The 72,089-nt window shown below is 45.7% G+C and overlaps 1 protein-coding gene across 1 annotated transcript; it reads left to right on the forward strand.

Moving 5' to 3' along the window:
* Positions 1–19,010: 19,010 nt before the first annotated feature.
* On the forward strand, positions 19,011–43,694 carry LOC144486008 (uncharacterized). The gene is made up of 6 exons (XM_078204117.1): positions 19,011–19,163; positions 23,301–23,423; positions 26,575–26,697; positions 32,158–32,292; positions 41,405–41,527; positions 43,654–43,694. The coding sequence occupies exons 2-6, from the start codon at positions 23,303–23,305 to the stop codon at positions 43,677–43,679; spliced, it is 528 nt and encodes a 175-aa protein (XP_078060243.1). The 5' UTR covers positions 19,011–19,163; positions 23,301–23,302; the 3' UTR covers positions 43,680–43,694.
* The last annotated feature ends 28,395 nt before the right edge of the window (positions 43,695–72,089 follow it).

Consider the following 72,089-nt stretch of genomic DNA (forward strand, 5'->3'; position numbering starts at 1 on the left):
TAATGCCCTCCATACCAGGCAGCGTCCTGGTAAATATTTTCTGTACCCTCTCCAAAGCCTCCACATCTTTCTGGTAGTGTGGGAACCAGAATTGAACACGATATTCCAAGTGCAGCTGAACTAAGGTTCTATAAAGATGCAACATAGCTTCCAATTTTTAAACTCACTGCCCCGGCCGATGAAGGCAAACATGCTGTATGCCTTCTTAATTACCTTCTCCACCTGCGTTGCTGCTTACAGTGATCTGTGTACCTGTACACCCAGACATCTCTGCCTATCAATACTCTTAAGGGTTCTGCCATTTACAGTATATTTCCCATCTGCTTTAGACTTCCAAAATGCATTACCTCACATTTGTCCGGATGATACTCCATCTGCGAACTCTCCACCCAAGCTCCAACCGATCTACATCCTGTTTTATCCTCTGATGTTCCTCATCACTATCTGCAAATCCACCAACGTTGTGTCATCCGCAAACTTACTAATCAAAGCAGATACATTTTCCTCCAAATAAATATGTATATTACATACAGCAAAGGTCCCAGCACTGATCCCTTGTCACAGCCCTCCCTCTGTCTTCTATGACTGAGCCATTTCTGTATCCACGTTATCAACTCACCTCTGATGCCATGCAACTTCACCTTCCGCGCCAGTCTGCCGTGAGGGACCTCGTCAAAGGCCTTATTGAAGTCCATGTAAAAAGCATCCTCTGCCCTATCCTCACCAATCATCTTCGTCACATCCTCGAAAACCTCGATGAAGTTAGTAAGACACGACCTTCCCTTTACAAAACCATGTTGCCTCTCGCTAATACATCTGCATATTTCCAAGTGGGAGTAAATCTTGTCTCGAAAAATCCTCCCCAATAATTTCCCTACCACTGACGTAAGACTCACCGGCCTGGACCTGGGTTATTCTTGCTACCCTTCTTAAACAAAGCAACAACATTGGCTGTTCCCCAATCCTCTGGGACCTCCCCTGCAGCCAGTGAGAATACAAAGATTTTTCTCAAGGCCCCAGCAATTTCCTCCCTTGCCTTTCTCAATATTTTGAGGTATATCCCATCAGACCCTGGGCACTTGTCAACTTTAATGTTTCTCAAGAACGCCAGTACCTCCTCCTTTTTGATCACAATATGATTCAAACTATCTACACCCTTTCCCAGATTCATCATCCACCAAGTCCTTCTGTTTAGTGAATACTGACACAAAATACTAATTTAATACCTCACCCATTTCCTCTGGCTACATGCATAGATTCCCTCGCCTGTCCTTGCGTGGGCCAACCATCTCCCTGGCTAATCTCTTGCTCTTTATATATAGAACATAGAACATAGAACGCCACAGCACAAACAGGCCCTTCGGCCCACAGGTTGCGCCGATCACATCCCCACCTCTAGGCCTATCTATAGCCCTCAATCCCATTAAATCCCATGTACTCATCCAGAAGTCTCTTAAAAGACCCCAACGAGTTTGCCTCCACCACCACCGACGTCAGCCGATTCCACTCACCCACCACCCTCTGAGTGAAAAACTTACCCCTGACATCTCCTCTGTACCTACCCCCCCAGCACCTTAAACCTGTGTCCTCTCGTAGCAACCATTTCAGCCCTTGGAAATAGCCTCTGAGAGTCTACCCTATCCAGACCTCTCAACATCTTGTAAACCTCTATCAGGTCACCTCTCATCCTTCGTCTCTCCAGGGAGAAGAGACCAAGCTCCCTCAACCTATCCTCATAAGGCATGCCCCCCCAATCCAGGCAACATCCTTGTAAATCTCCTCTGCACCCTTTCAATGGCTTCAACATCTTTCCTGTAATGAGGTGACCAGAACTGCGCGCAGTACTCCAAGTGGGGTCTAACCAGGGTCCTATAAAGCTGCAGCATTATCTCCCGACTCCTAAACTCAATCCCTCGATTAATGAAGGCCAGTACGCCGTACGCCTTCTTGACCGCATCCTCCACCTGCGAGGCCGATTTAAGAGTCCTATTGGCCCGGACCCCAAGGTCCTTCTGATCCTCTACACTGCTAAGAATGGTACCCTTCATATTATATTGCTGCTTCATCCCATTGGATCTGCCAAAATGGATCACCACACACTTATCCGGGTTGATGTCCATCTGCCACTTCTCCGCCCAGTCTTGCATTCTATCTATGTCTCGCTGCACCTTCTGACATCCCTCCAAACTATCCACAACACCACCTACCTTGGTGTCGTCAGCAAACTTACCAACCCATCCCTCCACTTCCTCATCCAGGTCATTTATGAAAATGACAAACAGCAAGGGTCCCAGAACAGATCCCTGGGGCACTCCACTGGTCACTGACCGCCATGCAGAGAAAGACCCCTCCACAGCCACTCTCTGCCTTCTGCAGGCAAGCCAGTTCTGGATCCACAAGGCAACAGCCCCTTGGATCCCATGCCCTCTCACTTTCTCAAGAAGTCTTGCATGGGGGACCTTATCGAATATGGATACAAAGCGTTGGGAGTGTCCTAATCCTGCTGGCTAATGAGTTTTTGTGATCCCTTTTAGCCCTCCTTACTCCTTCCTTAAGTATATTTCTACTTTCCTTGCATTCCACAGTTGCTTCGTGTGTTCCTAGCCTCCAAGCCTTGACAAATGCTTCCTTTTTCTCTTGAACTGGGCTCATAATATCTCGTTATCCAAGATTCCCAAAACTTATCCTTCATCCCTACAAGAATGTGCCCGTCCTGAATCCCTATGAACTTAGACTTGAAAGCATCCCACGTACCAGATGTTAATTTGCTCTCAAACATCTGCTGCCAATCTACATTCTTCAGTTCCTGCCTAATATTGTTGTAATTAGCCTTCCCCCAATTTAGAACCTTAACTTGAGGGTTACACATTTCTTTATCCATCAGTACCTTAAAACTTACTGAATTGTGGTCACTGTTCCCGAACTGCTCCCTTACTGAAAGGTCGACTACCTGACCCGGCTCATTCCAAAATACGAGGTCCAGTATGGCCCCTTCCCTCGTTGAACTATCTACATACTGTTTTAAGAAGCCCTCTGTATGCTCCACTCACACTCTGTCCCATTCACGCCCCTAGCACTAAGTGAGCCCCTGTCAATGTAGGGGAAGTGAAAATCTCCCATCACAAAATCCCTGTTACTTTTAAACCTTGCCAAAATCTGCGTAAATATCTGTTTCTCTCCCGCTGGCTGTTGGGCGGCCTATAATATTGTGATTGCACCTTTCCTATTCCTGAGCTCTACCCATTTTGCCTCGCTGTGTGAGCCCTCCGAGGTGTCCTCCTACAGTACAGCTGTGATATTGTCCTTCATCAGTAGTGCAACTCCCTCACCGCTTTTACATCCCCCTCTATCCCGCCTCAAACATCTGTACCCTCGAATGTTAAGCTGCCAATCATGTCCTTCCCTGAGGCAAGTTTCCGTAATAGCAACAATATCATAGCTCCAAATACCAATCCAAGCTCTACGTTCATCTACCTTATCTGTTACACTTCTTGCGTTGAAACAAATGCACTTCAGTCCACCAGACCCTCTTTGATTAGCAACCACACCCTGCCTGCTCTTTCTCTGAGTCTTACTGGCCCTTCCATGTTGTTCCCCTTCAGTTAAATCACCTTTGCTTTGGTTCCCACCTCTGCCAAAGTAGTTTTAATCCTCCCGTGTGACACTAGCAAACCTCCCGGCAGAATATTTATGCCTTTCCAGTTGAGATACAACCCGTCCTTCTTGTACAGGTCCTACATGCCCCAGAAAAGACCCCAATGGTCCAGATATCTGAAACCCTCCTCCTACACCAGTTGTTTAGCCACGTGTTCAGCTGTACTATCTTCCTTTTCCTAGCCTCACGGGCACGTGGCGCAGGGCGTAATCCTGAGATTACAACACTCGAGGTCCTGCTTCTTAACTTTCTCCCTAACTTCCTAAACTGCTGCTGCAGGACCTCATCATTCTTCCTACCTATGTCATTAATATTAATATGTACCACGACCTCTGGCTGTTCACCCTCTCCCTTCAGAATGCTTTGAGCCCGTTCAGAGACATCCTGGACGTTGGCATCAGGCAGGCAACATACTATTCTAGAGCTTCTTTCATGTCCACAGAAGTGCCTATCTGCATCCCTAACTATAGAGTCCCCTCTAACTATTCATCTAGTGCTCTTTGTCCCTCCCTGCTTAACAACAGATCCAGCCGTGGTGCCACTGCTTTCGCTCTGCTGCTGTTATCCCCTAACAGGCCATCCCCCCCAACAGTGTCAAAAACATATATTTGTCAGAGAGGGGGGCGACCACAGGGGCTTCCTGCACTGTCTGCACTAATTCCTGCATTCCTGCACTAAAGTCGGTAACAATTCTGCTCACCAGGGACAAGGTGATGTTTTGGGAATATCAGTGTATCAACAATTCAGAGATCTTGTTGGAATTTAAAGGCAATAGATACAACCCTAAATATTATATATTCTCGATAATATAATCCATTGGTGCACTGAAAAAAAAGCTGCCGAGTTTATTAAAGCCCTTAATTGATCGAATTATTTCCAGTTTGCTCAGCAGGCCTACACAAGAGTCCGCACACACGTCAACCTTGTTGCCTCTCAAACTCCCTCTGAAATGTTCAAGCCTGTCGCTCAGATCAGGGCCATTTTTGGGCGACAAATGCAGGCTCCTTTCACCACGCCCACATCCCATGAAATAACGAAAATGATGTCGAATCACGCTGAAAGTAACTCACTGGTATACTGGGTGAAGGGAGTTACCATTAACACAACGGGTTATTGCGATCTGGAATTGCTGCCGGCAAGGATGAAGGAAGAGATTCAATAATAACTTTCACAATGCAAATTCCGCCAATAAATCAAAGGGAACGTAATGAATGAGTTTTCGAATATGGAACAAAAACATAAGCAGTCAGAGTAAACAATGAGCCAGTAAATTCACGATGAGCCGATCGTGCCTCTTGTCCATAAAATAAGCTTACTTTGAATGTGGAACAATTCCTCTGAAATATCACTGGTTAAACCATTGCACAGATCATCCTATTGCGCATTGCGATGAAAAGCAGGCGCGGGTGACACGTTTACCTTTTGTTTCCTCTTTCATTGTCTCAGTTAATAATCAGAATATTTACCATGTCTAAATAATGTGTCAATGTTTGAGCCAATCCTCAGTCTGCATATGTGATTATTCACAACAATACTCTGCGCGATGATATTAAGAGCATCCGTGTTCCAGTCATCTCATTGTGACTCTGAAGAGGTCAGTGGAGAACATGGAAAACATTGATTTGCTGCTTGTCTTCGTGGTCCTGGTGCAGCCCATCACTGCCGAGGAAGATGTGAATGCCAGGATGTGAATGCCAGGATGTGGTGTGGAACTTTCTCTGTACATAATATCGAGAAACGTCCCCTGAAATCTGTGCTGCCATTCGATTCTTGTTTTTTTTCTGACCAAATACTCCCAGCCGCCGTAATGTATTGTGCCAATACACCTCATGTTTGCTGATCTCTCTCTGACCTTCCTTAATTCGTTGATCATATTCAGCCCGAATATAAGCGGGATATTTACGCTCCTGCAAACCTGGATTCATGTGCAATCTAGAAGTTTAACGGATCTGTAAATTCCAATTGTGTGAAACCCTCCACAAAGTTTTCAACTTTCTCTTGTGTCTCCTTTAAGGCGACTTTAGATCGCAAACGATTTCAGTCAGTTTTGCTCACCTGTCGTGAAGATCAGTTTAAGTAGTTCAGTGTATGTTTTCTATCTAATCATGATTTCCCCTTCAAAGCATAGAATCAGTCTCACCAATTTCGCTGTAAATAGTTATTCTGCTCATAACGTGGATCACAATTGGAATGTGTGAAAATGTACATTTCTTCATAACGTGTTAAGGATTATCTCAGCAGACGTTAGATATTTCAGCGCATTATGTTCCAAGTTAGACCGCATTGGACTGTTGTTTACTGCCTACTTAGCTGGCTCAGAAAAGATTGTAAGATTTCTAAACAGTTGAGTTCTCTGTACTCCCTTGTTAGGACACATTGAGAATATTTGGAAAAAGCATAATTCTTTATATTTTCATTCGAAACAGACCTGGTCTCTTGAGGTTACCGACTGCTGTCATCCATGAGCTTTCTCTGGTTTTATTTCCTTCCAGGATGTGACAAGAAAGGTGGGATCTACAGAGTAGGCCGATGTGAGGATGATGAGGCTGAGGTACGTGGTAAATATGTATCTTCTATGCAGTGTTGCAATGCTAATTGAGATATGCAAATGAAATATTACCCTGCAGAACCCTTCTGAGAACCGGATTGAAGGTATCTGTCATTTCAGTAATTCAACTTCTGCAACATTGTGTGATTCGAATTTCACCTGCCGCACTGCTTTCTGAAGCATTCCAATAAAATACAATTCACTGCATTGAACACAGCATTTTGCCTGTGCTGCATTTCTATGCCGAATCCTTGTGTCATCAGTTTGTCATGGATGGAAGAGTGGTCAGAAATTGTCAGAGCCACATATACATGTTGCAGCACCAGCATGTCCCCCAAAATATATCTAACTGCCAATTTTCCAGTTTCATGGAATACTATTCCTGGGATTCTCCTGTGAAACTGTCAGAGCAGATCCACCACCAGGTGAGCGAATAATGACATTTAACAGTGCGGGGCTGGCCCTGGGTCTCTTCAACTTTGACTGCAGAGTCTACAATCCTTCAAGGGATCAGGACAAACAAAAGAAATCAAAGGCTTATTTGGCTATCACCACTCTAGTTGATTCAGATGTGCTACTTCCAAATTCTGTTAACATTACTTGGCACAGGAGATGAAAGTAGCAATGCACAAAGTAGGAAACAATTTCTACAGTTATGTGCTGATCAGCATGTCTGCACCGCTCGCACCGACATGGACAAACCCAATCAGACCATAATAGGTGGGGGCAGAAGCTCGTCATTCGGCCCATCGAGTGTTCCCCACCAATCAATGACTTACCTGAGATGATAATCATTAACTCCACGTTCCTGCCTTTTCGCCAGTAAATTTGATTCCCTTCCGAGTTAAAACCGATCCTTCTCCGGCTTGAACATACTTAGGAACATTACGAGCAGTGCATGCACAATCAGTTTAGTGACTGCCTTTAGTATCCGAGGATGCAGCACATCGTGTCCAGGGAACTTCTCAGCCTATTTGTCCATTAGCTTGCTGAGTATTGTTAATCCAGTATTGATGATTATTGTATTAATTTCCTCACCATAGTTTTCTCTTTGATTATGTAGCATTTTTGTAATACTATTAGTGTGTTCTACGGTGAGCACTGAAGCAAAGTATTTACTTAGTTGTTCTGCCATTTCATAGTTCCCCATTATGAATTCCCCAGTTCCATTCTCTGAGGGCCGGAATTTCACTTTGGTCTCCCTCGACATCTTTATATATTGAGTGAAATTCTTACTCTTCGTTTCCTATTATTTGCAAGTTTATCAATTCCGTCTTTGTTTCTGTTTCTTCATTATTCTTGGTTTCCAAATTCTTCACAGCCATCTTGATTACCATTAATATTTGTCATGTTTTTTTTTTCACTACAATATCGTTTACTTCCTTTCTTGAGTCACTCATCTCCGAAAATCTATCTTCCTAATAAGGTCGTGAATCCTGAAGCATTTTAATAAACGTCTGCCAGTGTCGATAAACCACTGAACATGATTTGTAGCCCACTGCAGCCAGCTTGTCGCCATTCCGAGGTAATCACCTTATTTAAGTTCAGCAGAGTTGTTACTGATCCATATTTTCTACTCACAAACTGAAAACTAAACTCTGCCATGTTTTGGAAACTAATTCCCAGCGGTCCCAAGGCCTGGTATTTTTATTCATCCTGTCTCAGAACAAATTAAATTTGATTTGATTTCATTTCATTTATTGGTGTCACATGTATTAGCATACTGCAAAAAATATTGTTTCTTGCACGCTATATAACAAAGCATAACGTTCAGAGAGAAGGAAACGAGGGATTGCAGAATGTAACGTTCCAGTCTTAGCTGGGGTGCAGAGAAAGGTTAACTAAATGCGAGGTAGGTCCATTTAAAAGCGTGATGGCAGCAGGGAAGAAGCTGTCTTGAGTCGTGACCTCAGAATTTTGTATCACTTTCTCGACGGAAGAATGTGGAAGAGCATATGTCTTGGATGTGTGGGATCCTTAACTACGCTGGCTGCTTTTCCCCGAGGCAGTGAGAAGTGTAGACAGAGTCAATGGATGGGAAGATGAATTGCGTGATGGATTGGACTACATTAACGAACTTTTGTAGTTGCTTGCTGTCTTGGGCAGAGCAGGAGCCATACAAAGCTGTGGTACAACCAGAAGGAGTGTTTTCAATGGTGCATCTCTAAAAGTTGCTGAGAATCAAGAACAAAGAACAAAGAACAATACAGCACAGGAACAGGCCCTTCGGCCCTCCAAGCCCGCGCCGCTCCCCGGTCCAGGATTGAATCCTGAATCCAGGATCCCCGCCCAATTTTCCAGCCTATCTACATCCTAATATCCTATCCACCGAGCTGTCCCTCACAGCTACGATGCTTTGTTCATCACAACCTATTAACTCACCCCCACCCCCCCCATTCCAGACCACGTGATCTCCAGGGAGAGGCGAAAACCCAGAGTGAAAACCCCAGGGCCAATATGGGGAAAAGAAATCTGGGAAATTCCTCTCCGACCCCCTGAGGCGATCGAAACGAGTCCAGGAGATCACACTGGCCCTGATCAGAAAATGCTTCCCAACCCTATTCATTTCCACTTCTGTTTTACGAACACCATCTGAATTCCCTGCCCCCGAAGGGAATAGGTTCCCAACTATCCGCAGTCTCGCTCTGTGCTGGCACCAGCAAGATGATCATAGAATGAAGCCTTGAAACCAGAAACAAAGAACAATTAGCCCGCGCCGCTCCCTAGTCCAAACTAGACCACTCTTTTGTATCCCTCCATTCCCACTCCGTTCATATAGCTGTCTAGATAAGTCTTAAACGTTCCCAGTGTGTCCGCCTCCACCACCTTGCCCGGCAACACATTCCAGGCCCCCACGATCCTCTGTGTAAAATATGTCTTTCTGATATCTGTGTTAAACCTCCGCCCCTTCACCTTGAACCTATGACCCCTCGTGAACGTCACCACCGACCCGGGGAAAAGCTTCCCACCGTTCACCCTATCTATGCCTTTCATAATTTTATAAACCTCTATTAAGTCTCCCCTCATCCTCCGTCTTTCCAAGGAGAACAACCCCAGTTTCCCCAATCTCTCCTCATAACCAAGCCCCTCCATACCAGGCAACATCCTGGTAAACCTCCTCTGTACTCTCTCCAAAGCCTCCACGTCCTTCTGGTAGTGTGGCGACCAGAACTGGACGCAGTATTCCAAATGCGGCCGAACCAACGTTCTATACATCTGCAACATCAGACCCCAACTTTTATACTCTATGCCCCGTCCTATAAAGGCAAGCATGCCATATGCCTTCTTCACCACCTTCTCCACCTGTGACGTCACCTTCAAAGATCTGTGGACTTGCACACCCAGGTCCCTCTGCGTCTCTACACCCTTTATGGTTCTTCCATTTATCGTGTGGCTCCTCCCTACATTATTCCCACCAAAATGCATCACTTCGCATCACATGCAATCGTAGCTGGCATTCCTAATTTCCTTACTCTTCTGAGAAAGTAGAGGTGTTGGTGGGCTTCCATAACTATAGTGTCAGCAAAGGAGGACCAGGAGAAGTTGTTGGTGATCTAGAGACTTAAAAATTTGAAGCTTTAGACCAATTCTATTCGTCCCCGTTGATGTAGACAAGGAAGTGTTCTCCAGTCCGCTTCATGAAGTCAATGACAATCGCCTTCGTTTTATTGAGATTATCATTGCACCAGTTCAGAAGAGTCTCTATCTCATTCCTCTACTCTGTCTCGTGAATGTTTGAGATCCGACCCACTACGGTGGTGTCATCAGCAAACTTGGAAATCAAGTAAGAGGGGAATTTGACCACAAAGCCATAGGTGAATAAGAAGTACATTAAGGGTCTGAGCGCACAGCCTTGTGGGGCACCAGCGTTGAGGATGATCGTGGATGAGGTGTTTTTGCTTATTCTTATTTATTGTGGTCTGCCAAATGAGTAGAGACTAATTCGGTTAGGATTATATTAAATGGAGGTTAAGTTTTAAGTATCGTTATTCATGCAACGTGTAGGCTTATTGCCTACATTGCGAAGAGTTTACCTTGAAAATTACATTGTCGCCACGCTCCAAGGCCTATTTGGATAAACTGAAGGAGAATTTATCATGGCCAATCCACCTAACCAGCATGTCTTTCGAGCGATATGAGGAAATCCGTGCACCAAAAAGAAATTTACGCAGGCACAAGGAGAACGTGCGGACTCCGAATCGAAAGTGACCCAAGCCAAAACTAAGTCCCTGGCGCTGTTAGGCAGCAGTGTTCACCACTGTGCCACCGTGCCCCCATACTATTGTTCATCTGGTCTCATTCTGCTACCAGTTTTTTCAGTCATTTACGAGTTATGAATCTCGAATTAACAGTTAATCTGAAGATGATTTTGAGTACAGTTTATCTGATGACGATTTTACGCATGAACGTCCAGGACACTGTCTGAGAGCTTATTTAGCCTTGCCTGGGTCAGACAGCAATCAGAAATTCCATTGCTGTGTACCAGCTTGCCAACAGCTCGCATTCAAAGGAAATGGGTGTGAGCAGTCTACACATACTGCCACTCGAAAATTGTGTTGAAACAGAAATGGAGTGTTGAATGCACAACTGTTTCTATGTTCACCCCTTTAACCGTAAGACACTCGCATAAACTTGAAAGGATATGAAACTCTGATCAATCAAAGTTTACTGTTCCAATAACTTAACAAATATATCGCCCGAGGTAATGGTACTTTTAACGTGCCAAATACTCCCTGAGGCATGATCACATACGGACTATGAACACGTGTCCAAAAAGTCGATTAAAACATGATCAAAGACGACTCTCCTTGGAACATGCTAGCAATGTAGTGAGGTGGAGAGATTTAAGCAAGGAATTGCCGAGATTGGGAATCAGGCAGCTGAAGGCATTGTCAGCTAATCGGGGCTTAGAGAGGAATTTGGAATGAGAGGATCTGGGAACAGTGTAGGCAAGGGCTTGGTGAGGTTACAGAAATAGCTTGTGTTGCCTTATCTGCAGGTGGTCACTATGTAATGAATTACTGTAGAGCTGGAATAGGCTAAATATATAGGGACTGGTGTATATGCTGGAGAGGAATATATCAATATGGAGAATCGAGAGGGCGAGAGCAGGTAACAGAGAAATGAAGATTTGAAGACTGCATGTGTTTCCCATAGGGGCTGGGAACGCCCTGGGCATTGGGGAGGGTGGGGTGTGGTTCTGGGAACTTGAAGCAACAACACAGACAGATGAAGGTTTATGTTATTTTACGGGATCAGTGAAAATCTCATTCCACACCAACACTCTCAGGATAGGTAAAGCACGGGGATAAATCCCAGGACAGGTAAAGCATGGAGACAGATAGAGAGTAAAGCTCCCTGTACACTGTCCACATCAAACATTTCCAGGATAGTTACATCACGGGGTGAGATAGAGAATAAATCTCCCTCTACACTTTCCCAATAAAACAATTCAAGGATAGTTACAGCCGGGGGTTAGATACAGTGTAAATTTCCCTCTACACTGTCCTATCAAACCATCCCAGGAGAGGTACAGCACGGGGTTAGACACAGAGAAAAGCTCCTTTTGCCCTGTCCCATCAAACATTCCCAATGCAGGTACAGCACGGGGCTAGATACAGCAACAGACTCCCTATGTGCTGTTCCCATGGTACACTCACAGCGCAAGTACAGCAAGGGGTTAGATACAGAGTAAAGCTCCCTCTACACAGCTCCCATCAAACGCTCCCAGGAAAAGTACAGCACGGGATTCTAAACAGGATAAATGCCACCCTACCATGCCCCCAAAGATAGAGTATACTGCCTCCACACTGTCCCCATCGAACAATCCTAGGGCAGGTACAGCACCGTGTTAGACACAGAGTAAAACTACCTCTATACCATCCCCATCCAACACTCACAGGTGAGTGACAGCATGGGTTTAGATACAGAGTAAAGCTCCCTCCACACCTTCCCCATCCAACACACCCAGGACAGAAACAGCACGGGGTTAGATACAGAGTAAAGCTCCCACTACACTGTCCCCCATCAAACACTCCCAGGACAGGTAAAGCACGGGGTTAGATTCAGAGTAAAGCTCCCTCTACACTGTCCCCATCAAACACTCCCAGGACAGGTACAGCACGGGGTTAGATACAGAGTAAAGCTCCTCTACACTGTCCCCATCCAACACACCCAGGACAGAAACAGCACGGGGTTAGATACAGAGTAAAGCTCCCTCTACACTCTCCCCATCAAACACTCCCAGGACAGGTACAGCACCGGGATAGACACAGAGTTGGGTCTCATGATCACACTCAAAATCTCCACGTTCAAACAGTTAATGGATCAATCATTCCAAAAGTTCTCACATCTTCACTTGAACATTTGGAATTTGGGGGCTGGGTTTATGGCTGTAAAGCCCAGGTTTTGGTTTTGCTCCATTGGAGTTGATGGCGGAATGATATCCTGCTCTTTGGGAACGAGTTCCTTTCTCAGCGTTATTCTAAATTGTTCCTTCAAGACCTCGGGGATTCTCTCCTCCTCTACCTCTATGGTGACACTATTTTCCCTGTCGCCCGACAGTGTAAACTGGGTTGTGGTCAGCCTTCTGCCCGTGAGGGTGATCAGGATGCCGGGGAGATGCAAGCAACAACGGGACTATTAGAAGGAGCGAGACTGCGGAGATATCTGCTGCTATAGGCACATGACCTCCAGCCTCTTACTGTCCAGGGTGAACTTGCTCTTGGTGGCACACGTCTACACTTAGTCTCCATCAATGATGCTTCTCTGGACTTACCAGTTGCCCTGGTCCTCTCACAGGGTCTAAGTTCCGGTTTCCTGCCGCGGCTCCCTTTCCGCCTCCAGAATCAGCGGGCTGCGAAAACACTTCCTGAAGGCCACTTCGCACAACCACCTCCTGCCCTCCAGCTCCACCAGCAATGCCAGGTGCTCCCGGGGAGGCCCATAGCGCTGCGTTTCCAGCGAATTGAACTGTGCAGCGGGCAGGCTGACCCCGGTGCAACCCAGCTCTCCCAACCGCCAGGCCAACAATCCATTCAGCTTGTAGCAGAAGCCCGCATGGCGCTGATCCACCACCTTCCGGTACAGAAAGGGCAGCTCCAGGAAGATGTCCTCGCCACAGTGGTTGGCCAGGCTGCCAAAGGGCACCGAGAGGACATGGCAGCGGTGGATCTGCATCATGTTCACCAGTGACGGCCGTCTGGAGCCCTGGAAGCCAATCCTCGCCAGGTATCTGCCTGCATCCATCCCTGGCTTTTGCTGCTTGGATTGGAATCAAGAAGAGTATCGAGTATTGAGAGCACAGTAACAGACCATTCTATCCCTCTTCTCTATGCTGCTGCTTGTCCCACACCAGCTCTGCTTCCCCTCTCCATAGAACATCAATAACATCGCCAATTTCTTTCTCCCCGAAATACAGCTCTAAATACCTCTAAATACAGCTCTTTCACCTTAACTAGCTTGAGATTAGTCATCCCTCCCGCTGCCTGTGCGAGTGAGTTCCACATTTTCCCAACACTCTGGTTAAAGAAGATTCTGCTAAATTTGCCAATGGGCTTCACGAGTGACTGTCTCATATTCACACAGATTTACGGGACACTCATAGACTTGTCACACTTTCTGTTCTTTCTCACCCACTATCCTTTTCTCCCTTTGTCGCTCCCTTTCATTTTCCTTCTCACTGTTCCTCTCCTCCCTTTGTTACAGCCTCTAATTTTCCTTCTTAGTGTCCTTCTTTCTCTGTCTCTCTGTCACACCCTCTCTTTTTTCCTTCGCACTGCTCCTCTCTCTCATTGTCACCTCCTCCAATTTTCCTTCTCACTATCTCTGTCTCATTCTTACACTCTTCCATTTTCCACCTCACTGACTTTCTCTCTTATTCTCCTCTCACTAAACCTTTCTATTTCTGTCCTTCACTCTGTACCTCTCACTGTAGCTTACATTATAACTATTTTGTCCTCTCTGCCATTCAATCTCTCTCTCATTCTATTGCTCGCTGTCTGCGTCTCACGGCCTCCCTCTCCGTCTCTCTCCCACGTTGGTTCGATCTCTCGCTCGCTATATTGCTCTCGCTGTCACTCTCTGTCAGTCCTCTCTCTCTCTCTCTCTCTCCTTGCTTGTCCTCTCTCACTCACTCTCACGTTATCTCTCGGCCACTCTATCGTATATTTCATTTTCTATTCCTCTCTATCCCCATCGCTCTCCCTCACTGTCCATCTCCCGCCCTGAAAATCTCCCTCCTTCCAACGCTCTCTGTTTCGCTCTCTCTCACCTTCTCTCACTCTCTCACCACTCTCTCAGTTCCCTCTCTGACACTGTCCAGCTGTCCCTCTCTCTGACATGTCCTATCTCTCGCTCGTCCTCTACCCCACTATTTCCGCTCACCTCTCTTTCCCTGCCTCTCATTTATTTCTCCATTCTCTTTCCTTGTGAACGAGTGAAAGAATATTTTGTCAAGGTGGATACTGTTGTAATTGCTTCTGAGACCAGGGTCCAGAATCTCGATAACGGTAACGATGAAGTTTTGAGACATAAATTGTGTATGAAAGACTGGTAAATTCTATTGAAAGGAAGGGCAATGGAGAGGCCATGGCAGGTATTCCAGCAATGAATAGGTGACCTCCAGAAGTTGGTCAATCCTGTTGGTTGCCAGAGTTGTAAGGCAACATCAGCCCACGGAAAATTAGGGATAGTATTAGATTAAAAAACACTCACAGATTGGCAAGAAAATAATGAAGACCAGAGGATTTGGAACAATTGAAAATTCAGCAAATCAGGACCAAGTGAATCGTTATGAAGGGGAAATTACAGTATGAAATTATGTTGTAAGGGAACATAAAAAGAACTGACCATAAACTTTTCTGTAGGTTCTATCTCTCTCTCTCTCTCACACGCACACATACAAACTCACACACACACACACTGAAAGGCACACACACACACATTCACGCACACACACACAGACCGACACTGCCCGAGAGATTCAAACAGCGAATGACATAGAGAGACAGAAATAATCCTTTCTGTTAAAAGTTGATCGTGATCCAAAACCACTCATTGTGGCACATTTTCCAGCAGTTTGAGCTGAATCTGACAATATCCAACAAAGTGTGGATTGCTGAATCTCTCTCTTGCTGCGTTGTGTATGTGTGTGTGTGTGTGTTGGTGTGTGTGGGTGTGTGTGGGCGTGTGTGTGTGTGTGTGTGGCTGTGTGTGTGTGTGTGCGTGTGTGTGTGAGAGAGAGAGCGTGTGTGAGAGAGAAAGTGTGTGTGTGAGAGAGAGAGTGTGCGTGAGAGAGAGCGTGTGTGAGAGAGAAAGTGTGTGTGTGAGAGTGAGTGTGTGTGCGTGTGTGAGAGAGAGAGATAGAGTGTGTGCGTGTGTGTGCGCGCGCACGCATGCATGTGACGGTGTGTGTGTGTGTGTGTTTTCCGTGCGTGTGTCAGTCTCTATCTCTTTATGTGTGGGTGTTTGGGTGTGTGCGTGAGTGTTTGTGTGTTTTGTTAGAGTTCTGTCTTTTTCTCAGCGTGAATTATTGAATTAAGGTGTGTATGAAAGAGAGATTGTATGTGTGTCTCCATGTGTATGTGTTTTAAGGAAGAGAGAATGAACGAGACAGACACAGATCGTGTGTTTTGTGTCTGTGATTAAGAAATAGAGCGAGATATAACGTGTACGTGTGTCTCTGTGTTAGTCTCTGTTTGAATCTCTGGACCAGTGTGTGTGTGAGAGAGAATCTCTCTCTCTCTCTCTCTCTTTGTGAGTTCCTGTGTGCGTCTGTGTGTGTGTGCGTGTGTATGTGTGTGTGTGTGTCTGTGCGAGTGAGTGTGTGCTGCGTGTGTGTGGGTGTGAATTTTGTCAGAGTTCTGTCTCTGTCTCTCTTTGAATGAATGGATTAAAACGCTGAAAGCACTTTCTCCTCAAAGCTGTTACAATAGCTTCTGATTTAAATTCTGATCTGTTGACAGCTACGAGCTACATGAGCTGTCATTGTGTGGTGATGGAGCAATGTTGCAAAGAGATTGTAGTTTGCAGAAGTGACTCGTGCTGTACAGTTAGTTCTTGTATCACCAGACACTGCAGGTGAACTTTGTTCCTCATTCAACATTGGAGGTCGCGTCTGCAGATCGGGATCATTCCAGTCCGCAATGTGCACATTTGGTGCTGTTATCAGCCACTTGTGAAATGCAATGAGTAAACTTTGCTATACTCTCCAATAGCTTTGCTAGATATTGCAAAGGATGAATGTTACATTATCGACCATGCTGAGGGTTTATCTTATCAGGGCGACCTGATGTAGGTGTACAAGATTATGAAGGGCATGGAGAGAGTGGATGAGGAACAATTAGTCCTCTCAGTTGAAGGGTCACACCCGAAGGGACATCGGTTCCAGGTGAGGGACAGGAGGTTTAGGGGGGATGTAAGGAAAAACAATACCCACGGGTGGTGACGGTCTGTAATGCGCTACCTAGGAGGGTGGAAGAGGAGGGTTGCCTCATTTCCTTCAAAAGGTATCTGGATGATCCCTTGCCACATCATCGCATACAGGGATATGGGCCAAGCACTGGCAAATGGGGTTAGTTGGGCGACCAGGTGTCTTTATTGTGTTGGTGCGGATGCGATGGGCCGAAGGACCTCTTCTGAGCTGTATGATTCTATGATTCTATAATTCTAATTCTAACAGAACAATTTTCGCAGTTGCACACAATGATTCTCCTTCTGCCTGCGTGGGGTTTTACTGGGTACTAGAGTTTGCTTCTTCAGTCCAAAGGTCATAGAATCATTGCATCATAGAGCCCCTCCTTTGCAGAAGCAGACCATTTATTCCATCGAATCTGCACCGACAACAGTCGCACACAGGCCCTATCCCCGGTACCCTATGTATTTATCCTGCTCATCCCACTAACCTGCACGTTTTGGGGGAATTTGGCATGGCCAATCAACATGACCCTCACATCTTTGGAGAGTGGGAGGAAGCCGGAGCACCCGGAGAAAACCCACCCAGGAATGGGGAGAATGTGAAAACAGAACACAGAGAGTCACCCGAGGCGGGAATTGAACTCAGGTTCCTGGTTTGGGAGGCAGCAGTGCTAACCACTGTGCCACAAAATAATGTAAGAAGTTTACAACACCAGGTTAAAGTGGACTTTAACCTGGTGTTGTTAAACTTCTTACTGTGTTTACCCCAGTCCAACGCCGGCATCTCCACATCATGACCACAAAATAATAACATGGCAACGTAGAAGATAGAAAGGAACAGGAGGAGGCCACTTAGCCCTTCAAGCCTGCTCCGCCATTCATTACGATCAGGGTTGATCATCCGACTCAATTGCCTAATCCTGCATTCGCCTCAAGTGCTATACCTAACTGCCTCTTAAATACATTCCATGCGCACTTTAGGTGGATTAGACATGCTCAATTGCCCCTTATTTCCCCAAGGTTTACATGTTAGGTGGATTACCGGGGTATATGCATGGAGTTATCAGGATAGGTTGGGGTTAAGTCTTGGTAAGATACTCTGTTGGAGAGTCAGTGCTGACTCGATGGGCCGAAGGGCCCCTTTTTCCATTGCGTGGTTTCTGTGAATACTATGATTCTAATAATTCTCTGGGTTCAAAATCCATCAGGTTTTTGGTGAAATTTGAATTGAATACCAAATTTCGAACTGAATGTCTAAAGATTAAATCGAAGTTTTGCAAACTCCCACCGGGTTATCTAATGCCCTTCAGGGAAGGAAATGTGCCACCCTTACTTGGTCCATATGTGAGCTCATTACACTGCACATAGTTTACTGTTAAATACGCTCTGAATTACCTGGTGAGTTTCACAATTCAGTGGCAATTTGGCATGGGAATGAATTGCTGGGTCATCCTTATATGGCAAGATCTGTGCTGTGTATCCTGGCCTCCATGGTCATTATAGTGACAGTCGTGCCACACAAATGACAGGCAATGACCATCACCAATAAGAAACACTCTAAACATTGCCCCTTGACAGTCAATGGTGTAACCATCACTGAATATCCCACTGTTAACATCTTGGGGTTACCACTGACGAGAAGCTGAACTGGACTCACCACAAAAACACAGTGGTTACAAGAGCAGGTCAAAAGTTCAGAATTCTGCGGAGAGAAACACATCTCCTAATTCCCCAAATCCGGCCATAAGTCAGGGGTGGAATGGAATACTCCCTACTTGCTTGGATGGGTGCAGCTCCAACAACACTCAAGAAGCTTGACAACATCCAGAGCAAAGCAGCCCACTTGATTGGCACCCCAGATACAGAAATCCACTCCCTCCACCACCGACGCTCAATAGCAGCAGTGTGTACCATCCACAAGATGGACTGCAGCAGCTCACCAAAGATCATGAGACAGCTCCTTTCAAACGCAGGACCACCTCCACCTAGAAGAACAATGGCAGAAGATACATGGGAACACCACCAGCTGCAAGTTACCCTCCAAACCACTCACATCCTGACTTCGCAATGTACCGCCGTTCCTGGGTAAAAATCCTGGAAATCCCTCCCTAACGGCATTGTGGGTCAACCCAAGCACATGGACTGCAGCGCTTCAAGAAGACAGCTCACAACCGCCTTGTCAAGGGCAAATAGGGATGGGCAATAAATGCTGGCCAGCCAGCAGCTCTTATGTCCCACGAACGAATTAAAATAAATACCCCTCGGTGAGATGATGTGCCAACATGTAAACACAATGCTCAGAATGCAGTTCACCCCAGGTTGAATCCTAAAGAGCTCAGTTCGGCTACAGCAAAGCCTCCCCACCTGTTTATTACAAACCCATTAATCTAAAACGGGGTGGGACTCTCTTTGTTGATGTTGGCAGCGTTTCGCTCGATAAGCTCCGAACTTTGATCAGTTAGTGTTTTCAGTTCTTGGTGAATCGATGTTTACGACATTACTGTGCAGAATTTTGGGTTCATCAGCAGCAAGCAGCGAATCAATGTAAGTTACACACATTTTACTGGTGAGATTAACGTGTCAAATATTCGAAATTGTGTGTGATTGATGTTTAGTTGGCATCGGTGCCGACTGTTTTCAAAATGAATCATTCTGGGGGTGTGAATATCAGTGGAAAGGCCGCTGGTTAAAGCACATCACTGTTTACACTCCTTGAGGTATTGATGTGCCTAGTTATTGAACTGGTGCTGCTCACTTGCTGGAGGTGTTGTTTGATCGTCTTTGCATCATTCTGCACCAAAGCAATACAGAGACGCTAACATTCGTCCACATCAGATTTGTCCACTTTATTTCAAAAGGAAATTGAAGGTAGTGTTTTATTCCAAACTTCTCCTCCAATTTTCCATTCAATTCAAGATGTTCGAGTGCATGGAAATAAAGAGACAAGGTATCTTTTATTTTCTCCGTCGAATACATAGAGTCGTGCAATATTTCCTCAGTACTGACCTTCCGAAAGTGCAGCACTCCCTCAGTACTGACCCTCCGAAAGTGCATCACTCCCTCAGTACTGACCCTCCAACAGTGCAGCACTCCATCAGTACTGACCTTCTAACTGTGCAGTACTCCCTGAGTACTGATCCTCCGACAGCGCAGCGCTCCCTCAGTATTGACCCTCCGACAGTGCGGCACTGCCTCAATACTGACCCTCCGACAGTGCTGCACTCCCTCAATACTGACCTTCTGACAATGCAGCACTCCCTCAGTACTGACCTTCCGAAAGTGCAGCACTCCCTCAGAACTGACCCTCCAACAGTGCAGCACTCCCTCAGTACGGACCCTCCAACAGTGCAGCACTCCCTTAGTACTGATCGTCTGACTGTGCAGCAGTCCCTCAGTACTGATCCTCTGACAATGCAGCACTCCCTCAGTACTGACCATCCAACAGTGCAGCACTCCCTCAGTACTGACCTTCTGACTGTGCAGCACTCCCTCAGTACTGATTCTCCGACAGTGCAGCACTCCCTCAGTATTGACCCTCCGACAGTGCAGCATTCCCTCAGTACTGACCATCCGACAGTGCAGCACTCCCTCAGTACTGACCTTCTGACAATGCAGCACTCCCTCAGTACTGAACCTCCGACAGTGCAGCACTACCTCAGTACTGACCTTCTAACAGTGCAGCACTCTCTCAGTACTGACCCTCTGACAGTGCAGCACTGCCTCAGTACTGACTCCCTGACAATGCAGTACTCCCTCAGTACTGACACACTGACAGTGCAGCACTACCTCAGTACTGACCTCTGACAGTGCAGCATTCCCTCAGTACTGACCTCTGACAGTGTAGCCCACCCTCAGTACTAATCACCTGGCCGTGCGATGCTGCCTCCCTCCTGATTCTCTGAAAATGTGGAACTTACTTCGGACTGACCTTCCAACAGTTTTGCTTTCCCACCTCACTGACCCTCTGATAGTGCAGAGCTGCCTCACCACTGGCCCTTAGATATTGTGGCGCTCCTCTCTCCTGACCCTCCGACAGTGCAACACGCCCTCAGTACTGACACTCTGACAATGCGGCACTCCCTCGGTACTGAACCTCTTTCAGTACAGCATTACCTCAGAACTGATCCTTCAATACTGCGCGCCCGTCTCCACCGCCCCCCCCCCCAACCCTCCATGATACTGAATACTCCCAGTACTTACACTTCAGTTCTCTCCGCAGTGACCTTCTCAGAGATCAGTTCCTTCAGTATGTAAAGTCGAATGTCCCCAGCGCTGACCTGCTACAATTCAGTGTTCGGTCAGTACTGGCCACTCTTTCCCTTAGCACTGACCCTTTGACACATCGGCACTCCCTCAGGACTGATACTCCAGCTCTATCAGCACACTCCCTCTGACACATCAGCACTGCTCCAGGACTGGTCACTCTCTCCCTCAGCACTGACCCTGACACTTCAGCGCTCCCTCAGGACTTGTCACTCTCTTCCTCAGCACTGACGCTCTGGCACATCAGTGCTACCTCAGGACTGACTCTCCAGCTCTCTCAGCACTGACCCTTTGACACATCAGTGCTGCTTCAGGACTGGTCACTCTCTCCCTCAGCACTGACCCTCTGACAATTCAGTTCCATCTCAGGTCTGACACTCCAGCTCCCTTAGCATGGACCTCCCGTCACATCAGCGCTCCCTCAGGCCTGGTCACGCTCTCCCTCAGCACTGCTCACTCTCTCCCTCAGTGCTGGTCATTCTATCTCTCTGTACTGCTCACTCTCTCCCTCAACTGGTCAGACTCTTCCTCATTAATAGTCACTCTCTCCCTCAGTTTTAGTCACACTCTCCTTCAGTACTCGTCACTCTCTCCCTCAGCACTGACCCTCTGAAACATCAGCCCTCCCTCAGTACTGCTCAGCAATTCCGCGAGCATTGACCTTCTGACAGATAAGCGCTCACTTAGCTCTACTTCACAAACTCGCTCAGAACTGACCCTCTGATAGATCAGTTTCTCTGATTACTGAAGACAAAGAAGGTTATTGATTTAACCTCTGACATTTTACCTGCGTGGTTGGAATGCTGCTGACACTTCATTTACATTGTTACACAATAATGAGCAAGTGTATTAATCATTTACAGAGTATACAAAGTAACATATAAATATCGCCTTATCTTTCCCCTTATTATCATAAAACATTCACACGCTGGACTTTGTATTCATGAATAAACATTGACTTTATGAGATACATCAGCATCCAATCAGGGAACCGGGACAGATCTTATTGACATTCAGTCTCATTCAAATATCCACTCCTCCATTCATTCTATTGATCCCTCTGTACTTGCCTCCTGTGAGCCACCCTGCGCGACTACAACCCCACATACACACCGTCCATGTTTCCATACCCTTTCTCGCACCCTCTAACCCACTTCCTCACCTGCTCATTGTCAGCAAGTAATAAGACAAGGCATAAAAACATTAGGCCAAGCGCCGGTAGTTTTCTCCCTCAGTCCTGGGCCAATTGTGCTCCAAATATGTGGAGGGTAGGTGGATTTCCCATTGCTTCATTGTCCCTTAGTGTCCGAAGATGTGCAGAGTAGGTGCATTGGTTATCGTTAGTTTCCTCTTACTGTCCAAAGATGTGCATGTTAGGTGGACTGGCGATGGTAAATTGTCCCTTAGTGTCGAAAGATGTGCAGGTTAGGTGGACTGATTATGGTAAATGTTCCCCTAGTGTCCAAAATGTGCTGGTTAGATCGGTTTGCCATGTTATCTTGCCCCTTTGTGTCCAAAGCTGTGGAAGATAGGTAGAATGGCAATGATAAATTGGCTTTTGGTGTCCAAAGTTGTACAGGATAGGCGGATTCGCCATGCTAAATTATCCCTCAGTATAAAATGTGTGCAGGTTAGGCACATTGACCATGAGAAATTAACCCATAGTATTCAAAGCTGTGTAATTTAGATGGATTGAGCATGGCAAGCTGCCCTTTAGTATCCAAAGTTGTGAAGGTTTGATGGATTGGTCATGCTAAGTTACCCCCTAGTGTCCAAAGATATGCAGGTTAGATGGATTGGCCAAGGTCAATTGTCCCTTTCTGTCCAAAGAATTGCAGGTTAGGTGGCTTCGCCATTTTAAATTGCCATTGAGTTTCCAAATGTGTGTAGGTTAGGTGACTTAATTACGGCAATGGAGCGTGGTTACAGGCATAGAACGGAGGGGAAGGCCTGGGGGGATGCACTTTCAGAGATTCGGTGCAGAGGAGATGAGCAGAATGGCTCCCTCCTGCGCTGTACGGATTCTATGGTTCCCCAAGTCAGCAACAGTTTGAAAATGATAACGTTTTGTCTGCCTCGACTGCACTTTTTAAAGGTGAATAGCTATTTTCTAAAGTTCCTTTAACTGCCTGTGAAAGCTTTGAGTGAGAGCTGAGGTCCAGAAAGAAGAATAAAGAAAGCACATATGGGATGGGCTTAATGGCCTCGTTTTGCCTCGTAACAATTCGATTATTTGTTTATAAACGTCCTGTTGAAGGGAAAGTGGGCCAGGATAAAGTGTCAGTATTCTGACAGATAGAGAACATTCTGGCTCTGGTTAGTTCCTTTACTTGGCACTTACTGTTTAGATGACCTTTGATCTTTGGGTTGGCCAATCAGGGAGGCAAATCCCTCAATTTATTTCTATTTTTCCCGCAGCAATGGAGCCGCAGAGTGAGGAAAATACTCGAGGGAAGATTCACGATATTTTGGGCACATTTGACCGTCCACATCTTCTGCTTGTCCTGAGACACATGCTAATCTTCAAAGAGTTGGTTCTCTGTATGTCTGACTCTGGTTGTAAGCTCAGAGCTCTGTTGAATTGAGTCGTTGCTTGGCTATGGAATGCGTATAGTGCAGAAGAGCTATTTGGCCCATCGAGTCAGCACCGACTCTCTGACAGGGTCTCCTACCCAAGCCCTATTCCCCCGCCCTAACCCAGAAAACCCACACATCGTTAGTCCCCCTCACCTACACAGCTTGGGACATCAAGAGGCAATTCACCATGGCTAACCCACCTCATGTACACATTTACGGACGATGGGAGGAAACCGGAGCATCGGAGGAAACCCACGCAGACACGGGGAGAAAGTGCAAACTTCTCACAGACAGGCACTCAAAGCTGCAATCATACACCGGCCGCTGGTGTGGTGAGGGAGCAGTACTTACCACTGTGCTGACCATAGACCGTTTATCAATAAGGAATGAAGATTGTTTTCGTTTTAGATCTATTGTCCTACTTTGGAGTATTTTAATGTTTGCTTGCTGTTTCCCCTCACCCCTCTATCTTTTTTTCCTGATTTCTTCTCTTCCTAGCTTTTCTCGTAACTTCCTATCTTACAAAATTGTGACTGGCACGGTGGCATAGTGGTCAGCAGAGTTGCGACACAGCGCCAAGGACCTGGGTTTGATTCTGGCCTTGGTTAAATATTTTTGCACATTCCCTCCATACCTTTATGGGTTGATTTGTTCCAACAGTTCCAAGATGTGTAGGCCAGGTGTATTGGCCATGCCAAATTATTCCTTAGTGTCCCAAGATGTCTTGGCTGATTAGCAGTGCAAATATTTGGGGATAATGGGATCGGCACGGGTATGGGCCTGGGTATGACTCTCTGACGGAGCGTTGGTGCAGACTCTATGGGCAGAATGGCCTCCTTATATACTGTAGAGACTTTATGATTGTATGACTCAATACATCACTCCTGCTTTCCCTGCCTCATTTCTCCCTCATGCGCTTTCAGCACCCGTGTTCTCTTCTTCTGTCCATTATCTTGGTTACTTCCATCCTCACGCCGTTCTATCACATCTTTCATAAGAAACTGTGTGGTGTTTTCATGTCCTCCCCATGTCTACGTGCGTTTCCACCATGTGCTAGAAACCTTTCGAGCATACAGAGGCATCAAGGCATGCAGATCCACAGTTCCATGGAGGTGGCAACTCAGGTGGACAAGATGGTCAAGAAGGTGTATTGGTATGCTGGCCTTCATTGGTCAGGCGTTGAGTCTCGGAATTGGAAAACCATGTTGCAGGTGTATAAGACTTTGGTTGGGCTGCATTTGTAGTATTGTGTACAATTCTGGCCGCCCCACTACCAGAAGGATGTTGATGCATTGGAAAGGGTGCAGAAGAGATTGACCAGGATGCTGCCTGATTTGGAGCGTAAGGACTATGAAAAAGTTTGAATAAACTTTAATTGTTTTTACTGCAGCTTCGGAGGAAGAGGGGGACCTGACAAAGGTTTAGAAGTTTATGACAGGCATGGATAGAGTGGATCGTCAGAGTCTTTTTCCCAGGGTCAAAGGTGAATTACACGGGAACATAATTTGGAAGCGCGAGGGGGGAAATTTAAAGGAGATGTCAGGGGCAAGCTTTTCAACAGCTGGTGGTGAATGCCTGGAACACGCTGCCGTAGGAGGTAATGGAAGCAGATTTTATAGCAACTTTCAAGGGACATCTATTTAGATACATGAATATTCAGGGAAAAGAGGGATATAGACCAGGTAGAGGCAAGAAAATATTAGATTAGAGAGGCAACTGTGTCGGCACAGACTTGGTGGGCGACAGGGCATATTCCTGTGCTTCACTGTTCATTGTTGTTCCTGTTTCCTTCCACAGTCAAAAGATATGCTGATTAGGTAGACTGTCCATGTTAAATTATCTCTTGGTGTCCCGATGTGCATAGGTTTGGGGAATAGAGGGCTGAATGCATGGGGTTATGGAGGTAGGACTGGGTATTTGCACTTTCAGAGAGTCGGTGCAGACTCGATGGGCCACATGGCCTCCTTCTGCACAGCAGTGAAGGTGTAACTATTTGCTTCCACATTTTCTTCACTTGCACTCTTCTTTAACCTTTGCAACCTGACAGCCTTAGCTAACTCTGAGGAATAGTGCGCAATTATACAGGAAGATTTCTGGAAGCTTGATGATTGTGTAGCGATGCAATAGATATAGTTAATCAGGGGTAATTTGAAGCCCTACAGGTTTTTTTTGGTAAATGATTGGGACATGCTGAGCGAATCACCAGAATCAACATCAGATCACATTATTCAATGCAAGTAAGGGGCAGATTCCTTAATTAATTGCACGAGCAAAGGAATCTGAGCGAATATGCGCATAGACCATTGAAGTGGGCAAGGCAAGTGAAGTGAGCAGTTCGTGCAACATGTGGTGTTCCACATTTTTGAAAATAGGGGTATTCTGTACAAGAGCAAGAAGTTTACATTGAACATTATTAGGATGGTAATGCGGCCTCAGCTGGAGAATTGTATATATTTAGACATGCCACACTCTGGGAAGTATGTGAACATATTTGAGAGAGACAAAAGAGATTCACAGAAGAGGCGATGGCCTATTAGTATTATTGCTACACAATTAATCGATAAATTTAACTAATGTTCTGGGGACATGGATTCGACACTTGGCAGCTGGTGAAAGTTGAAGTGAATAAAAAATGTGTGGAATTCGGAATCTACTGATGCCCATGAAACCATTGACAATTGTCGGAGAAACCCAAATCGTTCACTAATGTCCTTCAGGGAAGGAAATCTGCAGTCCTTACCTTGTCTGGACTACATGTGACTCCAGAGCCACAGCAATGCTGTTAACTCTCAACTGCCCTCAGTAACGGTTTAGCAAGCTATTCACCTTCTCAAGGGCAACTATGGATGGGCAATAAATGCTGGTCCAGCCCATATTCCACAAAAGAATAAAACAAATAAACACGAATGGTAACAGGGATGAGAGAATTCGGTGTACTTGGACTTCCTTCCTTCCTTCCCTCCCTCCCTGCCTCCTTCCCTTCCCTCCTTCTTTCCTTCCCTCCCTCCGTTCCACGCTTCCTTCCTCCCTTCCATTCTATCTTGTTTACATTCAGTCATTTTTGGCGCGGGGCTTTTGTGAAGCAACGCACCAAATAGTTTTACTGTCTGTCCAGTTAAGGCTTCTGGAATTCCGAAGAGTTCACGGCAGAGGATCAATGATCTGCTTCGCCGCTGTGATGATAAACTGCTGGCCTTCCTTTTCAATCAGTTCCTCATCTTCAGAAAGGACTTTCAAGGTAAGTAACATAAACAGTAGTGGACAACGGTTATAACTATAGGAGAGTTACGGTGCAGAAAGATGCTAGTCAGCCCATTGTGCCTGTGCTGGCCAGAATTAAGAGGGTGGGGTGGGGAAAAATGGTTAGCACTGCACTCTCACAGCGCCATGCACCCGGGTTCGATTCCTGTATTGGGACACTGTCTGCATGGAGTCTGCAGGTTCTCCCCATATCTGTATGGTTCCCTCTGTGTGCTCCGGTTTCCTTCCACAGTCTGAAAGATGAGGTGGTTTGGTGTATTGGCCATGCTAAATTATCCCTCAGTGTACTCAATCAGGTACCGGAGTGTGGTGGCAGGGGATTTTCACAGTAACTTCATTGGAATGCTCATGTAATCCTACTTGTGACTAAAAAATATTTTACCTGCCCCATAGCCTCGCACCTTCCAGCACTTCAGATGTTGATACAGGAACCTTTTGGATTATTTATAGAGTCATAGAGTCATAGAGGTTTACAGCATGGAAACAGGCCCTTTGGCCCAAGCTGTCAATGTCGCCCTTTTTTTTAAATCCTTAAGCTAATTCCAATTGCCCGCATTTGGCACATATCCCTCGATACCCATCGTACCCATGTAACGATCTAAATGCTTTTTAAAAGACAAAATTTTACCGCCTCTACTACTACCTCCGTGTGAAATAATTGCCCCGCTGGACACTTTTCTATGTCTCCCCTCTCACCTTAAACCTATGCCCTCTAGTTTTAGGCTCGACTAACTTTGGGAAGAGATATTGACTATCTAGCTGATCTGTGCCCCTCATTATTTTATAGTCCTCTATAAGATCACCCCTCAGCCTCCTACGCCCCAGAGAACAAAGTCCCAGTCTATCCAGCCTCTCCTTGTAACTCAATCCATCAAGTTCCGTAGCATCCTAGTAAATCTTTTCTGCACTGTTGCTAGTTTAATAATATCCTTTATATTATAGCGTGACCAGAATTACACACAGTATTCCGAGTGTAGCTTCGCCGATATCTTGTACAACTTTAACAAGACATTCCAACTCCTGTATTCAATGTTCTGACCGATGAAACCAACCATGGCAAATGCCTTCTTCACCACTCTGTCCACCTGTGACTCCACTTTCAAGGAGCTATGTACATGAACTCCTGGATCTCTTTGTTCTGTAACTCCCCCCAGCGCCCTACCATTAACTGAGTAAGTCCTGCCCTGGTTCAATCCACCAAAATGCATCACCTCACATTTGTCTAAATTAAACTCCATCTGCCATTCCTTAGCCCACTGGCCCAATTGATGAAGATCCCGTTGCAATTGGAGATAACTTTCTTCACTGTCCGCTATGCCACCAATCTTAGTGTCATCTGCAAACTTACTGACCATGCCTCCTCCATTCTCATCCAAATCATTAATATAAATGTCAATTTATCGAGACATAGAGGTCTACAGCATGGAAACAGGCCGTTCGGCCCAACTTGTCCAACTTGTCCATGCCGCTCTTTTTTTAACGACTTAATTCGTCCCAATTCCCCCTGTTTTGCCGATATCCCTCTCTACCCATCTTACACACGTGACTGTCTAAATACTTTTTAAAAGACAAAACTGTACCTTCCTCTACTACTAACTCTGGACGTTCGTTCAAGGCACTCACCACCCTTTGTGTGAAACAATTGTCCCTCTGGACACTTTGTATCTCTCCCCTCACACCTAAATATATGCGCTCTAGTTTTGGACTCCAATACCTTTGGGAAAAGATGTTGACTACCGAACTGATCCATGCCCCTCATTATTTTATAGACCTCCATAAGTTCACCCCTAAGTTTCCTACACTCCAGCAGGGAAAAAGATCCCAGTCTATCCAGCCTCGCCTTATCACTCAGACAAATATGTCCCAGTAGCATCCTGGTAAATATTTTCTGCACTCAGTAAAGTTTAATAATATCGGCTCTGTAATAGGGTGACCAGAACTGTGCACAGTATTCCAAGTGTGGCCTTAACAACCTTGTACAACTTCAACAAGACGCCCCAACTCCTGTATTAAATGTTCTGATCAATGTAATCAAATACGCCAAATGCCTTCTTCACCACTCTCTCGACCTGTGACTTCACTGTCAAGGAGCTATGAACATGTATCCCTCGATCTCTCCCTAACGCCCTGCCATTAATTGAGTAAGTCATCTTCTGGTTCGATCAACCAAAATGCATCACCTCATATTTATCTAAATTGAACTCCATCTGCCATTTAGCGGCCCACTGACCGAATTGATCAAGATCCCGTTGCAATCCCAAACTCCCGCCCCACCTCGCACCCACAGTCCCCGCATCCCCTCGCACACACACGTTTTTCACTGTCCACTATGCCAACAGTCTTGGTTTAAATGTCTGTGCCTCAAATTAGCCAATGATTTCCAGAAACCCCCACCACCCTCTGGCTGAAAACGTCTTGCCCCCAATCCCCTACAACTCTTCCACAAATCAATGAATTTCCCCCTTGTTATTGACTACTTATGACATTATGCTTGGCAAATCTGTTAGAATTCTTTGAGTTGACTGAGGAGAACCGGTGGATGTGGATTATTTAGACTTTCAGAAGGCTTTTGACAATATCTCACACAGCTGACTACTGTGTAAAGTTAAAGTTCATAGAGTTGTGGGTAATGGCTTGAGATGTATAGAAAGCTGGTTAGCAGATCGGAAGCAAAGAATTGACATAAATGAGTCTTGTTCCGATTCGCAGTGAGTGACTCATGGGATTCAGCAGGGGTCTGTGCTAAGATCCCAACAAGACACATTATATATCAATGATTTGGAAGGGGGAACTAAATGTATTATCTCCAAATTTAGAGATAATACAAAGTGGGGTGGGCGGGGTCGCTGTGAGGAGGATGCAGAGATGCTGAAGCGTGATTTGTACAGGCTGAGTGTGTCTGCATATGCATGGCAGATGCAGTACAATGTGGATAAATATGAGGTTATCCACTTCAACCGCAATAAAAGGAAGATAGTTTATTATTTGAACAGGTGTAAGTTGAGAAATGTGGATTCTCAGTGAAACCTTAGTGGCCTCGTGCATCCGTCGCTGAAAGTAAGTGCGAGGCAGAGCAGGCAGTAAATAAGGCAAATGGCATTTTGGCCTTCAAAGCAAGAGCATTTGAGTTTAGGAATAGGGTTTTTTAACTGCGACCTTAGCTGGAGTACCTTAGGTGAGGCCATAGCTGGAGAACTGCTTGCAGTTTTGATATCCTTCTCTGAGGATGATGTCTTTGTTATAGAGATAGTGCAGTGGCGATTGAGTCCTGGGATGACAGGTCTGTCATACGAGGAGCGATGACGTCAGTTCGGATTGTATTCACTGGAGCTTAGAGGAATGAGGGGGCTCTCAAGGAACGTATAAAATTCTATTCGGGTGAGACGAGGTAGATCCAGAAATAATGTTATCAATTGTGGGGGAGTCCAGAACTAGTGATGACAGCTTGAGGATAAGGGGACAACATTTTAGGACAGAGGTGTGGAGAAAGTTCTTTACCCAGAGAGTGGTGAATCTCTGGACGTCACTACACTGAAAGTACTTGACTTCCAGCAGAAATTAGACATGGCACTTGGGGCTAAATGGATCAAGGGAAATAGAGGGTCAGCGGAATCAGGATATTGCTTTTGATTATCAGCCATGATCATAATGAATGGCGGAGGAGGTATGAAGGGCGGAATGGCCAAATCTTGCTTCTATTTTCTATGTTCTATGTTTTGTTATCCTATCTCTCCTCATGGGTGTAATTTCGAGCTCTGGAAACGTTCATCTAATATTTTTATTATTCTACTCATAACAATTCCACATCCATTATCACACTGGGGTTCACTGCCGAGTGATTTATATTTTTAACATTTCCATCTTTGTCTTTATTTTTCCGCAACCCTGCGCTGAAGTTGGAAGCGCACGTGAATAGGATAGGAAGGATGGCATTTGGGATCCTTGCTTTTATCAGTTATGTCATGGAGTAAAAGAGCACGGATGTAATGTTGGAGTTGTACAGAATGTTGATTAGGTCACAGCTGGAGTATTGTGCGCAGTTCCAGTCGCTTCACTATGAGCAGGATGCAATAGCACTACAGGGGGTATAGAGGAGATTCACCAGGATGTTGCCCAGGTTGAAGCTATTGAGCTATAAGGAGGGACGAAGGAGGCTTGGATTATTTTCCATGAAACAGAGAAGGCTCAGGGGTTCATTATTTAGGTGTATAAGATTATGAGGGGTATGGACAGGGTGAGTAAGCAGCAGCTGTTCCCCTTCTTTGAGGGGTCAGCCATGGGGGGGGGGGGGGGGGGGGCGGAGTGTAGTTTTAGACTCGGGGCAGATGATCTCGAGGGGATTTGACAAAAAACAAAACACTCAGAATGTGGCGGGAATCTGGAATGCAATGGCTGGGAAGGCCGTGGAGGTTGGAGTCCTTCCAACCTGTTAACGATCATGGAATCATTAAATCCCTACAGAATCGCATCCCGGCCATCGAGCATATACTGACCACAATCCCACCCAGGCCCTAATCCCGTAACGCCCCACAGTTACCCTGATAAACCTCCTCAGCTAGGGTCATTTTGCATGTCCAATCAAGCTGACGCGCACATCTTTGGACTATGGAGGAAACTGGAACACCCAGAGGAAACCTCCGCAGACACGGGGAGAACATGCAAATTCCACACAGACAGTGACCCGTGACCGTAATTGAACCTGGGTTCCTGGCGCTGTGAGACAACAGTGCTAAGTGCTGTGTTACCGTGTTTATATCCATATTTGGATGAGCACTTAAAATATCATAACATTTAAGGATATGGGACAAGTGCAGGGAAATTGGTTTTGCGCGTTTTAGTGCAACTATTTTCGGCACATACTACATGGGGTGAAGGGCCTTTTCCACATTGTCTGACGCTATACCTCTTTCACGGATCAAAGCCGCAGTGGTTCAGCCCTCCTGCCTTCTTCCAAATCTAGATTATTCCAGCTTTGCGATCATTACCTACCCGCTATTGACGTTTCTAACTTGTTGTGCCTTGCCCACTTGCCCACTCAGAATCACCCAGAATTCAATGGGAAACAAGGTTCTCTGCCTCCAAACTCAAGTATTTTCCGAACTCTAACGAGCATGTTGTGGACATTTGGTCAAAAGAGAAGACATTGTGGAAACACGGAGTTAAAGCAGAAACTGCTCTAAGCACGCAACAGTTCGGACAGCATCTGTGGAGAAGGAAAGAGGTTTAAAGTTTGGAGCCTGTGTGACTTTTCTTCAGAACTGAATAGTCGTAGAAACCTGATGCCCTGTATATGCTTGAAGTCAGGGTGAAGGAAGGATAGCAACAAATAAAGTGATGGGACGGTGGGGGCTCAGGGTAGATTTGACAGTAAGTCATCAACACATTTAGTCAATATTTGCTCTTGGATTTATGTGACTGATCCTCGTTGGCCTTACAGGGATCGTTCCAAGCAGTGAGAGGGACCATGCAAGGACACACTGGCAGAACTTCGACTATCTCCTGGACCAGGCAGATGACAGGGATCTGAGAGCCTTCGAGCAGATTATATCGAGTTACGTCTCCATTGTTCAGGGTAGGTCAGTGTTCTTCGCGCTGAAATACTCTCAGACTTCAATTATATCATTTATTTTGTTGGTTAATCGTATCTGGGTGTCGCTGGCGAAACCGCCATTTATTGTCCCAAATTGGGCCTAAGGAAGGTGGTAATTGAGCTGCCATCTTGAACAACTACTGTCCATGTGTTGTATGTAGACCTATAGTGCTGTTAGGGAGGGTTTTGACCCAGCGGCAGTGAAGAAACGGCTGATATATTTTCAAGTCAGGATGTGCGTTACACGGAGAGGCATTCCCAGGTGGTGTTTCCATATATCCGCTGCCCTTGTCCTTCTAGGTGATAATGGTTGTGCATGTGGAACGTGTGGCTGAGGAAGTCTTGGTGAGTTCTTGTGGTGCATGTTGTAGATAGTACACACGGCTGCAGTGGTGGAAGTAGTGAGTTTATCTGAATGTGGTGACACTTTGCCCTTGATGGTCTCAAAACATACATGTTATTGTAAAATCAACCCGATATTGAGTTAAATATTCAACTTGGATTGGTGCCCAAGAAAAGTGGCATAGGAGTGTTGTCAGGCTTAAAACTTGCACTGTGTCATTTTACTGCAAGATTGGATAACGTTATTTTGCATTTACGCAAAAAGAAATAAACAATGGAAGTGGGGAACTGTTGCTGCAACTATACAAGACATGTTTGAGATGGCACCAGGAGATTTGTTGTCCTTGTGTCAGGAGGAATGCCGTTGCATTGGAGGTAGTTCACAGCACGTTCATAGATTGATTCCCGAGATGGGGCGGCACGGTAGCACAGTGGTTAGCACTGCTGCTTCACAGCTCCAGGGGCCTGGGTTCGATTCCCAGCTTGGATCACTGTCTGTGTGGAGTTTGCACATTCTCCTCGTGTCTGCGTGGGTTTCCTCCGGGTGCTCCGGTTTCCTCCCACAGTCCAAAATGTGTGGGTTAGGTTGATTGGCCACGCTAAAATTGCCCCTTAGTGTCCTGAGATGCGGAGGTTAGAGGGATTAGTGGGTAAAATATGTAGGGATATGGGGGTAGGGCCTGGGTGGGATTGTGGTCGGTGCAGACTCGATGGGCCGAATGGTCTCTTTCTGTACTGTAGGGTTTCTAAGATTTCGAAGATGAATGGTTTGTCTCATGAGATTGAGTAGTTTAGGTTGATACAATCTGGCATATAACAGACTCAAGAACAGCTTGTTCTTTGCTGCCATCAGACTTCTGAATGGACCTACCTTATATTATGTTGATCATTCTCTCCATCCTAACTATGACTGTCACACTACATTCTGCACCCTCTCCTTTCTTTTTCTAAATACAGTATGTTTTGCCTGTATCAGACAAGAAACAATACGTTTCACTGGATAAGAAAAAATGTGGCAATAGTAAATCAACTCAACTCAAAATGAGAGATTAGAATGAGGGGAGATGTAATTTAAGTACATAAGATATTAAACCGAATTGACAGGGTAGATGGAGAAACTCTGTTTCCTCTTTTGGGGCAACCTAGGACTAGAGGTCACAGTTTTAGGGATGCGGGTAGCATTAAAAGCAGCAATAAGGAGAAACTAGTGCTCTCAAAAGGTCGTGGATCTGTGGAATCACTACCCCAGAATACGAAGGAGAAGATAGATAGATTTTAAATTCGTCATGCGTTGGAAGGCTTATGGAGAACGGGCAGGAAATCTAGATCAGGCCAGCCGTGATCGTATTGAATGGCGGGGCAGGCTTGAGAGGCTGAATTGACTACTTCTCCTCTTACTTCTTATGTAACCGTTGATGCGGATGAAAAAAAAAAGTGATGTGAACTACAGCGATCACACCCACTTGTAAATTCCCAATGCATATTCACACTCGCCAAGGCGATATAACATCAAACTTACATTTAGCTCTGTATCACATCAGGAGACATGGGGGCAGGGAAATTAGAGCGTCTTCAAATGGGTTGAATTACAGGAGCAGAGAGTAAGTTAGAGGTTTCGCACAGCTTGGCATTGGAATTCAGATGTTTAGGATGTACGCAGTTTGTTCCAAATGTTGGAAAAGTAAATAGCGCGGATGATCAAGAGGCCAGAGTGACGATACAGAGATATAGCTTTGCTTACCTTACCGGCTTCATTGCATTCTGTCCGTTTCCGTTCTACCAACTCTTCGAAGTTTATCTCAACATCCTGATGTACAAATGTCTTCTGTCCTTGAAACTGTCATATCTGTAAATCTGACACACCAAGATCTGATCAGGAGCAGATATTCCAGCCCCGTTAAGTCAGTTCTTCCAAGCAATTGTTCATCTGTGAATTCAATAATTCACAAGGCCGTTTTGATCCTGCATAAATATACCTGCTTCAAACAAATGTCTTCCAATCTCAGCATTACTTCTAATAGTTCATCTCACGGAAACTGCTTTCAGCGGGAGAGAGCTTGTGCCTCTTAATGAAGGATTTTTATTTGAATAGTCAAAGACAAGGATTAACATTCTGGTTTGATTTTCGTCCCCCACGAGCTGCTCTTTGCTGCAGACGTGGTGATATCGTGGGCTATTGTCACTGGGCTATAACCCAGGGACGCAGGTTAATGCTCTGGGGACCCGGGTTCGAATCCGAACATGGCAGACGGTGCAATTAGAATGCAGTAACAAACTGGAGTTGAAAGTCCAGTGATGACCATGAAGCCACTGTCGATTTTTGTCAAAACCCGTCCATTTCACTTGAGGCAGGGAAATTGCCGTGCTTACCTGGCTTGGCCCAGATGTGACTTCAGACCCATAGCAACGTGGTTGACCCCAAAAAGCAACCCTCTCAAATGACCTAATGACCCATTCATGCGAAGGGAAATAACTGCTGGCCCAGCCAGTGACACCCATGTCAACCTATCCTTTTCTCTGCGTTTCATGTAATCTAAAGGATGCCATCAGTGGGTAAAGCAGGATATAGATCAGTTGGAGACTTGGGCGGAGAGATGGCAGATGCAGTTTAATCCGGACAAATGTGAGGTAATGCATTTTGGAAGGTCTAATGCAGATAGGAAATACACAGTAAATGGCAGAACCCTTAAGAGTATTGATAGGCAAAGGGATCTGGGTATACAGGTGCACAGGTCACTGAAAGTGGCAATGCAGGAGGAGAAGGTAATCAGAAAGCACAAGGCATGCTTGCCTTCATCGGCCGGGGTATTGAGTTTAAAAATTGGCAAGTCATGTTGCAGCTTTATAGAACCTTAGTTAGGCCGCACTTTGAATACAGTGTTCAATTCTGGTCGCCACACTACCAGAAGGATGGAGAGGCTTTGGAGAGGGTACGGAAAAGATTTACCAGGATGTTGCCCGGTGTGGAGGGCATTAGCTATGAAGAGAGGTTGAAGAAACTTGGTTTGTTCTCACTGGAGCGACGGAGGTTGAGGGGAGACCGATAGAAGTCTGTTACATTATGAGAGGCATGGACAGAGCGGATAGTCAGAAACTTTTTCCCAGGGTTGAAGAGTCAATTACTCGGGGGCATAGGTTTGAGGTTTATAGGCAAGATTTAAAGGAGCTATATGAGGCAGGTATTTTACACAGAGAGTAGTGGGTGCCTGGAACTCGTTGCCGGGGGTGGTAGTGGAAGTGGATACAGTAGTGACTTTTAAAAGGCGTCTGGAAAAATACATGAAAGGATGGGAATAGTGGGATATGGTCCCCGGAAACGTAGCGGGGTTTTGTTAAGTCGGGCAGCATGGTCGGTGCAGGCTTGGAGGGCCGAAGGGCCTGTTCCTGTGCTGTAATTTTCTTTGTTCTCTGTTCTTTGTTAAATCTGGAGCACAGCACTTCTGAATTCCGAATGGAAGGGATTGCTTGATACACCGTCCACCCATGTATTCCTTGCCGTCCAGGGAATGTTTATGCTGAGTCTCCCCTGACCATCCTCTAATACAAACTTGTTCTGCGAATGGAATGTTGCCAAGACATTCCAGAATTCTAAGAATACTCAAATAAGTCCGAAAAAGCAGATTATTGAACGAACGCAACGCATCGAACCGTGTGTATGCTGCAATCTAGATATGAACACTGGACCTTTTTAAGATGTGTTGATTATTTTACACCTTTTTGCGCATTTTAATGAACAATTCTGGGAGGTCCCAGAGGATTGGAGAATAGCCAATGTTGTTCCTTTGTTTAAGAAGGGTAGCAAGAATATTCCAGGTAATTACAGGCCGGTGAGTCTTACATCAGTGGAAGCGAAATTATTGGACAGGATTCTTCGAGACAGGATTTATTCCCACTTGGAAATAAAGGGACGTATTAGTGAGAGGTAACATGGTTTTGTGAAAGGGGGTTGTGTCTCACGCACTTGATCGAGTTTTTTGAAGAAGTGACGAAGGTAATCGATGAGGGTAGGGCAGTCGATGTTGTCTACATGGACTTCAGTAAGGCTTTTGACAAGGTCCGTCATGGCAAACTGGTGCAGAAGGTGAAGTCGCATGGGATCCGAGGTGTGCTGGCAAGGTGGATGCAAAACTGGCTCGGTCGTAGAAGAAAAAGGGTAGCAGTGGAAGGGTGTGTTTCTGAATGGAGTGCTGTGACAAGTGGCGTTCCTCAGGGATCAGTGCTGGGACCTTTGCTGTTTGTAATATATATAAATGATTTGGAGGAAAATGTAACTGGTTTGCTTAGTAAGTTTGCGCTTGACATAAAAGTTGGTGGATTTGCGGATAGCGATGAGGATCATCAGAGGATACAGCAGGATGTAGATCAGTTGGAGACTTAGGCAAAGAGATTGCAGATGGAGTTTAATCCGGACAAATGTGAGGTAATGCATTTTGGAAGGTCTAATACAGATAGGAAATATACAGTAAATGGCAGAGCCCTTAAGAGTATTGATAGGCAAAGGCATCTGGGTGTACAGGTACACAGGTCACTGAAAGTGGCAATGCAGGTGGAGCAGGTAGTCAGAAGGCATGTGGCATGCTTGACTTCATTGGCCGGGGTATTGAGTTTAAAAATTGGCATGTCATGTTGCAGCTTTATAGAACCTTAGTTAGGCTGCACTTAGAATATAGTGTTCAATTCTGGTCGCCACACAACCAGAAGGATGGGGAGGCTTTGGAGAGGGTACAGAGTAGATTCACCAGGATGCTGCCTGGTATGGAGGGCATTAGCTATGTGGAGAGGTTGGAGAATCTTGGCTTGTTCTCACTGGAACAACGGAGGTTGAGGGGCGGCCTGATGGAAGTCTACAAGATTATGAGAAGCATGGACAGAGTGGATAGTCAGAAGCTTAATCCCAGGGTGGACGAGTCAATTACTTGGGGGGCACTGGTTTAAGGTGCGAGGGGCAAGGTTTAAACGAGATGTCCGAAGCAGATTATTTACGCATTTTGGTGCCTGGAACTCGTTGCAGGGGGAGGTCGTGGAAGCGGATACGGTAGTGACTTTTAAGGGGCGTCTTGACAAACATATGAATAGGATGGGAATAGAGGCATATGGTCCCCGGAAGGGTAAGCGGGTTTAGTTCGTTCGGGCAGCATTGTCGTTGCAGGTTTGGAGGGCCAAAGGGCCTGTTCCTGTGCTGTCATTTTCTTTGCTCTTTGTTCAACTAAGCTGAACGCCTAAACTTCTTTGTATTTCCACTTCTTCGAGCTTTTCTATATTAGGCGAAAGCTTTGCATTATCCATGTCTTTGTACAGAATCTATGCCTTCAGATTTCACTCAATTGGGATTAAAGAGTTTTTTCAATTGGTGTGTCCTGGCGCCTCTTGAGGACCACAGAGGTATTGTAAAAGTGCCTCATGCATCAATGCCATCATTCTTAACACTAAATCATAGAATGTCTACAGTACGGAAAGAGACCTTCTGATCCATTGCGTCTGCACAAACTCTCTGCCAACAATCAAACCAAGCTCCCACCCCGCACCTCACGATCTCTGTGCTATCCCGAAATCCTGCACATTTGGCATGGATATTCCTCCTAACTAGCTAATCTTTGGACTCTAAGGGACAATTTCGCACGGACAATCCACCTATACTGCTCACCTTTGCACAAAAAGGGACAATTATTTAGCATGGTCAATTCACATAACCTGGACATTTTTGAACACCAAGGGATAATTTAGCACGGAGAATCCACCTAACCTGCTTATTTTTGGACACTAATGGATAGTTTAGCATGGTGATTCCACCAAACCTGCACATCTTGGGACACGAAGCAATAATTTAGCATGACCAATTCACGTAACCCACATATCTGTGGACACTGAAGGGCAATTCATCAGGGTCAATTGACCTGAACCACATACCTTAGGACAATAAGGCGCAATTTCGTCTGTCCACTCCACCTAGCCGTCACATCCTGGCGATCTAAGGGCCAATTTAGCATGGCCAATCCGCCTAACACGCACAATGTGGGATACGAGGACACAATTTAAGAGGGAGAATCCACCGATCCTACACATCTTTGGACACTAAGGGGCAATTGACCATGTCTAATCTAACTAACATGCATATCTTTGGTCACTAAGGGGCAATTAGGCATGGCCAATCCACGTTATCTGCGTATCTTTGGACACTAACGGACAATTTAGGATTGTCAATCCACCGAACCTATACATCTTTGGGCAATAAGTAGCAATTTAGCATGACTAATCCACCTAACCTACCCACTTTTGGACTTGAAAACATAACTAAGTCCGATAATTTACAATCATTTTGATGAGCAAATTCCCGGCTTTGACTAACTTCAATGTGGATAATTCATTTTTGTTACCACATTTAAACATTTTATCTTCTGATATTTAAGCAATGCACCCGTGTTCTGTACTCTCCCATCGGAAATGACTGTTAACTTCATCTAACTGTCAATACTACAGTGGGATTAGTCAAACTGATCAGGTCACTGATCAGTCCTTTCAAAATCCTATATATAAATTTGAATATTTCTCTGATGGAAGTTTAGCCCACTGAACAGTACAACTTTGGGTGGAAAAGATTCTGAAACGGGCCAGAGGATTAGGGTTCTCCAAAATATGTCAAAGCCACATGAGAGTGACATATTCAATTTGGACAGTTTCTTATCTCTGATCCCAGAGTGGCTATATATAATAATACAACTGTCGAAAACAGATCACCTTCCTATGTGCGAGAGTTCCCAGTGTTTCTACAATACGCTTTTCAAGAATGACTTCATTGGCTGAAAGGCTTTTTGCAAATCCATGGCGTTATAAAAAGTACTTTGGAAACACAAGTGTTTTATATGCAATTGCTACTCCCACCCTCCACAAATCTTTTGTGGAACTCCACCATATTCCTACCACATTACAAAGGGTGTCTGTGACCCGAGCACCTCCATGCACTCTGACGAGCATTGGTTCCTGGTCTGTGACATGATGGTTTCAAAATTATCATTCTTCCGTTCAAATCCCTCATGGACCGTCCCTCCATATCAGGAAGTCATCTGATACCCTGAAACTGACTCACATTTCTGCTATTTCAATTATGGTTTCTTGCACGTCGACAGTTAGTATCTCTTCTATTTTGTCAGATGTTCCTTCAGACAGCGGGAATTGTGCTTTATAATCTCCTCATCTTAAATTCTAAGCTGAAGTTCATTTACTTGTGCAACAAGTAGGCTTATATTAATACTGCAATGAAGTTAGTGTGAAAATCCCTTAGTCGCAACACTCCAGTGCCTGTTCGCATACAATAAGGGAGAATGTAGCATGGCCAATGCAACTGACCAGCACGCCTTTCAGACTGTAGGAGGAAACCTGAGAACCCGGAGGAAACCCACGCAGATACGGGGAGAAAGAGTGGACTCTGCAAAAGCCGGGAATCAAATCTGGGTCCCTGGCGCTGTGCGCCAGCAGTGCTAACCACTGTGCCACATCTATGTCTGTGTGTACTCATGTAATGTATCACTTAAATGTGCGCACTTTGAATAATCTCACGCTATTATTCATTAAATTCTCCTCATGTCAGTCCGCTTCGAGTGCAGTCTGATGTCATGCCTGCGAATCAAATTTGCAACAATTTAATATGGTAAATGTTGTGGTGGCATGGCCTCTTTAATGGGGCGTTCAGCGAGGGCTACGTGATCGGTCCAGAAACTATCGAGAGGCAATGTGGGAAATCCACGAATCGGGTGCAAAGGCGCTCGCCCCGAGGGTGGGTGAGGAATCGCAGTTGGAGCCAGGGAGTAGAAGAAATTGGAGAGTGTGGTATTTCTTTAGACCATCGCGTGTACAGGCATAAATATTGTTGATAATAAACTATTGACCACTTGAAACCACAAAACATCACCTTCAAAGTGCCATGTGAGTCTTATATTACGAAGGAAATTCTTAAAATCATGCAGCTTACAGCTTCAGCGATGTAATTGGGGGTTGAAGCTGTGGTAGTCAGGTGTTAGGTATTTTGGCTTCGTTTTGAGGGTGCTGTTTTGGACGCAGTTTAGCAGCAAGCTAAGAAACAGTCTCTCTCGCTCTCTCTCCCTGTTCTTCTTTTTGTTTGGTTCTGAAACTATTATCAGTTAGCTGAAGGAGAGGCCTTAAAGAAGCTGTGTTTTGGGAAACAGATTCGATTACAATCTTTTCTGAGTTTCTTAACAAGAGATTTTCAGCATTCATTCCAGGAGACTGCATTCCTGTAACAAGTGGGCATTTAACCTAAGCTGTATTGTGCTTATTTGTAAGGTTTTGTGACTTGGATGTGGCTTTGGTTGGAGCACACTAGAGATATTCCTGAAGAGTTACACATTATCGTATTTGTTGTGCTTCTTGTTTGCAATTGTTAAAAGTTCTTGCTAATTGTCTTACCAAAGTTTAATTAAGAATATTGTTGACATGTATACTGATCTTTGTTCTTTGTTCTTTATAGACATGTCAGCAATATTCTGAATTAAATTTTGTTTTTGATAAAAGCCCCTCAGTTGAATTACACCAGGAGTGAAACCTCTCATTCCCATGCTCGCCAAATTCAACGTAAAACGTTACAGGTCAGGAGAACGTCATAGAACACGTTGAAGTATCCAACCTGACTTGTAACAAAAGTTATTACAAAAGTATCATTATGAATGTAAGTAAATGCTGTGTTGCAAAAAGCATTAAACCAGCATCGAAGCCACAGACTTGTTTTGTACATTTGCAGCAACACCGGCTGACAGGGAAGATAATCCTCGTGAAGTCATCGGCACTGCCCTTGATCAACTTGACGCACTGAGCCTCAAAGCCATATTGCAGCATCTCATAATATTCCGCGAACACAGTGAAGGTAAGCAGGAGTGTACATTTTTATTCAAAAAAAGGGTCAGAATTTTAATATAAGTTATTGCGAGGTTATTCACTATTACCTAATTGCGTGAAACACTTGTGTTTTTGTTTTCTTGCATAAAAAGAGAGTGGGAAGTTAGGGCAGCCGAATGAAATTCTGTGCAGAGAAATCGCGACAAAGCGCTGGGCGGGAATGAAAAGCTGGGAAATATTAAAATAACATTTAGCAGAATGCTCCTGAATATTTGCGATTTACGACATGCTTCAAAAGCATTCGTCTTTCCATTAGAGTTCCCGCAGTGCAGAAGGAGGCCACTTGGCCCATCGCATCTGCACCGACTCTCCGAGCAGAACATCTTAGCCCCCAACCCCCTTCATCGACTAGATCCCCGCGTTTACCATCTAACCTCGACACCTTGGAAACTAAGTGACAATTTAGCACGGTCAATGTATGCACATCTTTGGACCCTGAGGAATAATTTAGCATGGCCAACTCCCCTGACACATTTATGGACACTAAGGGACACCTTAGGACTGCCAATCCACATAATCGACACATCTTTGGACATTAAACGGCAATTTAGCATGGCTCATCCACCTAACAGATATATTTTTGGACCCTGAAGAATAATCTAGCATGGCCAACCCACCAAACTGATGTATCTTTGTACATTAAGGCACACTTTAGGACTGCCAATCCATCTAACCTACACATCTTTGGACAGTAATGAACAATTTGGCATGGTCAATCCACCTAACCGATATATCTTTGGACCCTGAGGAATAATTTAACATGGCCAACCCACCTAACTGACACATTTTCGGACACTAAAGGACAATTTGGCATGGCCAATCCACCTAAACTGCTAACCATTGGACTGTGAAAGGAAACCAAAGCACCCGAAAGAAAGCCACGCAGACAAGGGTTGAACGGGCAAATTCCACACAGACAGTGACACAAGACTGGAGTCGAATCCGAGTCTCTGCCGCTCTGAGGCAGCTATGCTTACCGGTGTGTCATCCATGCCACCCCATGCGCAATATTCTAGCTAATTTAAATCAAACATAAACGAGATGAGACTTGAGAGGTTAGAAACCAAGAGAACATTTCCCTCGTGAGGAATCGGGTGTCAATTTCTATTAATGGGTGGGTGATTTGAGGTTGAGGCCAGGAGGAAAAGTTTCGCTTCGGAGGTGCTGATTTTTGGTAACGGTCTACCTCATGTTTTGAGGCTGTCATTGAATATTCCCAAGCCTATGATACACAGAATAGTGGATTACCCAGCAGTTGGGCATGATGGTGAACATGCAGTAATGTGTAATAGAAACTAGGATAAAATATGGTCAGAATAATACGAAGATGAGATGAATGGGATTGCACTCTCGAGGGGTTGCATGGCCGAGTCCTGTGTCATTGCGTTTTCTATTAGGCACCGAGAGATTTAAGGTCGTTAGCCCAATAACCAATACTGAGATGAGGGAGATTTAATTTCCTTTCCTTTGCAGAAGAATTGAACAATAACTGCTTCAACTGGCACTAAATACATATTCGAAGTGTAAATGAATGGATCATTTGGGGGAACTTGCAGAAGATGGCAATGAATGGACCAAACGTTCCCCTTCGTTTCTGCAACATCCTCCAATGACGTAATCTCGTCGATTCACTCAAGAACTGCAGATGCAGAGAGAGGGATGTTATGATTCAGTAACCATGATGTGGAGATGCCGGCGTTGGGCTGGGGTAAACACAGTAAGAAGTCTCACAAAACCAGGTTAAAGTCCAACAGTTTTATGTGGTACCAAAAGCCACTCGCTTTTGGAGCGCTCGCTGCTCTTTCGTCAGGTGAGTGACGAAGGAGCAGTGAGCGATCCGAAAGCTAGTGGCTTTTGCTACCAAATAAAACTGTTGGACTTTAACCTGGTTTTGTGAGACTCCTTACTATGATTCGGTAACACGAAGCTTCAGATAATCCACTTGAGCAATATTCTATCAGTTCAGGTATTGCAATGTTGGACAGCTGTATTATCGTTTGAGAAGAAAGCACATGCCCTTCAGAATATAATTTCAACAGCCTTACAGAGTGTGTTATTTTTTAATTTAATTGAATGGCTTCATGTGTCCCACAGGTGCTCCAGTGCAGCTCAATTCATAATGTCTTACAGCTCCTGGCTAAAGATCACACCCACAGAGATGAATCCGGCATCATCCTTGCACTGAACAGCTCCCATTGAAAGTCGTGCTGAAAACTGCATTTGTGTTTCCTCCTCTGTGAACATTCAGCTTTGAAGCTGACACACACACACACACACACACACACACACACACACACACACACACACACACACACACACACACAAAGTCTGTTCCAAATCCAAACTCGGTTTCATGTTTTTTTTGGATTACGAGTGAAAAACGTTTGCAGAAATAACGTGAACTCAAAACCCTTCTCTCTTCAAAGAAAATAAAATCATTTATCAAAGTACAAGACAATGATTTATGACAAAGAAGCAATCTTATCCTGCGGAAAATTAATAAGACTGTCGTCCCTCACAGCCTGCAAACCCAAACACATCATTTTACCGATAACCCTGAACTCGCCTGTTAGCCGTCTGTTTCCAAAACAGCAATCCTAAATCTATTTGTCAAATCTAGACAGTGACAATCACACTGTACGGATTAAGTGGCTGGGACTTGGGAAAGATTTTTGGTTCAACACAGGAATTGTTTTTCTTTTTTCACAAACTGACTTCTGGCCTCAGTGCCACATTTCTGCTGTGCCCTTTTGTGAAAAGACTCTCTCTCGCTCTGCCTCTTCTGTAGGTGTGTACTGCTTCCTAACCACAACCCGATGACTCATAAAATATTTCGATTTCCATGAACATCCCTATAGTACTGCCCTGAAATGTAAAACAAAAATATTTAACTTAACTCGCAGAATGCAAAATTTAAACTGACTGGAATCTACTGGTGGCACAATGATTAGCACTTCTGCTCCACTGGTTGGAGCCAGGTTCGATTCCAGCCTCAGATGACTACCTGTGTGGAGTTTGTATGTTCTCTTGCTGCCCCAGGCTCCCGCCTGCATGGGTTTCCTCGGGTGCTCCCGTTTTCGCCCACAGTCCACAAATGTGTAGACTAGATGGATTGGCCGTGGTAAATATTGCCCCGTACTGTCTCAAATGTGCAGGTTGTGCGTACTGGCTTTGGTAAATGATCCCTTCGTTTCAGGGGAACCAGCAGGGTAAATGTGAGTGGTTCGGGCCTCGGTGATGACTTTGTTTTAATTCATTCGTGGGACATGGGCGTCGCTGGCTGGCCAGCATTTCTTAATGTGGAGATGCCGGCGTTGGACTGGGGTGAACACAGTAAGAGTTTTAACAACACCAGGTTAAAGTCCAACAGGTTTATTTGGTAGCAAATACCATTAGCTTTCGGAGCGCTGCTCCTTCGTCAGATGGAGTGGAAATGTGCTCTCAAACAGGGCACAGAGACACAAAAATCAAGTTACAGAATACTGATTAGAATGCGAATCCATACGGTCAGCCAGATCTTAAAGATACAGACAATGTGGGTGGAGGGACCATTAAGCACAGGTTAAAGAGATGTGTATTGTCTCCAGACAGGACAGCCTGCAAGTCCAGGAGGCAAGCTGTGGGGGTTACTGATAATGTGACATAAATCCAACATCCCGGATGCTACAACAACAGATGAATGAACACCGCTCGACAATCACCAGGCAAGACTGTTCTCTTCCTGTGGGGGAGCACTTCAGCAGTCACGGGCATTTGGCCTCTGATCTTCAGGTGAGCGTTCTCCAAGGTGGCCTTCACGACACACGACAGCGCAGAGTCGCTGAGCAGAAACTGATAGCCAAGTTCCACACACATGAGGACGGCCTAAATCGGGATGTTGGATTTATGTCACATTATCAGTAACCCCCACAGCTTGCCTCCTGGACATGCAGGCTGTCCTGTCTGGAGACAATACACCTCATCTCTTTAACCTGTGCTTAATGCTCCCTCCACCCACATTGTCTGTATCTTTCAGATCTGGCTGGCTGTAGGGATACGCATTCTAATCAGTATTCTGTAACTTGATTTTTGTGTCTCTGTGCCTGGTTTGAGAGCACATTTCCACTCCATCTGACAAAGTAGCAGCGCTCCGAAAGCTAGTGGTATTTGTTACCAAATAAACCTGTTGGACTTTAACCTGTTGTTGTTAAAACTCTTACAGCAATTCCTATCCACTCCAGTCACCCTGGAACTGAGTGGCTTGCTAGCCCATTTTAGAGGGCAGTTGAGATTCAACCACGTGTAGGCCAGACCAGTACAGACGCAGATTTTCTTCCCCAAATGACATTAGCGAACTAGATGTCAATTTTTTGTGTTGACAATCGACAATGCTTTCATGACCATCAGTAGATTCTTAATTCCAGGTATCTTTATTGAATTTAGTTTCCACTATCTGTTGTAGCGGGATTCCAACCCGCATCCCAGGAACATTAGTTGTGTTTTTGGGATTATTGCCTGGCGATATAACCGCTAGGCCACCGCCTCCCCAATCACCTTGTCAGTGAAGGGTAGATGGGCCGAAAGGCCTCCGTCTGCACTGTATGGATACTATAATTCCAGTTCAATATTTCGTGAGAGCTATCGATCACTACCTACTCTGTCTCCACTCAGTATCCTATCTCCTGGTCACGTTCCCTGTCCCATCATCAACGATATTTTTTGAATGGTGGCACAAGGGTACAGCAGCCGAATGGTTTGCTCCTGCTCCCACTTCACATGAATGTGTGTCTTACTGTCTGAAATAACCAATGATGGTTCTTTGTCAATTTTCCTTCCTGCACTAACTGTGACTGTTCATTGATGTTCCTGGAATGAGATCCAGGGAATCCCCTCTCAACAAGCCCATGCCTCACTATTCAGTTTTTCTCCTTCTTGAAAATCTTTAGAATTCCATGACCATTTTTCCACCATCCGTTCAATATCTTCATTTGGCAGCTTTCGTATTACATTGCATGAGCGAAGAAATTTGGAAAGTTTTATCTTTACATTAAGATGCTATACGAGTTAATTTTATTGGTGTTAACCGCTGTTCCACTCAACAGTTTACCCTTCCCAGCCTAACACCAACACCAATGTGGCACTTAACACCACTTTAGTTCTAATGTTGACCCGTTAACAATCCAGCTTGCATTCTTTATTGTATTCATTCGTGGGACATGGACGTTGCTGAACGGCCAGCATTAATTGCCCATCACGAGCTGCACTTCAACTGAATTACTTTCTCGGCCATTTCAGAAATCAGTTGAGGGTCCATCACATTGCGGTGGCTCTCGAGTCACATGCAAGCCAGACCGGGTAAGGACGGTAAAAACCCTTCTGTGAAGGACATCGGTGACATCAGCTGCTCTGACAGCATGTTTCTGCAGAGAATAGAGCGAACGTTTCAAGAATATACAAGTGAGAGTTCACACTCTGAAATGATTGAACTCGATGTAAAGCCCATAAGGTTGTAAGATGCCTAACTTGAAGATGAGATGCTGCTCTTTCCAATTGTTTTTATTATTTCCTCCAACACTTTTGCTGTTTAATCAATTCACCCATTACTCTTCGAAACTACAGCGGGTACAAGCCGAGCCTGTCCAATCATTCCACATGAGGCTATCTGCCCATAGCAGGCATTAGCCTGCTAAACCTTTTCTGAAATACCTTGTTTGCACCTTCCGTTAAATCAGTTACAAAAACTGTACAGATCACTCCCGATGCGTTTTCACGTGTACTCTGCACAAATCAATGTTAAACTCCATACCATTTGTTTAATTCGCTTTGCAATAAACTATAACATTCTGTTTGCTTTCCCAGTCAGTCGTTTTATTTACACACTGGGCTTGTGTGGTTCATACAGGAAAACACTCAGATCCCTCGGCATATCAGAGTTCTGCATTCTCTGATAAGATATTTCTTTTTTTCTTCCTGTCAAAGTGGAAAATTTCACATGCTCATTGAACAGGCCTTTTTCCATTCTCAGAACGCATGTGTATTTTTTTTGCTGAAATGAAGGGGCTTAAATTCACTTGTTTATTAAATGACAGCGCCTAATTTAATTCTCGAGGGATCATTACTTGTCCCAGTTGAGCTTTCCCTCTTCTATTAATAACGGAGCACCTTTATTGTTTTACACGCAGTGTCAGCAGCTGCATCATCTCCAGCACTAAGAGACATCAATCATTACATCGAAAGGGAGAAGATAGATCCGAATCGAAGAGCAATAGTTTGTAATAGTACAGCAATGGAGCAGAATCTGAGAACACTTGAGCGGACTGGTACAACAGTGAACAGGAGTTTCTCCTTTCTGCTTCACTATCTTTCTGAAAGATATGACCGTTTCTCATTAGCCAATCGGATCAGTGTTATATTTGATCTGATTGCGACGCTGTACTATCCAATTCTCGCTGCTTTTGGTCTAACTGGTAAGTCTCTCCATCAGAAATTCATTATGTCAGCTGCATGACACTCTCTTACTGATCCTGTTAAACTTTTGGAACCTGAACCGATTCTGTTCAGTTCCCTTTGCAACTTCTATTTCTGGCAAGGAACCAAACTGTTTTCAGCCTCCGTGAATCTCTTTGAACTTGAGATTTCATAGAAATCATAGAAACCCTACAGTGCAGAAACAGGCCATTCGGCCCATCGAGTCTGCACCGACCACAATCCCACCCAGGCCCTACCCCCATATCCCTACACATTTACCTGCTAAACCCTCTAACCTACACATCTCAGGACACTAAGGGGTAATTTTAGCATAGCCAATCAACCTAACCCTCACATCTTTGGACTGTGGGAGGAAACCGGAGCACCCGGAGGAAACCCACGCAGACACGAGGAGAATGTGCAAACTCCACGCAGACAGTGAACCAAGCCGGGAATCAAACCCAAGTCCCTGGAGCTGTGAAGCAGCAGTGCTAACCACTGTGCTACCGTGCCGCCCTAAATCTTAGCCGTGTCCCATGCTGCCTCTTAACAACTCTGTGCAAAGCCCATCAGCATTCTGTAAAAGCCAATCAGCTGCATAAATCCTCATTTGTACCATTGCGAGCTGAAAAACTGGCCTTGTTAATGTTCTCCTCTTCACTTTAACAACATCAAATGTTCATATCTCACAGTCGTTATAAAACGTGGCTGCTTGCATTCTCAAGCACAACAAATCTCGTTCACATACCATTGTTATGCCCATGGATTGGCATCAGCTCCCGATCCGGCATCAACCCGATCTTTGATGGCCCCACATTTCCCTTTGGATGCTCAATGTGCTTTGACCGTGAACAATAATCCAGCTTGAAATCCAACTTGTGTCTTCTCACTCGGTGTTCCATCCAAACTCAGCACAGAATACTGCATTGCATTATTAACGTCTCACTGTCCGGCCTCAATCTTTAATCTGATTTTCATACATCAAGGTAACTCTATCCCTGTGCTCCAGATTAATTTTACCAGTTATATTGTCTGCCAATGTTACTCTCTTAAAAATGCATCACCCGCACTTCCCCGCATTGTCCTTCGCCTGCCATGTGCTTTTACTTTCCACCAATTTGTCTATGTCCTTTTGAATTTCTAAACCGTCCTTCTCACAACTTGCAATCCCTCCTAGTTTTGTCATTTGCAAACTTTTGAACTGTTCCCACACACCAATATTTAGATTATTAATATAATGGAGTAAGGTCAAAGGTTCCAATATTGTCCCCTCGGTGAACTCCTCGGCAAACTTTCCTGCGGCTCGAGAAATGTCCATCAGGCATTGCTCTATTTTTCCGATCCCTCGGCTAATTATGCAACCACGTTGCTACTGTTCTTTTTTATTCTCTGTACTAAAACTTTTCTCACCTGTCTACTGCAGTACATTGTACCGAATGCTTTCCAAATGCCCAAGTGCACCACAGCAACAGCATTGACCACATGGACCATTTCTGTTGCCTCTTCGGAGAACTCCAGCAACTTAGTTAACACGGTTTCTACTTTAAATATTCATGCTGCTCTTGTTAATCAACATTCAATTCGTCATTTAACTAGGAATTGCACCAGGATTAATTGTTTCTGGAAGTTTTTGCACCGCTGAAGTTAAACTCACTGGTCTGTATTTGCTGGTCTCATCGATAAACCTGCTTTGCACAGGCGCATAACACCAGTATTTCCGCAGTCCTCTGGCACCGCCCTGAGTCCTGGGAAAAGTTTAGTATTATGGTCAACAGCTCTGAAATTTCCAGGTTCACATTTTTCTTCCGTGTACTACTGAAGTCAGGAACCTACATATGTTCTAATCTGGTAGCTCCACAATTCATTGCATTTTCATAATTTAACCCTCCCTCAGGTAAGTAACAGTAATTGTTTTCTACCCTATTTGTTTGCAAATATTTGACGTCAAGTATTCTCGGAATGAATTAAACAGGATAGTGTTTCTTCTTCTGCATCATTCCCCATCAAAAAAGATTTGTCACTTGACGTTCATTAGTGCGTTGTTGTGGAAACAAAGATCCAATAAATTGAGTGAAAATCACGGCGAGCAGATTCCATGCTGGATTTCACACGAGGCTGCTTGAACTGTGTCATTGTTTGGACTGCTTTTAACGCGATGACAAACAGCCATTCCATGTGATTTGAGTCACTTTTTCGAAAGTTGGTCTGTTCAGTTGTAACCACTGTTCTCAAATCCATGGCCCGGAAGACCGCAGGTCCAACATTCCCACTAAGCCTGGATCATCTCGGTTTAACGAGAGCGCAGGAGGACAGACAGGAGGTGCAGCAGACAGAGAGCTGCAGCAGATATGTTGCAAGATAAGGAGATATCAGTTCGATGAGGCTGCAACAAGAGATGAATTGACTGGCAAACAGCACATGTAGTGAGTGATAGACAGAGCCAAACAAACAGAGCAGATCTAAATGTTGCAGTCCTGAAGATCCAGTCCTGAATGGCGCTGGTCAAATCAATAACTTCGTGGCGGATGAGTCACCACCAGTATCAGCACATCAGTGCAAGATGAAAGGCTGCAGTGTGTTTAGGAAACTTCAACCAAAAGTGTGGATAAAACGTATCTGACTTCTCTTGAGGTCCACAGTTTCACATATAATGTTCTTCAACCAATTAGATTCACTCCTTCTAACGAGGAGAAACGGCTGTCGCCACTGTAAACTCCGAAGACAGTGACAGGCAGTGACCTGCAGCACGATGGCTCAGTGGTTAGCTTTGCTGCATCACAGCACCAGGGACATTGGGGCGATTCCGGCCTCGGGTCTCCGTCTGTGTGGAGTTTGCAGGCTCTCATTGCATCTGGGTGGGTTTCCTCCATATGCTCCGGTTTCCTCACACAGTCCGAAAAACCTGATGGTTAGGTATTTTTGGCCATGCTAAATTCTCCCTCAGTGTACCCAAGAGGTGCCCGAGTGTGGGGACGAGAGGGATCTTCACAGTATCTTCAATGCAGTGTTCATGCCAGCCAACTTGTGACACTAATTAGTGTAAACTAAACTAGCATTCCATCAACATTCCATGATCCAGAACATATCACGGCCCGAGCAAATATGGCAGCTGGCATTTAGCTGGAAATCTGCCAACATACCCAGCTGCTTGTGGTGAGAAAGGGAAGGACATATCAACCCCAGTCAATTAACACCCCTTCAGTCTAGTCCGGATTATGATAAATGAAGCAGCAGGTGCCAAGACTATTGCTACACAGCGGCAGTTATTCAGCATTTACCTGCTCACAGTCTTATAGTTTGTGTTCTGCAAGGCTAAATGAGCTTTTGAAGTCATTGCCTCCAAAAAATGGACTAAGCAGGTGAACTCAGGGTTGTGTTACTGTAATTATGGTTGACCTGATTTGGGATGAATGAACACCAGCAAAAGCAGAACTGAATTCAATGGAATTCAGGGAGAATGTTGCAGATCCGACATAACGCAATGTCTGATGGTTGGAAATGTTGGACCTCAGTCTTGTCAGTCCAGGTACATTGTTGCAGAAGGGCCTCAGATTTACTGACCCAATCCCAGCCAAGTGCAGCTGCTTCATCATTGACCTTTCTCCCATCATGAAATCAGAATTGGGGATGTTCCCTGAAGATTTCATCATATTTAGTATCATTTCTGCCTCCATGGACACTGAAGCATTCCATTTATGAATGCAGAAAAACCTGAACAATATCCAGGGTGAGGCTGAAAATTTGAAAATATAATTCACACCACAGAACTGCTCGCTAGATGCTTCCGTCAAAAACAGCGAATTCAACCATCACCCCCTCGGTATTCATTAGAATTTCCATCACTGAATCACTATCTAGATCCGGTGGAGGTGGGGGGGGGGGGGGGGAGGTGAACATCGACCAGAAACTGAGATGGAGTAGCCACATTATTACTGCGGAGAAACGAGCCAAGCAGAGGTCACGTGTCCTGCCGATGATAATTCACCTGGTCAATCTCCAAAACCTGTCCAGCATCTACAAGCAACAATTCCGGACAATACGGTGTTAACCATCCGTTTGATGGATGTGTGCATCTTCACCAACACTCAGGAAGCTTGGCACCATCAAGACAGATTCAATCCACTTGAGTGATAGGCAACACATTCAACACTGACTCTGTCCACCACGTCATACATTGGCAGCAGGGTGTGCTGCTTTCCATTTCGAAAACACAGTGAACACCAACGACTCGTACTGCCCAACTCTCACACACTCACTAACTCATCAAACAACCTCGAGGCATACTCTGTCATTCCGCTGCCACAAACGCACTCATTCCCTCGCCCCCGCCCCCAGTAACAATCACACACCCACTACAGTATAAACTTACACTCTCCAACCCCCCGACCAAATACATACACCCGCACACACACTCACTCTCTCTGTCACCCACACGCAAACACTCATCCCCTGATTCAGACAGATGCACACGAACAATCCAGACACTCACGCTCTCCCAGTTACAGCCACACTCAAACTTTCTCCGCAACTCACTCATTGCCTAATTCCAACAAAAGAACAAACCGAATTTCTCATTCCCACACACACAGATACACGAGCCGCCTCGCTCACACTTAGACAGAGACACACAAAGAATGGCAAAACACAGAGTCTATTTCCCTCTCGCACTCACACAAAGACGCATACGCTCCCAATTCTACATGCAAGTGAACTTTCACAAACAGACTCAATCATTCTCTTGTCTGTTTCTCACGCTCACACACACATTTTATCTCTTGCACACCTTTCTCTCATAAATACAATCACACTCACTTTCACATTCCCACAATCTCACAAGCTCTCGCTCACATTCGCCTCATGCTCTGTTCCGTCTGTCTGACACAACGCAGACACAAACAAACACACATACGCTCACGCACACACACACACACAAAAGACACGCACACACACACACGCAGGGAGAGGCACACTAGCTCTCTCTCTCACACACACACACATGCACGCACGCACGCAGTTTCTATTTTTTAAGCTTGAATATTAGTAAACGACATTGAATGGAGGAATAACGCTGAACATCTCAAAAAAAATTAATCAAAGTGTTTTCTTTGTTCAATGCCCGTTATCTGTCTTACTGTTTATTTCACTCTCTTGCAGCTAACCTACTTACTGGGTTGATACTAACCCGTGGAAGATGTGATCTCTCCAAATGTGTCACTTGCTACCTGGTGGCCATGGCAACAGCAGATCTATTTGTCATTATCTTCGACTTGATTTTGAAACAGATTCCACGTGTTTATCTTTCACATTTTTATTATTTGTTGCGCTCTCTCAAAGTGTGCAACATCCACACTGCATTTCTTCAAACAGCCACGGACTGTTCTGTCTGGTTCACCGTGACTTTCACCTTTGATAGATTTGTGGCCATATGTTGCGGAAAGCTGAAAAGGAAACACTGCACCGTGAAATCGGCAGCGGTGACTCTGGGAACAGTGACTGGGTTGAGCTGTTTAAAAAACATGTTCTGGTGTTTTACGTTCACAGGTTCATATGCGTTTACAGAAGGACTATGGTTTTGTAGACTTACAGGTGACTTTATAACCTCCCCTATTTGGGGATCAATCGAATTGCTGCAATATATTTTAACACCTTGTATTCCATTTGTCCTGATTATAATGCTCAATACCTTCACTGTCAGAAACATTTCGGTGACCAGCAGAGCCCGCAGGAGACTCCGGGCTCAGAGCATTGAGAAGACTCACTTTGATCCAGAAATGGAGAATCGAAGGAAATCCGTTATTTTACTGTTTGCTATATCAGCGAATTTTATTCTGTTATGGGCATTGTTGGTATTTTCTTCTATACAGATACGCATGACATTTCTCCAGATTACGGATATTACTGTGGGCTATTTTATCATAAAATTGGGCACCATGCTTCAACTTCTTAGTTGCTGCACAAACACTTGCATTTATGCAATAACACAGACAAAGTTCAGGCAGCAGGTGAAAACTATGCTAAAATACCCCTTCAGTAGAATTGTGAAATGTATCCAATGACTCGAATAGATGAATAATTGAAATTTCCCATGAACTCAATATCTAATTTTACTTGTGAATGGAACAATTATTTTAAGTTGTTGACAGCGTGTGGTTGGTTTATGTCGCTGTCCATGTGCAGCAAATATCCCTGCACTAATAGAACATGTGGTGCTCCATAATGTATGATAGGAAGGTTGGGAGGGGTGGTTGGGAGGGGAATGACAGAGCAGGGGGTGGGGGGGAGTGGGGTGCAGAGCCTGTCATTATGGCAACAGAACTGGCTGAAGAATATCTCTATTGTAATAGAGATGGAATGCAGGCAAAATGATGGTAGCAGAGCAGGGCGGAGGATTGCCGCTAATCAAACAAAGCATGGAAGGTGCCAGCACTGTGCTGGCAGAGCATGGGTCAGAGCGCTATGTGTTTTCAGAGAGTAGGGATGGGACCTGTCTCTATGGTAACATGTTGATGAGTATCTGTATTGGGACACGTTTGGAATGATGTTAATCTCTGAGTAACACAATACAAATTGTGCTGCCATTGTGGTGAAACGTGCAGCCGTGGGATATGTTTTTAGTTGCAGCGATGTGGTGTGGCAGTTTTCAGCTAGAATTGGAGGATCTGCTTATGTTGGTATGCGTTAACAATATTTCAGAATCTATGTTAGATTTTGTGTCTATTAGATTCAGGGCCCCCATTAGTTTCAGGGTCTTTGTCAGTATAAAGGTCTCTTTCAGTTGCAGCAACATTAATTGCAGTCTCACCGAAGCGCCCCCATTCCAGACCCCTCCCCCTTCAATCACTGCAAAGCACAAACACTTTTAGAACAGTACAATTGCATCTAATGGGAACTCTCTGCTTGGACGTTGTCATGTGAGTGTACATTAAAGCAATGTAAATGCCACACAGCTTACAGCTTGAGCGATGTCATTGGGGGGCTGCAGCTAAGCTGTGGCAGTCAGGTGATAGGGTTTGTTTCCTTTGGGCTTTCAGTTATGTTTTTGGAAACAGTTTATCTGCAAGCTAAGAAGCAGACTGATTTTCTCCCTGTTTTTGTTTCTATTTGTTTGGTTCTCCCTTAAAGGATCTGTGTTTTGGGAAAATAGATCCGACTTGAATTGAGGCCTAGACACACAGGCCTTGAATTGAGGCCGATTCGGAAAGGCTGCATCATACCTCAGGTACAAAGAACAAATCCCTCTCCCCCCGCCACCCCCCCCCCCCCCCGCCCCGCCCCACACCCTCCCCCACTCCTGGTGAAACTCAACAATCCTTTCCATCCACAAATCCCAGCGCCCTGTCTAAACTCACAAGCATGACTCTGGGATGGAGAACAGGCCTTTCCCCAGGCTCAGGGATGTGAATTTCGGCTCCCTTTCCCTCCTGAGTGCTTCGCAGTGAGAGAGGGACACTTAGAATGTTACAAAGAGAAACTCAGTAAAAGTAGATTGAAGCGCTGCCCTGGGCTCTCACACAGCACCGTGACATTACTGAGAGTAAAACACAGGCACTGTCCAATTGGCCAATTAAACCGGGTCCCAATCGCAGCCTTTTTCATTCCAGGCCCTTGTGAGAACTCGATCGAAACATCCTCTCTGCAGCTCTGTCTCACCCTGTTCCTCGCTGTATCCCACCCTCCTTTCCCTCAATCTTTTATGTTTAAAATGTGGACACTGTTGTAGTGTGAGGAATATGGGGCGGGGAGGAGACACAGAGCATGAGTGCACAGCAAGATCCCCCCCACACACTCAGAGTCTGAACATGTCCAGATACAATGCGATATTTAAGTATGGATTTCGGTAAAGCGTGTGGGCAATGAGGGGCCACACCTCTCCGTCACTCTCCCTCCCTCCACCCCGCTTCCTTCCACCCCTCCCGAATTAAAATAATGACAAGTCACTACAGGTTTGGTGCTGTCCCTATATTTGGCATGAACATGGAACGTTCCACGTCGAGCATAGTCACTCCTCTCTGTTGCCCCGCCTCAACCCCCTCCCTTCCCCATCAATCCCTCCCTTTCTCCCCTTCAGCCCCCCTCCACACCCATCTCCCGCCCTTCCCTGCCCCCTCCCCTCCCCCCCGACCTCCCCTCCCCTCCGCCCTGCCCCCCTTTCCCCCCTCCTCCCCCTGCCCCCCTTTCCCCCACCTCCCCCCTACCCCCACCTCCCCCCTACCCACCACCTTCCTCCCCCCTCCCTCCTTCCCCCATCCCTCCCCCTCATCCCTCCCCCCTCCCTCCCCCTCCCTCCCCCCCTCCCTCCCTCCCCCCTCCCTCGCCCCCTCCCCTCGGAATTACAAAGTGCAGCACAGTTTACCCACTCTGATTCTGAATGGAATTAGTGTCTGAGAACTGCACCAAATGTGCACATTAGTCTGCGATCATCCCCAACTACAAGCTCCAGACAATATCTCCCATGGGAAATGAGGGAACAGAGTTCATAGAACATAGAACAGAGAAGAATACAGCACAAACAGGCCCTTCGGCCCACAAGTTGCGCCGGTCATGTCGCTACCTACCTCGGCTTATACATAGGCTTGCCTATAACCCTCAATCCTATTCAGTCCCATGTACTCATCCAGAAGTCTCTTACAGTCTCATGTACAGTGTCTGGCGATAAAAGGGTTAATTCTCCAGCCAAGGTTCCTGCTGCAAACTTCAATCCCTGTCAATATTGTTCAATATTCACACTGCTGTAACCGGTTCCCAGATGCAGACATGGGACTTACTGAACTTGTCTGAGGCTCACAGAAGGCAGCGCCTGCAGTAGCCATGAGCCGCCAGCAGATGGTGGCATTGAATCACTTTAATCACCAGATAGTGAAAGAGGTTTTGAGGAGAGGCTGGTGGAGTCTTTAATTCATTCACAGAGACAGAGAGGAAACTCTGACAAGATTGACCAATCTGCCCTCTGCTGGGTACTGTCAGAATCACACACACTCTGTTCTCTCTCTGGAGAACGATCTCTGCTGCTCCGTTTTGAAAGGAGGTTGAAGACTCTGTTGCTGAGAACACTGACAACACATTGCTGCTTAAACAATGGTTTGCAGTAATCTTTCCTTCAATGTGGAGACTAAAACTACAACAGTTTTCCAGCTGGGAAACTAGGTAAGCAGGGAAATCACTGCCAGGCTGGAGGGGCTGATGGAATAGGGAGGGAGAGGGGCAGGAATGAAGGGTTTGGAAGGAGCTGTCGAAGATCTTCACAGTTCAGGATTTCACTGTAACCGGTGGAGCAGCAATGTTTATAGATTGAAATGTTCACAATGTCACTCTCAGTCCCGGTCTGGATCCCCGCAGCGACTCCAGGTGTGTCTCTCCACTTGGACTGAACTGATTTTGCCGCAGCCTGAAACAGATTAAAGATGAAACAGGAAATAAACAGATTGAACAACAGAGTAAATAACAGAAGACTGGAGTTAATGAGACAAATCTTCTGGTCTCTGGATTGCCAGAGACCAGACACACATCCGAAGATGAGCATCGGGACCCTGTGGATGTCCTGACGCACTGATCTATCTGGGAATTGTCCCAGAGATATTAACTACTATTGGGGAACTCCCCTGCTGCAGTTGGGGTCAGATACTTGGGACAGATCCACAAAATGTACCTGGATAGTTACTCAGGTAATGTTAGACAGCTCACTACCACGGCGAATACCTGAACAGCACAACCGAGTCCCCTAATCACTTCCCACTGATCCCCATACTGCACCTCCCACAATCTGACTAGACCCACTCCCCCCAACTCATCCTACCTCCCCTCCAGCCCGACTACCTCCCACTAGCCCTTGAACAAATCTGACTAAACCTCCCGACTTGGCCTCATCCTAACCCAAACTCTCCTGACATGGAAGATAGGAGCAGGAGGCGGCCATTTTCCCCTTTAAGCCTACTCCACCATCCATCACAATCATGGGCTGATCGTCCAACTCAATAGCCTAATCCTGCTTTCTCCCCATAACCTTTGATCCCGTTCGCCCCAAGTGCTTTATCCAGCCGCCTCTTGAATACATTCTTGACTAAGCCCCTGACTTAAACTCATTACCCCAGAACCAATCCACCCCACTACCCTCTTCAAAGCTGTTAACCAACCCCAAACCCCCACCACACTATCACATCTGTTTAGACTCCAACAACATGACCATCTCCCAGCCACCATCTAAACTCCGGATTAACCCTCCAACCCAGCACAATACAACTCGTCCACTTCCTTGACATCCAGAACTAATCATAGAACATAGAACATAGAAAACCACAGCACAAACAGGCCCTTCGGCCCACAGGTTGCGCCGATCACATCCCCACCTCTAGGCCTATCTATAGCCCTCAATCCCATTAAATCCCATGTACTCATCCAGAAGTCTCTTAAAAGACCCCAACGAGTTTGCCTCCACCACCACCGACGTCAGCCGATTCCACTCACCCACCACCCTCTGAGTGAAAAACTTACCCCTGACATCTCCTCTGTACCTACCCCCCAGCACCTTAAACCTGTGTCCTCTCGTAGCAACCATTTCAGCCCTTGGAAATAGCCTCTGAGAGTCTACCCTATCCAGACCTCTCAACATCTTGTAAACCTCTATCAGGTCACCTCTCATCCTTCGTCTCTCCAGGGAGAAGAGACCAAGCTCCCTCAACCTATCCTCATAAGGCATGCCCCCCCAATCCAGGCAACATCCTTGTAAATCTCCTCTGCACCCTTTCAATGGCTTCAACATCTTTCCTGTAATGAGGTGACCAGAACTGCGCGCAGTACTCCAAGTGGGGTCTAACCAGGGTCCTATAAAGCTGCAGCATTATCTCCCGACTCCTAAACTCAATCCCTCGATTAATGAAGGCCAGTACGCCGTACGCCTTCTTGACCGCATCCTCCACCTGCGAGGCCGATTTAAGAGTCCTATGGACCCGGACCCCAAGGTCCTTCTGATCCTCTACACTGCTAAGAATGGTACCCTTCATATTATATTGCTGCTTCATCCCATTGGATCTGCCAAAATGGATCACCACACACTTATCCGGGTTGAAGTCCATCTGCCACTTCTCCGCCCAGTCTTGCATTCTATCTATGTCTCGCTGCAACTTCTGACATCCCTCCAAACTATCCACAACACCACCTACCTTGGTGTCGTCAGCAAACTTACCAACCCATCCCTCCACTTCCTCATCCAGGTCATTTATGAAAATGACAAACAGCAAGGGTCCCAGAACAGATCCCTGGGGCACTCCACTGGTCACTGACCGCCATGCAGAGAAAGACCCCTCCACAGCCACTCTCTGCCTTCTGCAGGCAAGCCAGTTCTGGATCCACAAGGCAACAGCCCCTTGGATCCCATGCCCTCTCACTTTCTCAAGAAGTCTTGCATGGGGGACCTTATCGAACGCCTTGCTGAAGTCCATATAGACCACATCCACCGCTCTTCCTTCGTCAATGTGTTTGGTCACATTTTCAAAGAACTCAACCAGGCTCGTAAGGCACGACCTGCCCTTGACAAAGCCGTGCTGACTACTTTTGATCATACTAAACTCCTCTAGATGATCATAAATCCTGTCTCTCAGGATCCTCTCCATCAACTTACCAACCACTGAGGTTAGACTCACCGGTCGGTAATTTCCCGGGCTGTCCCTGTTCCCTTTCTTGAATATAGGGACCACATCTGCAATCCTCCAATCCTCCGGAACCTCTCCCGTCTCCATCGACGATGCAAATATCATCGCCAAAGGCTCCGCAATCTCCTCCCTCGCCTCCCACAGTAACCTGGGGTACATCCCATCCGGTCCCGGCGACTTACCAACCTTGATGCCATTCAATAGTTCCAACACATCCTCTTTCTTTATGTCCACATGCTCGATCCTTTCTGTCCACCGCAAACCAGCAGTACAACCACCCAGATCCCTTTCCACCGTGAATACCGAGGTAAAGTATTCATTAAGCAGCTCCGCCAGTTCTAACGGTTCCGCACAAACTTTTCCCCCTTCACCTTTTAAGGGTCCTATGCCTTCACATCTCATCCTTTTACTCTTGACATATTTGTAGAAAGCCTTGGGGTTCTCCTTAATCTTACCCGCCAAGGCCTTCTCATGACCCCTTCTCGTTCTCCTAATTTCCTTCTTAAGCTCCTTCCTACATCCCGTATACTCCTCTAAATCCTTAACACCTCCTAGCTCTCTGAACCTTCTGTACGCCTCTCTTTTCTTATTCACCAGGTTCATCACAACCTTCGTGCACCACGGTTCCCGTACCCTACCAACACCCCCCTGTCTCATCGGAACGTTGTCATGCGGAGCTCCAGACAAACATTCCTTGAAAATCCTCCACTTTCCTTCGGTACTTTTCCACAAGAATGCCTCCTTCCAATTTACCCGTCTAATTTCCTCCCTGATGACACTGTATTTCCCTTTACTTCAGAGAAACACTTTCCTAGCCTGCCTGATCCTATCTCTTTCCAATGCTATCGTGAAGGAGATAGAATTATGATCGCTATCCCCAAGATGCTCACCCACCGAGAGATCCTCCACCTGTCCAGGTTCATTAGCCAGCACCAGATCAAGTACAGCCTCTCCTCTAGTAGGCTTATCCACATACTGTGTCAGGAAACTCTCCTGGACACACCTAACAAACTCCTCTCCATCCAAACCCCTAGCCCTAGGGATATTCCAATCTATGTTTGGGAAATTAAAATCTCCCATCACGACAACTCTGTTATTCCTACATCAATCCAGGATCTGTTTCCCCATCTGCTCCTCAACATCTCTGTTACTATTGGGCGGCCTATAGAAAACACCCAGCAACGTTACCGACCCCTTCCTGTTCCTAACCTCCACCCACAGAGTCTCCGTCGTCAATCCCTCCACGGCGTCCACCTTCTCTACAGCCGTGACACTATCCCTGATCAACAGTGCCACTCCCCCCCCCCCTCTCTTGCCTCCCTCCCTGTCCTTCCTGAAACATCTAAAACCCGGCACCTGAAGCACCCAGTCCTGTCCCTGAGACATCCAAGTCTCCGTAATGGCCACCACATCACAATTCGAAGCAGCAATCCACGCTCTAAGCTCATCCACTTTATTCACTACACTCCTGGCATTAAAATAGGCACATCTCAGACCTTCAGCCTGAGCACTTCCCTTCTCCATCACTCGTCTAACCTCCCTCTTACCCTGTTTACATTCCTTATCTATTTGCGAGCTAACCTCCTCGCTCTCAGTCCCCTCATTTCGATTCCCTCCCCCCAACCTTTCTAGTTTAAAGTCTCTCCAGTAGCCTTAGCCAACCTTCCCGCCAGGATATTGGTCCCCCTGGGATTCAAGTGCCACCCGTCTTTTTTAAACAGGTCACACCTGCCCCAAAAGAGGTCCCAATGATCCAAGTACCCAAATCCTTGTCCCTTGCTCCAGTCCCTCAGCCACGCATTCATTCTCCACCGATTCCTGTTCTCACTCTCCCGCGGCACAGGCAGCAATCCCGAGATTACTACCTTTGCATTCCTCTTTCTCAGCTGTCTACCTAACTCCCTATATTCTCTTTTCATGACCCCTTCCCTCTTCCTACCTATGTCAGCAGTACCTATATGCATCACGACCTTCGGCTCCTCTCCCTCCCCCTTCAGGATTTCTGGGACTCGACCAGAGACATCCCGGACCCCTGCACCAGGGAGGCAAACCACCATCCGAGAGTCCCGTCTTTGTCCGCAAAAACGCCTATCTGACCCCCTCACCGTAGAGTCCCCAATTAGCACTACCCTCCTTTCCTTACCCTTTTGCACTACTGGGCCAGGCTCAGCTCCAGAGACACTGCCACCGCTGCTTCCCCCAGGTGGGCTGTCCACCCCAGTAGTACTCAGACAGGAGTACTTATTATTAAGGGGCACATCCACCGGGGTGCTCACCATCAACTGAGTTTTCTCCTTCCTCACTGTTACCCAGTTACCCTCCTCCCATGGTCCCGGTGTGACCACCTGCCGATAGCTCCTGTCAATGACCTCCTCACTATCCCTAACCCGGCGAAGGTCCTCGAGCTGCAATTCCAGTTCCCTAACATGGTCCCTTAGGAACCGCAGCTCAACACACCCAGCACAGATATGGTCGTCCGGGAGGCTAGGAGCCTCCAGGACCTCCCACATCCTACATTGGGAACAACATACTGGCCTCACACTCATAATTGCCCCTTTAAACACACAGGGAAAAAAAAAGTGAATGAAAATTTTAAACTTACCTTTCCTCCTCCTGTTTTCTCCAAAGCCCTGCTCTCACTGGGTCTTTTTTTTTTAGGTTAGAGGAGGAGGGAGGGTGGGATACTCTACAAGGGTAGAGTATCGGGATTCCTCTCTGTTCCAATTTATTGGGGAAAAAAAAAATCTCTCTCTCCCAGACCTCCCTGCGCGACCACTTCCGGGTTTAGATATTTTTAAAGAAAAAACCCGCGAAAAAGTAAGTTAAAAATAACAGCGCTTACCCGCAGCACTCCTCTCGCGAATCTCTCCCTCTCTGCTGCACTTCCAAGACGCAATGAGGCCGATTCACTGAGGTGAGCAATTTATTGGGGAAAAAAAAAATCTCTCTCTCCCAGACCTCCCTGCGCGACCACTTCCGGGTTTAGATATTTTTAAAGAAAAAACCCGCGAAAAAGTAAGTTAAAAATAACAGCGCTTACCCGCAGCACTCCTCTCGCGAATCTCTCCCTCTCTGCTGCACTTCCAAGACGCAATGAGGCCGATTCACTGAGGTGAGCAATTTATTGGGGAAAAAAAAAATCTCTCTCTCCCAGACCTCCCTGCGCGACCACTTCCGGGTTTAGATATTTTTAAAGAAAAAACCCGCGAAAAAGTAAGTTAAAAATAACAGCGCTTACCCGCAGCACTCCTCTCGCGAATCGCTCCCTCTCTGCTGCACTTCCAAGACGCAATCATCCAACCTCCCCCCAGATCCCTGACTGACTGCTCATCCAGCGACAAACCAACCCATTCACTCCCCCATCAACTAATACTTATGGAGTTCCCCGGGGTTACTGTGCTGTAAATAGGGTGTATGCTCTCTCTACCCTGACTCCACTCTGCCCTGATGGATCTCCCCGGGGTCACGGTCCTGTAAATAGGGTGCGTGCTCTCTCTTCCCCAACTCTTCTCTACTCTGGTGGAGCTCCCCGGGGTCACTGGGCTGTAAATGGGGTGTGTGCTCTCTCTTCCCGACTCGTAGTCATTGATAGAGTCATAGAGGTTTACAGCATGGAAACAGACCCTTCGGCAAACTGTGTCCATGCCGCCCTTTTTCAACCCCTAAGCTAGTCCCAATTTCCTGCGTTGGGCATAGACTGTACTCTTATGGAGCGCTCTGTGGTCATTGTGCTGTAAATCGGGTATGTGCTTTCTCTTCCCCGACTCTACTCTGCTCTGATGGAGCTCCCCGGGGTCACTGTGCTGTAATTAGGGTGTGTGCTCTCTCTTCCCAGACTCTGCTCGAATGGAGCTCCCCAGGATCACTGTGCTGTAAATAGGGTGTGCGTTCTCTCTTCCCCGACTCTACTCTGCTCTGATGGAGCTCCACGGGTCACTGTGCTGTAAATAGGGTGTGTGCTCTCTCTTCCCCAGATCTACTCTGGTGGAGCTCCCTGGGGTCAGCGTCCTGAAGATCCCAGAAGAAATATGCAGCAGTTTCAGGTTGGGGGAATTTTCACACATACAGTCAATCTGCTTACCATTGCTGCTGCTTGGAAAATTCAGGCCCATTTATATTTTAAATCCATTTACATTTTCATTATTGCACTAAAAATTAACATAAACACTCAGCGCATCCACTCCAGACTCCTGCAGGTCAGTATGAGGCGGCAGAGAGCAGGGACAGATTGTTCTGTGAAGGAGTTTGATTCCAGGTCCAGAATCCTCAGTGAATGGTTTGTACAGAGAGCGGAGGCGAGATCCTCAGCACAAGAATCTGTGAGAGCGTTTTCTTCCAGACTGGAGACCAGAGAGAGGAATAACTGGAATCAGGCTCAATCCCCAGTGTTTTAAATAATACTGTTAATAACAATAATAATGTATTGTATGAGACATTCCAAAAACACAACTTGCATTCCAGTAGAATGAGGAAATATTCTTAACGCTGAAAATGAAATATAAATATAATAAACTGGAAATGCTCAGCAGGTTAGCTAAATATTTGTGAATAGAGAAACAGGGATAAAGTTTGAGCTTCCATTGGAACTGGGAACGGGCAGTGAATTGACAGGTTTGAAGTGACAGCGGTGGGTGGCTGGGGAAGAAACAAAGAAAGGACAAACTGGAATTACAGGAGTGATTAAATGATAAAAGTGATGATGGGACAGGACCATAATCACAGGATCCCCATGTCCTTACTCGGAGTGGCTCGGGAGGGACATGGGATGGTCAGTGGTTTGGGAATGCAGTTTGTGGTGAGGTTGAATATAATGGCTGTGATTTTACCTGAAGCTCTGAAGTCCCAGCATGGGGATTGGAAATGGGTGGTGTGTCCGTGTGGGCAGGATAGGCAGACTTATGAAGTTGATATTGTCAGAGGCGGACAATTAACGGCTGGCAGGCAGGGGGAGCTGCCCACTGAGGCAGCCCGGGCAGGGGGCAGTCCCGGTTCAGGCAATGCTGGCACCATCTCCAAAGGCAGCAGGACTTTCAAACAGCAGCTCTGGAGGGAGCAGCGAGGGAGCTCTGCTTATTGAATGAAGGACTGAAATGTCAGAAAGCAGAGCAAGGGTTGCGCCCTCGCAGCCCCCCCCCCCCCCCCCCTCATCCCTGGAGGGGCTCCTCCCGGCTGCTCAGGCTCAGAGGGAGGTCCTGTTCCCTCAGGATGGGAGAAGATGATCTCATCGGTACAAGCCAGTCTGGATGGAGATTGCTGGGAGGTGAGCAGGTTTGAGACACGTGGTTACAGAGTGGAAAAGGATCAATGTCCTGATGTGTTCTGCCACGGTGAGTGCAGCACAGCCTGATATGTGAATAAGGATGAGAGGGAAATTGTGGAAATAACATCTCCACCCAGACACTGGCAATGCAAAGGCAGCAGCATTGACTGTCAGAGACATGTCCGTTAGGCTGGCACCAGCATAGGCTCGAGCAGGGCTGACCAACATGTTCACTGGGCAAACATACGTCAATGTTTTTCTCACTCAAGCAGCCGATGAGTAAATTTCAGAATGATAAAGTTTGGCACAGCAGGAATTTCAATTAAAAACTAAACTGAGATATGAAAAGAAACAACTTGCTGAGCACAATAATGAGTAATAAATAAAGATGATTATTAGAGTTGAATCCTCATCAATCACAAATTGTTTCTCTCCCACATTTGCTGCAGATTGGCTCAAAAACATATCAGCAGCAAACATGGGAAAGAAACGGGATGTGATTGGAGGAGCAGCTCCATGCAGATTCTTCCATTCAAACTGAACTGTGTGACTGAGATTCTGGAAACTCGCTCCGGGGGCCGCATTGAGCGGCTTCGAGGGTCACATTCGCCCCTTGGTCCACACGTTGGACAACCCTGGGCTACTGCGTGTGTTTGATGGGTGAGTAACAATTTGTGTGTTTGGAAAGAGAGCAAACATCATCAGGGAATGAGTGAAGAAGAGTGGAGACATCCAGGTCTTGCCGTCCTTACACCAATGGAAGATGAAGTGCTGGATCAGGAAGGCCTGGAGGCAGAGTGGGTAATTACTGCTGGTGAGATGGGTTGAGTGGGTGGCCTAATGAATGGGCACAGGAGAGCGTCTGGTGAGGACAAAACATAGAGCTTGTTTATCCATCACTGGTCAGAGAGAGCAGTCGGAAGGACGTATTGGGATAAGAACAAAATACCTACGAGCAGCAGAAGGTCATTCAGCCCCTCGAGCATACTCCATTACAGCTGATCTAATTATAGTCTCAACTCTTTTCCCCGTAACCCTTGATTCGCTTCTCAATCCAAAATCATTCTGAACTCAGCCTTGAATATATTCAATGACTCTGCCGCCACTAGTCTCCAGGGAAGAGAATTCCACTGACCAGCCACCATCTAAAAAAACATTTCTCCTCATCTCAGTCTTAAGGGACCGACAATTACATTTTAAAATCTTTCCCCTTGTTCTGGTCTCTCTTACAAGAAGGAACAGCCTCTCAGCAACCACCCCGTCTCATCCCCTCAATGCGATCACCTTTTAATCTTCTGAACTTTCATAGATATTGCTCCAATATGCTCACATTTCCCTCGTAAAATAAACCTCTCCATCCCAGGAATCAGCCGAGTGAACTTTCTCTGAACTGGTTCTAATACAATTCTATCCTTTTTTAAAGTAAAGAGCTCCACATTATACACATTACTCCTGTTGTGATCTAATGAAGGTCGTGTAAAACTGCAGCAAAATATTCTTACCCTTACCTTCCATTCCTACTGCGGTAAGAACGTTAAGAAACAGGAGCAGGAGTCATCCATTCTGTCCTTCAAATCCACTCCATCATTAAATGTGACCATGGCTGATCCTCTGCTTCAACACCATTTCCAGCATTATCCCTGCATTCCTTGATTCACTCAGCCTAAATAACTCCCCCTTCTTCTCAGACTGTGTCCCAGGTTTCAGACGCTCCAGCAAGGGGAAACATCCTTTCATCATCTGGCCGATTGAACTCCGTAAAATAGTGTCGGTTTGAATAAGTTCAGCTGTCATTCTTCTAAAGGCTTGAGAATAAAGTATTTTTGTTCCTCATAGGAAAACCCATCTGTCCCTGGAACTATTTTAGTGAACCTTCTTTACATGCCAAGTACATCTTTGCTTCGGTCAGGAGACCAAAACTGTACACAATACTCCAGGTTGGTCTCAGCAAGGCTGCATATAATTGCAGGAAGACATCTTTTCCCTCAATTCAAATCCTCTTCGAATAATGGCTAACATATTGCTCGCATCTTAGCTTTCAGTGCCTCATGAACAAGGATATCAAAATATCTTTGGAGTTGTCTTAATTTCTGTATTTTCTACAAAATTAGATAACCTCACATTTTTCCACCTTGTCGTCCAGCTGGCAATCCTTTGGCCGCTCCCTGAGCCTCTCCACATCCCCTTGAAACATCTTTGCATCCTCCTCACAATTCAGATTTTCACCTAGTTTTCCAGTATTCGCAAATTTGGAAATATTATATTTGATCCCCACATCCATATCATTGATATAGATTCTGAATAGCTGAGACCCAAACACTGATCCCTGCCGTACTCCACTAGTTAGAGGCTGTCAACCCAAAAATAACCCATTCATTCCAACTCCTTGGTTCTGTCCATTGATCAGTTCTCAATCTATGCTGGTATATTCCACCCAATTCCATGTGCTCCAATTTTATTGAGGTTTGCGACAAACCAGGCTTAGAGAATCAGCCTGAGTGGCGACATACGATAGGGCAAGGGGAAAGTGAATGGTAATTTTTCTTGGGGGGGGGAGGGGGGTGGGTGGCGAGGGGGTGGGGGGTGGGATGGGACGTTAGGGGTTGGGGGCACATGATGGTGGGTAGAGTCGATGATTCAAATATGCTGATCCCGAATGTGGTTGGCTGTCCAATCTGTCTCAGGGAATATGCCGTTTTGATGTCAAATATCAAAGTGGTGACACATGATGTGCCTGGAGAATGCAGGAAAAAAAAGTGTGCATTCCTTGCCACTGTTTCGTTGCTCCTCTCGGATCAGTGATCAGCTGTCAACTGTCGATTTGTCTCGGCAATGCAGATAATTTGCTGCAGCCAAACTTTGTTACCAATAACTATATTAAATAATGTCAAACTGGTCACGGCCAGTCAACTGACCATTGTTGTTTTTAAAGCCCCGGAATCCAAAAATCAAAACGGGTTAACGTAACCTGTTTGTTCAGTGACATAAATTAATTTCATTCACCATGGATTCGTGACTATTATGTCTCACGGGAGAGCGTCATTGTTTCATTAATAAGGGAGTCACCTCGATAAGTTATGAACTGGTAACAGCAGCAACAGGAAACGGTGCCTCAAGTGAGAGTTATGGGAGGGATTGGAACTGTAGTTTGAAAGATGACAACAATTGATCCAATTCTGAGAGCAATAATTAGGAACGGTTCAGCAATGGATGAGAATATGAGAACAATAGTTTGGGATGAAACAGCAATGGATCAGGATCTCAGAACAATAGATTCGAATGTTACAACATTGGAAAGGGGTTTATCAGTGTGGCTTCACCTTGCCGCTACAGCCAGATGGATGAATGCACGGATCGAATACGCACTTTATATTATTCAGTACTTTTATTATCCTGTTCTCGCTCTGATTGGTGCTCCTTGTGATATTCTCTGTCCACTTTTTAATGGTAGACGTAACGATGATCTGTGCTGCTGTTCCTATATCTGTAAGTTGGATGAAGGAACGATATCTATCAATTATAAATTTGCTTATGATATTAAGGTAGGCAGGGAAGTAACTGTGAGGACACTAATGAAGAGTGTGAACATATTGTATGTTTGAACTTTAATCCTGGGTTTATAATTGAACATGTCCAATCCAACACTTGGTTGTGAATTTGATTTCTGAATTTTCTAAAATTTATTATGTCACCATTTAAAGAATACTACACAATTCTGTTTCTCCATCCAAAATGGATAAATTCACATTTAATTACATTATACCATTTTTATCTACGTTACATTGCATTTCCTATGTATTTGCCCACTTAATCAACTTGTTTAAACCATCTTGAAGCCACACAAACACACACCCACCCTCCCACTCACCCACACACACACTTGTAATGGTTCTTCAGCGGGATTTGGACAGGCTGTATAAATGGGCAAGGACAGGGCAGATGGAATATAACGGGAATAAGTGCCTAGTTCTCCAATTTTGGTAGAAAATACAGAGAAACAAGGTAATTATGCAATGGTGCAAAATTGGAAATAGATGATGTCCAGAACGTTCTGGGTGTCCTTGTTCATGGGACTCTAAAAGCTAGCATACAGGGACTGCAATCATTTATCAAGGTTAATGGTCCGTTGGCCTTCATCGCAGGGAGATTTGTGTAAAGCAGTAAAGATGTCTTGCTGCAATTGAACAGAACCTTGGCCAGACCAGACCTGGAGCATTGTGTACAGTTTTATTCTTCTTAACTCAATTAGGATTTGCTTGCTCTAGAAATCTGCATTAAATTAAATTTTCTCATTGTGAGATATAGTATTTCCACTTACTAAATACAGCATCTTCAGCAACATCACAGTGAGAGAGTCACTGGGATTTTTAACTGGACTCCTCAGATGTGAATTCCTTCAGATAGAAAGTTAGAATTCATGAATTGAGATTAAATTCAAACTGGCCAGTATATTCTGCTTTCTGTTAGCTCCCCTCTCACCTCAACAATCTCTCTCCCATCTGCTCGTCCCTTATCCAGTATCTCACTCCCTCAACTCCTTTATTCCTTCCCCCTCTTACTCTGTCCTATCACACTATTCCTTCGCACCCTAAAACCCTTCTCCCACTCACTCACTCTCCCCGTCACTTTCTCTTCCCTCACATTCTCCCCAACTCTTTTCCCGTTACGCTCTTTACCCGTCGCTCTATCCTCCTCTTGCGCTATTCCGCCTTGCTCTCTCCATCTCACTCTCTCCCCCCTCACTCTTTTTCCCTTCGCATTATTCCTGCACTGTGCGATGGCTCAAAGTCGCACTTCACTGTCTTCCCTCACTCTGTCTCCCGTCACACCCGCATGCACACATGCATGCACACACAAACGCACTGAGACAAACAAACACACATACACTCACGCTCACACATATACACACACACATAAATATAGGCACATACAAGAAGACACACATACACACAAACACAAGGAACACACAACGCTGCACACACAGAAACGCAAACTGAGACAGAGACACACACGCATGCACACACACAGACACATGAACACAGACACAAACACAAACACACACCGAGAAAAACACACACACAGGCACACGCACAGAGATACACTCATAGAGACAGACACACACAGACACACGCACACAGACAGACACAAACACTGAGACACACGCACTAAGGCACACACAAACACACATGGACACACAACACTGAGGAACACACACAGATACTGGGACATACACGTAGGCGGGCACACACGCACACACACACACAGGCACAAACGCACACAGATGCTTACACTGACAATGGGGCAAACACACAACAACGTGCAGCACCCACAAACATAGACATCTGCACACACACAGACACACAAACACTCTCACACGCAGACACACACACATACATAAAAACACACCAAGACACGCGGCCAGACAAACACAGACGCACAAACATATATACACACACACACACGCACACACACACCTCTGTGTCTGTGGGCATTATCTCAAGTCTCGATATGTCCCTTCTGTCCCTGAAAGGATAAACGTCCCTCATGAAAAGCATGACGGCTTTTAAAACGAAGTCCCTTGTGCTCAGCAAGATCCCACAAGATGCAGTCAACAGTGTGGAGTGCGTTTTAAATGTGGTCAGTTTTTATACAGAGGTACAGAGTGAGGCAGAGTGAGGCTGGGGCAGTGAAATCCACATCCCGGGAGCCTCAGAATTAAATGGAGACCCTGTCCCCCATTTAGGCTCCCCGCACCTCACTAGCAGCTTTCACCCCTCCCTCTGCCTCCAACACACAACATCCAGCCGCTTCTATCTCTCTCCTTGATTCTTTTTCTTTGTCTTTCCCTCTCTCCCTTCATCTGTTTCTGCAACATTACTATGATGTAGAAAGCCACACACTTGCCCTCTTCACACAGCAAGATCCCAGGAACGGCAACATGCTGACAGATGAAAACCCTCCTCGGTCCAATAGGTACCCCGAAATGTTAAATTAACAACCTCCCTTTCCGCTGTTTTCAAGTTTAGGAACTGTTTAAATCAATACATTCAGGCGATACTTTGTTTCTGATCTCTTTATGCTGGGTTAGGTCAAGTTCACCTCTTGTCCTCCGCAGCCTTCCTCTCGCCCTGTCTGACCTCCTTGTAGAAGTAGAGCTCTGGTTCTTCCGCTCTCTCTCTCTCTCTCCCTGCGCCGCGCACATCCCTCTAATGCAGTTCATTCCTGCAGACTCTTCCCTTCACCTCCTCCCCCCATGTCACATCTTGCTCTTCTGGAGCTGGATATCTGTCATATCTCTGCTCACAGGGCCACCATGTTCCTGTCCCTTACACGATGGATTTTTTTAAACTGTTGTTTCAATCAATGTACTGAGCAATCGATACAAACGGATATTTCAGCATTTTCTTTAACTCTGTTCTGAATTTGGGCTGAGCGGTCACATAAATAAAGGTGTTTGTGCAGCAGCTTAAACTCTGCAGCATATAGGTGATGTCCTCAAAGATATCAGAACCACTGTCATCTAAAAAGAGTCCTGGCACATCCAGCATATATACAACATAGAATAACCACAGAATTATGAAGTTGCTGGATATGGCAAAGAGTAAAATAATAGACTTCTTTCTACTCTCCATCTCTGGGTCACTGTGTTTGTCTCCCTTGCTCTGATCCTTCAGTGACTTGCGAGCTCGGCTGGCCATTAAAATGCGTCGGAAAATCAGAGCGTTAAGGATCAGAATTACTGCGAATGGGATCATTGGAGTTAATGCTGTTGAAAAGTTAGTGAACCCCAGCCATCTAGGATCAGTGTAATAGACTCTCTTATTTTCGCATAACCACGATACATTGTTGATTATTTTCCTGGGTTCATATCTGAAGTAACGAGGCACATTTTTTAGACAGAGTAGAATGGTTGTTGTTGCAAGAACCACAGCCGCAGTTTTTTCGGTGCAATATTTAGCTTTCAGCTTCTGGGAACAAATGGCGATAAATCGATCAAAGGTGAACATGACGGTGAACCAGACAGAACAGTCTATTGCTGCACGGCGAAGGACACTGACAACGCTGCACACGGGGGTCAAGTCCAGGAAACACCATGGGTAATAATAGAAAGAGAATCGCCGCAGTATGATCTCAAAGATAATAACCATCAGATCCCCGGCTGCCATGGCGACCAGGTA

Source organism: Mustelus asterias, unplaced genomic scaffold, assembly GCF_964213995.1.
Source record: "Mustelus asterias unplaced genomic scaffold, sMusAst1.hap1.1 HAP1_SCAFFOLD_264, whole genome shotgun sequence".
NCBI classification, from domain to species: Eukaryota; Metazoa; Chordata; class Chondrichthyes; order Carcharhiniformes; family Triakidae; genus Mustelus; species Mustelus asterias.

Bases quoted from the DNA above. Each gene is read 5' to 3' on its own strand.
- LOC144486008 (XM_078204117.1), top strand. From the start codon at position 23,303: ATGGAGCCGCAGAGTGAGGAAAATACTCGAGGGAAGATTCACGATATT. The intron at 23,424-26,574 runs GTATGTCTGACT...CTGTCTGTCCAG, and splicing joins CTTCAAAGAGTTGGTTCTCT to TTAAGGCTTCTGGAATTCCG. The intron at 26,698-32,157 runs GTAAGTAACATA...TTGGCCTTACAG, and splicing joins CTTCAGAAAGGACTTTCAAG to GGATCGTTCCAAGCAGTGAG.